The following is a 72,089-nucleotide window of genomic DNA, read 5'->3' as shown; positions in this document are numbered from 1 at the left end:
TGATAGCGAGACAGTGTCTTTGGTTTGGAAAAGTAAATTCCCTTGGGCGATAAATCCTGAGTAATTGAAGTGAGGAAGAAGAAATAGTGTGTAATTTTGTCACTCCTAAAGCAAGCGCCTCATGTCTTTCGACCGCAAACACTGAAAATGAGGAGAAGATTAAAATATAAATTTTAATAGAGATAAACCCAGTGAGACTCACTTACTCTCACTTTTTATTCATATGTTTGAAATATGACAGTTTGAATTTAGTTTATTGCTTTATAAAAATATTGAGCCTATAATTTTCAATGTTTCGATTATACAGTACTTACGTCTTAAGTCGTACTTAAGTCATCAGCCTTTTGTAGGATTTACTTTTTCCAGATATTTTCTTTATGATTGGCGTCAGATTATTTCAATGCGTTTGGCTTTATATTAAATTACCTAACGATACAGAATTCATATTCAAGAGAACCCGAAAACCTTGATTTAAAGAAACGTATGGGGGCCGAGTTACGTGTTAGGCCTTTTCACACCCGCGTACTGGACGTCCCTGACGTTCTGGACGTCCAAAACGTCCAGTACGCGGTCTTTCCACACATCACAGAAACTTCCAAAGCGTCCACTTGTTCATTTGCAGTCAGACAAGTAACACCCTCACTCATTTCTAGTGTTAATTTTAAGTGCATTTGTTACCTGTGGATATACATTATGTCTCATCCGCAAGTTCCTTGGTGTGAGCCTGGGTTTCCGTGCCATGGATAAATGAACAGAGTGAAGATACAGTAAACATAGTCAGTGTTACTGTCAGAGAGGTATATTTCACAGCGCAATAAAACCTTTTTTGCGACATTCCTTTTCGAAACACAGTTTTAAATAAAATGAGTTTTACATAATGGAAACCTGTTTTATTACGTTCTATTATTTAATACTTTTTACAACATGGAAAACACCATACTATACTATATTTTTTCTAAAGTAATCTTTTTATTTATCTTCAAACTGTGGTATAACCAGTTAAGCTACAAATAATAGCGCAATTTTTAATGCAGTGTTATACCACGTACGTGATTTAAAGCGTGTGTGAAAATCGAGGAAAGTTTTATTTATTATAATTTATAAAGATTTATTTATTTAGCTTTGTTTGACTTATTTCCTTGACCAAAAGTAGTGATATTAATCCACGGTGCTTAGCTAGAATGGTTACACAACCGTAGTATAAATCAACAAATGTTCATAAGTTGATTGATCAACATTTTTCGTGTTTAGAAAGCAATGTCTGTAATAACTTTTTAAATTTCAGGATTCAAAAATAGTCAAAACTAAATAAAAAAGTGTTGATTATAATACAAATTTTAGGGCAGTCTGTTTTCAGAGACTATGTGTTATATTCAAAAAATGACTTTGTAGAACAGGGTTAGAATAAAAAGTTACATTTGTAGTGCTCCTTGATGAAAATTAGCCAATCTTCATGATTCAAACAATATTCCATTTGATATACAACTATAGCGCAGATTCTTAACAAGTTATGGTAATTAATGCCAAGGCCTTCAATGAAAGCATTTTGTATAGTACTGTAATTCGTAATCCATATAACGTAATTGCAATACACAATTTTACTTTCTGTATAAGAATGTTTAATTAGACTGCTACAATCACAAATAATGGTAATATCTGATACTGCATTACTTTCAAATTGCAATTTAGCAAGGAAGAAAGGCTTCTTTTATTAACTGGAGTGTGAAACAATTACATCTTCTCTCTCCCTTGGCACTTTAATTGCAAATGGATTTATTATTGCTTGATTTTACCTTTCAAGGGAAACCATGAGCCTTTGGTAGTACATTCAAAAGAAAGTATTGATTAAAATCATATAAATTAAATGTAGGAGAAGTTGTGGTTTTAACTTTTGAACTATTTATATTCCTAATTTACCATGGCTATCATATTTATTGGGGTTCGTATATGGATTAGATGGATAAGCTCCTATCGTGACGACCCTGGTTCTTACTTCTTCACATTTTACCATCACCATGAAATATGCCAGAACCTCCTTTTTGCAATAGGTTGAACCATCTAAAAAATTACTACAACTGAGAAGTTAAGTTAGTTTGATTTTCTCTGCAGTTGGAAACCCACGTACAAGAAAGATTTAAATTTTAAATATTATTAAATAGAGGTTTTGAGGACTTTGTAGCATATTCATTCTTTTAAAATTGGATCCAAAATAGTGGAATATAAAACCTAGTGAAGTAGAGCTTCAATTAATTAAATAACTACTTGATCAGCATCGCCTTATTAAATTACCTTAAAGCACAACCATCGATTAGAGATCGATTAGAGATCGATGAGCACAACACTTGCGTCAAATAACACTTATGATAATATATTTACACTTATACTGTTTACTCACAATTCGGTAAATTCATATAAAAGATGGTAAGTGGTCATCAATTTGAATTGAACACTCCAATTATCATCAGACCCACTATGGTAATATTCGTCTATTGGATCTGATGATGAGAAAACAGTATAAGTGTAAATATATTATCATAAGTGCTATGAGGTTTTTTTTTTGTTTGAGCTTCAATTCATTGTCATTAAAAGATTAGGCTGGCCGCTGGTGATGACTTTTCTCCGGGACGAATATCAAAATCTAACGACGGTTTAAGTTTCTATGAAAAAATCACCGTTTAGTTTTTTGTGCGTAAATGTCTCCATGATACTCGTAAAAAATAATAGTAAATTCTTCTTTGCACTAGTAGTTAACTAATATTTGCAACTTTAATGAATCGATCATTGTAAATTGTGCAACTGTAATACCTGAAAAGTAATTTTTATTTAATATAAACTCTAAACACAAAACAATTAGCTAAAATAAGTTTAACATTTTAACATTACTTATTACATTTAAGAGTTATTAGTGAAGACTTAACTTTGCTTTTTAAAATATAATATTTTTATTGGGTCATTAATTACTACTGTTGTACGACCCTCAAATGGTACTTTATGAAAAGTGAATAAAATATTATTTATATGTCAAACACTTTCACCTAAATTAAAAATGCATCGAACGCAAGTAATGTTTGGAATGTAATATAAGATTAGGAGACAGAGATTGGGGTTATAGTTTGTGACTTAATCATTGTTAAAAAAGAATCAGTTATAAATGTAAATTAATTAAACAGCTAATAACACTTTGAAATTTGCTATTCATACCAGAAGGTAAATTGTGAGTAAGTAAATGTGAGTAAAATATTGAAGAGTGGGAAAACTTGTACATTCAAGAACGCCTTAAGATTTATTTTTTAGTGCTCGACCTTGATTTATTTTTATGATGTGTCAAAATATACTTGAATCTTCTTGAATATATATGTCTTGTCAATACATTTGCTTAAAAAACCACGGCAGGTGTCTTTTATATGGAACCCTTGAGAACAAATATCTATATAAAATTTAAACAAATTTGTTTGTTTGATAAGATAAGTGGATACAATTTGGTTTATTTATGTTTTATATACTCAATGAAGATTTCCCTATGCTATTATAAAACTCCTACTAATTTGTTTGAAGAGGTTAAGTCCAAATACAGCTTTTTCCTAGATGGAACGACTTGATCCTTTTCCGAACATTTTTACAAACGTCAATACAGATCTTAAGAACATAAGAAGTTTATTCTGCTTTGACTGTTTATGTAAATTCCCATCCAAGTCCCGAACAAGGAAGCTTGGTTATAACGTTAGCACAAAGAAATGCTAATATAGTTGGCCAAGCAGATGTAGCGAATAATTATCCATCGAGTAATAATATCTCCTGGGCTCTTAATTGATTGAATATTGAAAATTGGGCTGATATTGAATCTATTGACGGGAAAGTTTAATATTACTACTGTATACCATTTACTGTTTTGTTGCAATAAAATCACAGAGGAAAAAATATTTATATTTTAGTATATTTTATAGGTTTAAGTGATTCACATATTTATATAGAAATTGGTTTAAATACCTGCTTCTAGTAATCCAATAACCATGAGAAATGGCTACATTACATGATATTTATACTTTTACTCAACATTCTAAACGTGTAAAATATAATAATGGGGCTACACAGACAACTTTCAACTCCGTCGCATGTTGATTTATATCTATAAATCTAGTAAATAAGTCAAGAACGTTTCAAGGAACTTTGGATCACTTGTAACTTTAAATCAACTTACGGAAGTTCAGCAGTTTATCTTTCTAAGGCTGTGTAAAACCAAATAATAGATTTTTCTGGATTAATTTGTTTGATTTTCTTTTACTTAGAGAACTAGAAGAAAGAATATTCCTTGTTACGATCAGACAAAATCTTTTTTTATAATATGTTTGATATATTATAAGGAAAAAAGTCCTTAGAAGAGCCCTTAAAATTATTTCCCTTATTATAATTGTTTTATTTCTATAATGATGGATAATATAGTTAGAACCTTAAATGAAGCAAGCTATTTATGATTTTGAGGTTTGAATATTATGCTTAACATGACTTGAAGTTAAGAAATAAAAATTATATAAAATTAAAAGCTCAACTAAAGTTTATATTAATGTATATTTTCACAAGATTTGGAGAAGGGTTGGTGTTTACAAGGAACGTTTTGGTGCTAAAACACGTTTATCAAACCCAAGTCTTAAAGTTTAACATTTAATCACAAAGTTTCTTCGAGTTATAGCTGTTGCAGTTTCTAAAGCTTTTTGGAATTTCTGTGTTTTTTATCAACATTATTGTTAAGCCCATGTACAATTCGGAGCTGATATTGTAAATTTCTTTAGGAAATACAACAATTAAAATGTCGAAGTTATATTGTTAGGGAATACCCATTATTGTGAGAAACAGAACAAAGATTAACCGAACGGTGATAGAAGAGATCAAGTAAAAGTTTTATGTTAAACGTGCTTAGTTAATATTTTGTGCGATTCCACTACTGGTTATGATGGTTGATGGTTCATACATCTTAAATTTAAATTATGTCAATTTAACAAAGAGTTATGTTTTTAAAAGTCTATTGTAACTTTTTAAATAAAGTAAATCAACATTGTGAAATGATAAAATTTTTTACAAAACTTTACAGAGATATCTTCAATGGTAGAAAGTGAAAACTTGGTATGAGTTTTTTTTATTATTAGCCTATAGAAAATGGTCTGAATCTCGATTACAGAGCATTATATAGATTTTTAATCTTGATTTTCATGTTATTTTGACACAAAAACTATTTCTGGGTTCCTTGTACTTTTTTTACAGAAAACTCTGTTTTCAGATTACTTTCAAGATTATTATTTTTTTTTCATTTTTGTAAAAACAAAGCACAAATAATACAATCCAACAAACCAAGAATAGCTCAGATAAGATCTAGCTGAGGCAATGGAATTTTAATTAACTTTGGTGCAACAACAAATCCAGTCAGGTTTCATTTTAAAACTTTAAGGATATGCAAGTTTTACCTCAAGAGCAATGAAAATAGGCACTCAACAAATTCACAGCAATACCTTTGACTATTCATGTGATAGAAAATAAAAAATGGCACAAAATAGTTATTTGTGTAACTACTATTTTGTTTTATAACACCTTCGGCTCGTGCGTAAACATTTTTCTCATGTGCATCAAAGGAACTTTTTACTCGCGTTACACATAATATTTTTCCTACAGTTACTTTTAGCATATAAATAATTAGACTTACAAACACTATACAACACTTTTAAAATTTTTTTTGGGTTTAAATTATTAAGATGGAAACACATTAAAAAATATATGTTAGAATTTAGTTAACGTGAAAAATACAAAACATAATAAGTCAATCAGAAAGTTTACACTGAGTACTACTTTGTATAGAAAGAAAATGCCTTTCATGTGGGTTTCCAGTTAGGCTTGCGGTAGGGAACATGTCCCAATTTCATTTAAACTGTATGTAACTAGTAGTATGTTAAAACCGAAGCGGAGCAACAACTTCGTGATGACTAATATGGCTCAGTTAAGCTCAATAAACTTGTTTTTAGACAAACTTTAGAGCTTTGTAAATGGTTTAACATATAATATTTCAGCAAAAGACAAAGTCCAACATACGCTGGACTTATTATGTTCTATTCTAGAATAAAGAGTGACACTTCTAGGTGCAGTTTGTGGCAGTCCGTAGGGCAATGGATTGAATTTGTCTGCTTAAGAATGGATTCTAGCAAAATTAAAAAACTTTTTCATTCAAAGCACAAAAATAAGACACATTTTGTAATACCGCTGTTGAAAAATGTATGTTATTTAAAGCAGTACAGTAATTTCATTGTCATCATATTGTCGATAAAACCAAAAAAACAGCCGGACTATGGAAAAAACAGTTTTTAGTTCTCTAAATCATCTGAAAAATCGTCGTTCAAGGTAACTTCAAATAGGGAACAGAAAAAACATATGGTAAATTTTTCAATTGGCTAACCTCAACATCTCAACATCGTTTGGAAACGTTGCAAATCGCACGGTATTTTAAGTAATGGTTGTAAAAAACGGATATGTAAAAAACGTGTAAAAAACGGATTCATTACAACACATACATTAATGGTCAAATTATGTGGTTTAATTTTGTAACGATTAGAACGTTATTTCCACAGTATGATAAAAATAATTGTTCATCACACGGAGCGAAAGTGTCTTTTTGGTACTTAATCGTACCAAAAAGAGCCACTTTCACTTCTAGTGATGTAAACTACTATTTTTCTAAATGGTATTGTGTGTGTACATACTGTGTAAAGGTTGTTTGGTGTGTTAAATTGATATGTTATATTGTTATATGTTGTATACTACAACTTATCACAGATTAATGCAAACTTTCGAAATATACAATTTTAAAAAGTGGAAATTTCCTTCTTTTTTAATTTATCGAATGCAGATAAGGCGGAAATCTCAAAATATTACTATATTGACCAGTCGGTTTGAAATCTTCACTGTTTGTTTGATCTTGTTTAGACAAGGTTAGCATCTGCATCAAGAGGTGTGTGTGTAAAACGTTCTTAATTATACTCACTAACCCATGTTTGCTGAGTATTGTTTGTGGATCACTTACCCACCGTGTGGATAGTTACACAATTCCTGGTTATCAACGGTTTTCCCCAATTAAGCTGCTTATTTGATCTATAAGCCCAATTTAACTATGGGTAATCACGTTATTTTTTATTACCAACTATCTCTTTGGCAATAAGCAGTTTAGTCAGGTTTTCAAAGCTGCTAAAGTTATTTTTGAAAAAAATCATATTATATATATTATATTGTATTCATATTGTAGTCGTACGTGTATCCTTTAAAAAATCTGTTGAAATCAAAACAAGAAATATGTATGTTTTGATCAGTAAAAAAATGAATACCTTCTGTCAACCTGGATACTTTGATTGTCACATATTTTGGTTTATTTCATCCACTCAATAGTTATGGTATCCTTCTCTGTGGGAAATCCCCCCCCATGAAACCAAAGTTTTTGGATGGTAGAAAAAGCCATCAGTGTACCAGCAAGCACCCTGCTCTAGGGGTTCTTGTAAAGCTAGTTTTGTGGAACTAAAAACATCATGACTTTACCTTCTTTGTATATTTTAGTAACCTCCTCCATGTAAAACATACCATCAACTCATCTTCTTCACAAGCTTAATGTCATGTGTACTTAACCGGAAATAAAAATAATCTGTCCACCCCCATTTTAGGCTAAGTAAACCGTTGAATTGTCATTCGTATCAACAGTTGCAGTTATACAATAAGTTGCCAATAGAATTAAGGAATCTCAGTTATGTCAAATTTAAGTCAGCCATCTCTGTACTCCTTAAAACTAATGCCTTCTACTCCAACAAACATTATTTATACTGTAAAACTTTTGTTCTAAAGTATCATAACGATGACTGTATTATCGTTTAAATGTGTTGAAATAATAGTGACCTTTCCTATTGTAATGTAATTATGTTTTAACTGAATAAAGAATTGTCTATTGTATATTCCATGAAATGTAAGTTCAAGTATTATGAACTGTATTTCGTATTCAGTATGGTATCATACATAAATTGAGAATTATTAGATGAATGAAGGTAATCAGCAGTAAAACAATGATTAATGATCCTATCCTTTTACGATTAACTAATAGCGTCAAAAATCGCACGAGATTAGTAATCACTTAGCCCATGCAAAGTGGTAACACGCAAGACCGTTGGCTCTAATGGGAAATGAGAAATTAGGAATTAGTAAAATTAACGGTAGTGAAAATAAAAAATTGTGATTTGAATCCGAATTCCTAGAATTTATTCACTTAAAATGGTGTCTAGTATTATCCTCATAAACAGTATTATGATGGGAATCTATTTTATTGTACTTTTGTCACATTCCCCAATAAAAATTTATCGGAAGCTCTGACAGTAATGAGATTGGAGTAGTTTGCATTGCAAAGTACAGCATTGTTTTTACGACGGCGACGAAAACATTGTTTCTGAGTAAAAAAATCTCTTGTTAAATGAATAAATTGAAGTCTAGAATTTGATTGTTATATAGAACAAAAACATTTCTTTTCAGCGGTTCTGATATTTTCCCACGTTGTGTTGTTTTGACAGCTATGACTGTGTGTTTTTGCATTTTTGAGGAGTTATAAAAAAAAAACACTAAACTGTGAGTGCATCTAGAGTACACAGCTTGCTGGCTGGATAGTTTTAGTACTTTTTCCTGATAGTTTGATGTTGCTTTGCTATCCCAGTCAGTATACAGTAGAGGCGTAAACCAATTGAATCCATGAATTGCAATACAAATTCCGTGTTAAGACTGAAGTATATTTCCAATCCAAATAATTTTACATAAGGACAAAAAATATATTACAAAACCGTCAAGTGTTATAACATATTACCTAGCCGTGGTGCACCCCATTAGTTGCACTAAATTTCTAGGATTGTTTTTGGGCGACAAGTTGAAATTTTACCATCATATTGGCTTCGTAATTAAAAGGGTTGGTTCAGGAAAATTTGCCATCCGAACCTTTGCAAATTCAACAAAATCTGACAAAACATCGACCAGTTTAAACAAATTGCCTATAACCATGATTACACTAAGTCCATCGTTTAACGTTTTATGAAAAACATCTTCGTTACAATGTAGTAAATCTTTTTAACAATCTTCCAATGCATCTAAAGTCAGTCAGACCACCTGAAATTCAAAAGGAACTTAAAAACATAAAACTTTTGTGACAGGTGAATTTATTAGGAGATCTATATAACTAACAACACAAAATTCATGTTATGGAAACCCTGATAATGCTCAATGTTTGTGATAAGTATTTTGATATTTGTTCCCTGTTTTATAGAACTATGGGTGCATAATACAAATTATTTATAAAATAAGCCCTTTCTGTATTAAATTGCTTTAAAAGTTTATAGTTCTGTATACAAAAATTATTTAAAAGATTAGGAAGAAAATATTACTCAGGGTGTATCTCCATTTTATCGCGACTTGTGGTTGTCGGGCTGCGTGTTGTCACATTGTACATCTTTTTGTAATATTTACTGTCACGTCAGGTTATGATGTCAGTGATCGAGTGGCAATTGTACATTCCAAGTCTGTGAAGGTCGGCCACAACGAGCTGTTATTATCAACTATTTGACCGTAGAGTTACAACATTGTTTGTTACTAATATAAGACTACCACTAACTAATCCCATATTTTAAAAGAAGAATTGTTGATACTTCTGTATTAATTACATATATAGTTAATAATCTATGTTTACGTGTTTAGCGATTTCCAAGCTATTTATATCGTAAAATAACTCGAATTAAATATTTTATATACCAGTAAATACGTTTGTACACTTACGTTTGTATGTACTGCTTTGTACATTTTTATCCATTCATATAGCGTAACAATATAGTTTGGGGAAAAAACTCAAATGTCATAGAAAAGGTTGCTTAGAAAAGTTGAATGTCAGTATGGAACTCATAGTAGATATTTTAAGGAGTCGTTAAATAAACTAAGACTGTAGAGTTTCTCAATGGGATGTTTTTGGATTAATTACAGTAAAATAAATATTGCAGTTGCATAAGGCAATTCTGTAATTAAGTATGAAAAATCCCCATAAGATAAAACCTTTTTCTTAGAAAAAAATACGCGTGGATTAAAAAAGTGTTTTTACTCTACGATATTTTTATAACGCAATGAGAAAAGAAAGATAGTATAAACAGATAGCAACACGTGCCGTTAATATAAAACATCTCGCAATGCAAATGTTGTTAACGAGAGTCACTCGTTCGCTATGGCGTGTTTGCTGTAAAAAAACAACAGACTTTGTTAGTTCAATAAATTAAAGTAAGCTTCACTCTTCAACATTGAATTTCTTACTCTATTCTCGTAGTTTTTCCAAATAAAATTATTATTATATGATATACAAAACAAACGAAATCGAACATTATCAAAGACATAATCTTTGAAATGACTGAAATTGGATGTATACGCTAATACCTGCTCACTGCTAAACTCAAGTATTTAATGTATCGGTAATAATACATAATATGTTTTAACAAATTACATTAACTAATAAATTCACCCCCCCCCCAAAATAAAAAAATAAAAAAAAAGAAATCTAAAGTTTATTTATTTAGCATGTAATAAATTGCTTTTCATTTATCTCAAACCTACCTTACTTAGACGAGGTTTAGTGTAAAAAAGCTTAAAGTGAATTTTAAATATCTTTCCAAAGAGGATAAAAACTAGTGGAGATCGTCCAGATGTTGAAAAAAACAACAATCATTGAGTATGACGTGGACAATAATTACCTGTCTAAACTCGAACAATTAGTTCCATCTTTCTGAAACAAATTATAATGAAGGTTAAGAGGATTAATCCTAAAGTAATCAAATCCAATTAAAAATGCAAAAATGCTTTCTTTTAGAAAATTGTGAACAAATCGAAATAAGAGTTAGTCACACAAAAGTTTAAGAATTTTTAACCAATACTTCCATTACCCCAAACAGTGAGACACCTTAAGAACGACAATGAAATAAAAAAAAGATAATTATTACAAACAGTTCATATTTTAGCGATTTACATTAAATTGAATACAGTAAAACTGCTTATTAAACTTTGAATTGACGTTCGATTGGTATAATTGGTCCTTTTAGCGAGTTTGCCATGTCGCGAATAAGCCATTACTGTAGGTCATATGGAAAGACCTAGACACGGGACCAATTGCATTTCTAGTTTTGATGTCTCCAGAGGCCAAAAACATATCCGTACAAAGTCATATGTGTATGTACGCCATAACGCGAGTAAATTTGTTCAGATTTTTATAACATTTGGTATAATCGTGTAAACGTGCGTTTATTCGAACGAGTCTGCAAACCAGCATGATCGGACTATCGGAACTGGTTTTTGGAGGGTTTTACGGGTTGAAAATAGGTTTTTACTATTTTTGACCCATAATTAATTATTTGTCAATTTATGTCTAGACTATTTTACATAGCTTGGAAAAAATATCTTAGTAAATTGATGCTTTTTTACACGTACTGGTTCTGAAAAAAAACTTAAATTCACATGTTATTACTAAGGGGAAGAAATAAACTGTAGTAGTTCGATTGTTGAGGGATACATTTTGATCAAGTTTAGAAAAATTTTCTATTTCATACTAGGCTAATCAATTTTTACTAAAACATGCTTTTTTGACTTTCCTGTCACAACAAACGTAAGTACTTTTTAAAGGTGTGTTAATTAAGAAAAACACAAATCTAAAAATCTTCAGTAAATCCACCCAGGTACAGTAAATAGAAAATCGATTAGGTAGTCTGCAGGTTTGCTGCAGTGGGAAAATTATATTTTCGATTCTATTTATTTGTATACGTGATAGCGACGAGTGCATACTTCCTTTGCAAAGAACATAAAACACTATTTAGAGGGACAATGCTAATCACAACATTGAGGTCGTAATTTACATTGTCATTGATGATACATGCAACATGTCTTACATTACATTTATGAGTTGTTCAACATTTTCTGTGGATTCAAATTGGCTAACCAAACCATTTGGCACACTGGTCCCTGATTGTAAATTCAACAATAAATATAAAATACAATCAGGCAAGATTAGCCGTTTAGGGTTCATGGATATTTGTACCAATAAAAAAATGAGTGGATGGAATTTGTTTCCGTTATTTGACCTTATACTTTTGAAAATTTTCTTTGGTTTTAAGTTTTTAAGTTTTAATCACCATACAAATTTGAGAGCATCTTATTGAGTTAATCAACAATTTTGAATTTGCAGGGACTTGAAATTGAGGCTTCACTTCGGATAAATAATTTATTTTATTGCGGGTAAAAGTTTGTTACTAAAAGCGGCATAACGGGGTTGAAGTGTCTTTACTTAGCTGAGTCAATTTAAAGTTTTAACAGCAGTTTTCTAAGTTGGCTGGCGCATCCGCGGCTTACTTTGTAAAATAATTAGGTCTATTGTAGGTGATTAGCTAAGAACACCTGTAAACATCCGAATTAACTCATACACATGATTAAATCTAATATTAGTATAAAATATGTCAAATTTACTAAACGATATTACTTCTGAGCCACGTCGACAAATTATATCTAAATATAAATATAAAACTGTAATATAAAACTTTGTGGATATTTTTAACTAGTTAAAACAATTGTAATTTCATAGGTTAAAACTGCAAATATGCTTATATTGAATAAAAAGAGGATAGAGGAATACAAATGGTAAGAGGAATAAACATATTAAATATATTCAGATCAACTGATTCAAGTTGTTTATGTCATTAAATTTAAATATCCATCGTATCCTTATTTGTAGATCGTGCTTAGGCTAACATTGTAGTATGCAGTGTAGGCAGTTAAAAATATTTGAGTGTGGACAATTTTAAATGATTTTCAATAATTTTTTAATATGTTGAAAATTTTAAATATGAAATATTTAAATAAATAATATGAAATATAAATAATATTAAATTGAAATATTTAAAATTTAAATTTATTAATTTTAAATATGTTGGTGGTTTAAATATGTTTGGAAAATAAAACCTTATTGTATTATTAATGTTGCAGTAACGGTCACAGTGATAAAGTGTAGAATGAGCTGCTATGTTCTGTAGCTCGTTGGATATATCTTATGGTAGGTTCTGAATTGCCAGTCAGTAATATTAACATAATACTAAGAGCTATTAGCGTTAAGGAGAATATGCTTTTAAACAAGATGTTTTTGTCTATTTATGGCATTTACTGAATTTCTTTAATTTAATAAATTAATTTCTAACACAAAAAATATAAATCATCGACGGGAACCGTAATAGACTGTCTAAACTCGAATAATTCGTTCCATATTTCTGTAACAAGTTATTATTAAGGTCAAGTGGATTAATTAGGGATCCTCTAATAATCAAGACCAATTATTCTGGATATGGAACTGTGAATGCTTTCTCTTATTAGCGAAGTTTTGAAAATAATACGTGCTAGTAATAATTAACAGATCGAAATGATCTAAGTCTCTAGTGTAATCTGTGTAAAGAGATCTGCACAAACTTAGTTTTAAGAGTACTTATCAAACAATATTTTGAGAATTATTTGTGAATCTCTCACTGTGTGGATAGTTTCCATAATCGCTGGTTATCAGCGGTTTGCCCAAACTAAGCAGCTTATTTGATACATGTTGAATTTAACGATGACTAATCACGTCATTCACAGTTTCCAACATCAAACATTCTAGTGTTTTGTTTTATTAATGTTGCTAACATTCTCATTGACAAATTAACGATTTAGGCTACGATCGTAAGTGCTACTACAGAAAAATCTGTTAATACCTGTAAAATACACACGGAGTCGAATTACCAATATTAAAATTAAATAAATTGCTTTAATATTATTTAAAGTGCACTCATTACATATCTTATGGCTGGTAATTTATTGGTACAAACACGAATGACTAATTTCATGTAGATAATCAGACATACACTAATGTTAGACGATGCTACACATTTTACGTTTAACTACTAAAATGAACTCGTACAATGCATTCTCTCTTTTGCATAATCTTTACTTCTCGCAAAAGATAAATAATGATAAGATATTTCTTTACACACAATAAGATACAAACAATTTTTAGTCTGTGCAAATTTACTCATTATGCGCTAACATGTCCTGGATCAAAATGCCTTTTTGTTAGTGTTTAACCATACGTTTTTGTTGCAGGGTGAATCGAGCAAAAGAGGGGAACGTGTAATAAGAACATTTGATAATTTTCTATTTCTATTTAGAATTTAATTTTGTAAGATGAATTATGTAATTATTATTTTTAAATAAAGTTGAGTATAACTAAATTGTTTAGTTAATTTATTATCCTTTTATTTAGGTTTATCATAAATTAGGCATAAATGATCACAAATTGCTGATAAACTAAAAATATCGATCTAAGCCTACTCATTTTAGAAAGTGATTTTCTTTACAGCAATCAATGTGAAAACATATAGGCCTACCTTTCGCTTTGTGTTATTTTGATTTGATCTAACTTGACTATTACATAGTATGTTTTGTTTTTAATTGTAATGTCTATATTTATCATTGTGTATCATTATCACTGTGACCCATTGTGAGAGTTTAATATAAAACTGACCTAATTAATACAGTTATATTTTTAATTCTGTCATTTTGGGTCCAAGCTGAAATCGAATTTGTTTTAAGTTGCACTTGATCTGTGCGAAAGTTTAGACCAGCTTAAAAATAACTGTCATTTTATTATGACAAAGCTGTAAATAAGCTGTATTTTTACTGGAAGCCAGCTGTAACTAAGCTGGATTTGTACGGTAAGCTAGCTATGAGTTTCAATTGTAATCCAGCTGTAAATAGCTGTATTCTTACAATAGACAGCTGGATCCCAACTTGAATGTTCAAGCTGGAAAAATAGCTTGAAATGCGAATACTTCGATGTTGGTTTCCAGCTGTTATCCAATTTTCCAGCTGTGGTACAGCTTATAAAATGTGACATTACAGTTGGGTTGTGCTATATGGGTTTGTAGTATAGAAATTACATTTTAACATTTAATCTTGTAAGGGTCATCAGGAGCAACTATGTCTAGAATTCGATTATGTAGTTTGGGTGAAAGTGCATTTCTCTTCATTTACATATTTAAGTACAAGAAAATTAATTGTCGAATCTTTTTATGACATTCTTAAAAGATTCTTCTTTATCATATGGAACTAAGCTAATGTTGGACGTTGTACTTGGTTTCTTGTTAAGTGGATGTGCTGTTGTAGGCTCTGTATTATTGTGGTGTGTCTTTTCATATCTTAAAACTGCTTCTCAAATGATGTACATTTCTTGTGTCTTACTTCTGTACGAGGCAAGATCATCTTGCTCTTCATCTTCAGCAGCTAGTTCAATGTTGGTTTGTGCGTCTTCAAATTGTTTCCAAAACGATCTTAAAAACTGTCTAAACTTACATCTCACTCTACACTTGTCATTTTATCAGTTGATTTGTTTTCAACTAAGGCTGTAAGGCTTTTTAAATTCGTCCTTTTGCAACTGATCTCAAGCTTTTTTATATTTCCTATTTCCGTGATCCTCGTCGCCATTAACGAAATGCACATTAGTTTACTCAATCCATTCTAATGTACAAAATTGGTAAACATAAACAATGAATTAAATGTCACATGTTAATAGTCATACCATAACTATACATAAGGGCTTACAATTAGGGTTATATATGATTTTCTAAAAAGAAGATAAAATTTAAAATGCTATTGTGTTGAGTATGTCTTATGTCTAAGGGAGCCTTCAATAGGATTCAATGGTTTTTATAAATTATAATTTCTTCTACGTGCGTCATAGAATTTTACAATTTGACATTTAGACGTCCTACATACAGTTTTACTCATACACATATCACGTACATAAATAGATAAATTAACTATAGTAATAAATAAATTAACTATATTATTTGTAACTGTCGTACTTTTAGAGGCAGGTAAATTAGCTGTCTCAATGAGTCTCACAAGATTTTAGGAAATACTAAGAGTAATTATGTGTACATTATAGTTTATTTAAAGCGTAAATCTATTTCTACAATACGGGAAACAGCTATTTGTGATTACTACTACTCTCTTATTTGTAGAACAATTTAAAAGTTTGAGGTGTCAGAAAATCTGTCACGGTTTGTGATTCTTTAATAAAGTTTTAAAATTTAAAAATGATTACCCTTGAGGGTAATCTTTGCGTGGCTCGCTCAAAGGTTGATTTTTACCGTAAGAATTACATAGAACAAATTTCAAATCAACAGCTATTAAAATGAAACTCAGCAGCTTTTGTGGGAGTATATTGATGTTTGTTAAATTCAGGAGGTTATAGACAAATGTAAAAAGTTTAACAGTTTTGTTAGAGTTCAAAGAAGAAATGTTGAAAACAGGAGGAGTGGGCAATTTTATTTATGAGAGGTCTTAAGCGTAAGAGAAGAGCAAAAGAGAGAGCTAGTCTAACCGTAAGGAATCCAGATACACACTCACTTGAGATATGAATAATATTTGCCAGTTCTATGTAACTTACATTGGAAGTGAAAACAAATACACGAAGAATATACATATAGAACACATCGTGTTAACACGGAGGTAAAACAAACTTGCATAAAGTTAGATCAAATCAATACATGCAAGAAATGTGTACTGGTAACTATGAGTAAATCGGGAAGCATTTATAGAAAACGCTAAAAACAACAGTTTTGGAAAAATAATAAAATATTTTCAAGAAGTGTTATTTTCAAGAAATTGTTATTAACAGCGTGAGTCTTTAAATTAGTAACATAAGCTCTTAGTTGAGTCTTTTTAACTCATCATAAATTATGACTGTTATCAGTTTTAAAATAACTCCTGTATAATACTGGTTCTTTAAAATTGCTCGATTTCGAGCAACAGGCACACTAGTAGGGAACTGTTGTCATCCCAAACTGCGTAAACATTATGAGCTAATTTGCTTTGCTAGCACAGTTGTTTACGGTTTGTTAGAATCTAATTTATAGCATAAAGTAAACAATATAAAATTTTAGTAAATTAAGTTATAGACGTTAATGAAAATTGTTAGTTATACGTTTACTTAGAAGTTTTAACTTTCAGAAAAAGTGTGGGAATATTAAAATAAGATAAATGCGTTTTATATTTATACTGAAATTAATTACAATTTCTGTTCAACGCGAGTTCTGTAGTTGATAAAGAAAATCAAAATATCGTGTCATAAAACTTGTTAGTTGAGTCATTGTAAATGCTTGGATGACTTTTCATTAACAATAGCATTTGATGGTGTATCAAAAGGAAGTTAAATATACACCCCATTGTTCAATTTTGCATTTTGTACAATGTACCATCACAATTCAATATAAACTTTTTATAAATTTTTAGCATAATTTTTAGAAATAAGACAATAATTTGAGTGAGTTGATGAATAGCTAAAATAGTTAGTAATAAACATTATCACATTATAAACTTTTGCCAAATGGGTGTTGAATAAAACTACGACTTTCTTTCGTAGGTTTGTACTTATAAGTTACTGAATTCTCCACGAAATCCGATCACGTCATATGTAACATGGTGTGATTAAATACCAAACATGAAAAATTTAGTTCCGTAGACAATTTATTATTAATTAGTAATGGACAGGTCTTTCGTGATATTCAGGGAAAAAACTAAACTGTACGTTAGTTTGTTGATTTATTTGTTTTATACCTTAAATCTAGTATAAAGTAACTACCAACAGATGTAGTTACAAAACATGACAAGAATGTAACAATTTCACAAACTGTAGCTATACAAATTACAATAAACGACGTAACTGAATTCGTTTATTTTATCCTACCCACCTCGTTAGACCTAGCCTACAATTTGTCCTGAGCAACCAGATCCCCTTTATCCTGTCCTTTACCACCTTGTGTTCGACGCAGTTCCCCAGAGAGCCTCAAACGGATCTCCTCTTACATGACTCATGGCAGAGAAATACTTCAGTGATTTTCAATCACTTTTGAATTAATGAATTGTTTACATTTATTGCTTTTCATTTTCGTTTATCTTATTTTTCCATTCAGATCCTTAATGAAAACAATCATTATTTAGAATTTTATTTTAGTATTACTGTGTTGTATTTCTAAAACTTTTTTTCAAGAACTATAATGAAATTAACTATTTAAATTTAAATTAAATTACATTTTTCATTACTAAATCCAAGTGTTTATGGATTATTGACATACCTAATTAATTAATTGGAAATTTTAAAAAGCCACCACACTATATTTTCTAGATTAGTGTTCAATTAATCAAATAAGCCTTAATATTCAAAATATGGGAAGTACATAGTGGTAAAAAGCTTTCTAGAAAAAGGAGAAAATATAAGGAATACCGTTGAGATCTGGACAGAAACAGCAATCATTGAGTATGACGTGGACAGTAATTACCTGTCTAAACTCAAACAATTAGTTCCATCTTTCTTCCTACAAGTTAAAATTAAGGCCGAGAGGATTAATGAGGATTACAAGAAAATCAAAACCAATTATTGTGAGATTTAAATATTTGATATTTTTATTCTTAAATACCAACGTACCAAACCAATTCTTAAATACATACCAACGGTTTTACTTCGTACGGTTGATATGTCATTGCAAATAAATAGTTTATGTTTGGTTATATACCTTAAATGGAACTTAACGAAGAGTCTGCTTTATGAAAATTAATTTACAGAATACTATTTTTTAGTTTTTTTTTTGTTTTTTTTTATTTGATGCCAGTCTACATGCATAGTAATCAACAATAGATGTGCATACAGTTTTCCGTTTGTCGTTTAATAACACATGATCCGACACAAAATGCATGTTGTTAAATCAATTAATTACAATGTCTAACCATTTATAGTTCTTTCGGCGTAAACAATATTACAAATGATGTTTTTGAAACTCTATGTATATGGAAATTTGCAAGTTTAAGATTATATTAAAAAAAACCACAAATTGCAAAATAAACGCGTCACTTGGGGAGACAACTCCACTCACATCATCGTTGTCTCTATTTACATTGTCATCACTGTCACAGCTTGGGGAGACAACTCCACTCACAACATCGTTGTCTCTATTTACATTGTCATCACTGTCACAGCTTGGGGAGACAACTCCACTCACAACATCGTTGTCTCTATTTACATTGTCATCACTGTCACAGCTTGGGGAGACAACTCCACTCACATCATCGTTGTCTCTATTTACATTGTCATCACTGTCACAGCTTGGGGAGACAACTCCACTCACATCATCGTTGTCTCTATTTACATTGTCATCACTGTCACAGCTTGGGAAGACAACTCCACTCACAACATCAATGTCTCTATTTACATTGTCATCACTGTCACAGCCTGGGGAGACAACTCCACTCACATCATCGTTGTCTCTATTAACATTGTCATCACTGTCACAGCTTGGGGAGACAACTCCACTCACATCATCGTTGTCTCTATTTACATTGTCATCACTGTCACAGCTTGGGGAGACAACTCCACTCACAACATCGTTTTCTCTATTTACTTTGTCATCACTGTCACAGCTTGGCCGTAGTTATAGACTACATCCACAAGTTCTAATAATTCTTTATTACTATATCAAATTTGGCTTCAGAATTATAGGATTTTACATTGATTTTACCCCTGAACGTTTTTAATACATCCGTTCACATCTTAGGCTACTGTTACCCAATATTTCTGGCTGTTTCCAGAAGATAGTGGTAATATCATCATATAGTCATTGGCTATTTGCGGGATTTATATATGAAACTTAGTGTCCGAATGTCCACGCTCTACCACCAGACCAGCTAACTTTCCTCTCCTTTAAACTTTGTAAGATTTATTTGGTTAGCATATTTACAGTAAACAGTAAATGGTTTCATTGAGAAGAATGCGTTTCTATGTGTTGTATGATTCTATGGACATATAGTTTGATACTTTGTATTACTTTGTGTACTGTGTGTCTTAAATACATACCAACGTTTTTACAGCGTACGGTTTATAATTGCAAATAAATAGTTTATGTTTAGTTATACAGGGTGGCTGAAAAGTAACTTGCACCCCCCCTTAACTTTTCAACCGTTTGAGATATTTGAAAACGATTTGCGGCAACCTTTTTAGATATGAGGGGCTACAATAATTATGGTCAATTTTGAAAATTTTGCCCTTAGGGGTAGCGGGGGTAGGGGGTAGCTCAAAATTTTCAAATGACAAGTATAGTCGAGTTTGGTATCATTTTACAGGTCTTGACGAAACATAAACATTGACATAAATAAAACCAAAATCGGCTCACTAATAACAAAATGGCGCCCTAAAACGTCTCAAATCCAAATAACCATGAGGGTGGCAAAAAAATTAACTTGCACCCTCTTTAACTTTTTAACTATTTGAGATATCTGAAATCGGTTTGTGGCAACTTGTTTGGCAATGAAGGGCTACAATAATTATGGTCAGTTTTAAAAATTTTGCCCTTAGGGGTAGCGGTGGAAGGGGGTAGCTAAAAACTTTCAAATAGCAAGTATAGTCGAGTTTGGTATCATTTTACAGGTCTTGACGAAACATAACAAATAACATAAAGAAAATAGAAATCGGACCATTATTAACAAAATGCCAGCTAAAAATGATTGAGACAATGGTTATTTAAAGTAATTTTTAACTGCCATTTTGTTATTAATGGTCTGATTTCTATTTTCTTTATGTTAATTGTTATATTTCGTCAAGACATACAAAATGATACCAAATTCGACTATACTTGCTATTTGAAAATTTTGAGCTACCACCTACCCCCGCTACCCCTAAGGACAAAATTTTCAAAACTGACCATGATTATTTTAGCTCTTCATATCCAAACAAGTTGTCCCAAACCAATTTAAAATATCTCAAATAGTTAAAAAGTTAAAGAGGGTGCAAGTTAATTTTTTGGCACCCTTGTGGCTATTTGGATTTGAAACGTTTTAGGGCGCCATTTTGTTATTAGTGAGCCGATTTTGGTTTTCTTTATGTCAATGTTTATTTTTCGTCAAGACCTGTAAAATGATACCAAACTCGACTATACTTTTAATTTGAACATTTTGAGCTACCCCCTACCAGCACTACCCCTAAGGGCAAAATTTTCAAAATTGACCATAATTATTGTAGCCCCTCATATCTAAGAAGGTTGCCGCAAACCGATTTCAAATATCTCAAATGGTTGAAAAGTTAAGGGGGGGTGCAAGTTACTTTTCAGCCACCCTGTATACCTTGAATGAAACTTAACAAAGAGTCTGCTTTATTAAAATTAATTCAGAAAACACTATTTTTAATGGGGGGTTGTGTTATTTATGTATCATCAAGTCATTAGCCTGACTGAACATACGTAGCATCATTGGATGTCCAGTCAAATATGATTCATCAAATTAATTTTACTATAGTTCAGTTAGGTACCAATTTGGTAAACCTAGAACCACTATAGTTTGGATTCCAAAGGAACTTTATCAGACAGGTCCTTTAAGCAATAGATCCAAATAAACTAGTTTGTTTAATCTAGTTCAATTAAAAAATGTTTGTAACCTAATCATTACAAAATTTCTTTGTCAACTTTTACGAAACAATCGATTTAGGTATCAAGCCTCTTATTAATATTAATACCTTATAGGCTTAGGTTAAAACCTACTGGTACTTTGTCTTGAACTATTTGTAACTAGTTAGAGAATTTATTTCTTAAACAACTCACAATTGATTTTCTTCAATACTCATTAATTGCATTTGAAATTAATAATAAAACAGTTAAGATTACCAAATAATATGTTCAAATATTTAGGAAAAATTCTAAGCGTTTATATATGATAGTGCGTTACACATTTAAAGTTTTCAACCAGCCAACAAAAAGTAGTAATTGTGAATACGCAAGAAGTTAACTATTTAAATGAATTTTTTTATAATTATATAACATTACTATTTAATTGTATTTAATTTTTGTTTTTGTACTATTTATAATCTGTATTGTGTGTTTAATGTCAACGAATTATAATTTTATAAGATCACACATGTCAAATCATGTTAAATCCTTAGAAAGAAAGAAATTAGCAGATTTTCAGAAAAATAACGTTTAAGAATGAAACTAAATCTGAGATAGATACGAAACCAGCAACACGTGGTGGCCTATAAACTCTAGCCTCATGTTTTCAAGGTACTTAAATTCTCGTCAGCTCTTCTCGTGCCCCTTTCTTGTTAATGTTCTCTCTGATTTTCTTGCAATCTTGAATGGTTTTCAACACTTCAAATATTTCTTTTATTCTGTTTGGTAAAGGTAAAATATTGAACATGTACTTGAGAACTACTTTCAGACCGTTTCCTAACCATTTCAGAATAAATTGATCCTCGATAAATTTATATCGGTAACTTTAAAAAACAAAATAAATGGTATCAGCAAATTGACATACACTTTCTTTTATTTGCTTAAAACTAAATTGCCTTGGGAATACTTGAATACTTAAATCGGAGGAATTTGCGTATAATTATTTGTGTATTATTTTAAAAGAGTCTAAATAATGTATTTATTATCTAAATATATATATGTATAGAAATATAAATATCCCAGTTTTTTTCATATTTATTTTGTTGTTGATCATGTTTGTTGTCTCCTTTTGGATAGGTGGTAATGAACAAATTCGCAAAACAACTAGATCAAAACAAACTGCAGAAGTAAAATATTCTATTATTAGCACAAATGGCATAATAATATTGTAATAATATAATTGTAATAATAATAATATAAATGGCATAATATTTGTAATGCATAGAGCAAAAGCTTATCCATTTTACTGACTAATGCAATTTGTGCTAATAATAGAATATTTTACTTCTGCAGTTTGTTTTGGTCTAGTTGTATTGCAAATTTGTTCATTGTTTTTCAGAGGAAATTAAAACAACAATTATTGCGTAATTCAAATAATATAGTTTTTACTAATTATGGCAAAACAACCAACGGTAACTGAATTGTACATCAAACAATGTTTCCGTCAATGATAAACTAAACCATGAAACACACTAAACTCAAACTGTGTTTGGAACTTTGGCTTCATTAGTTGTACCGATCATCCGGACAAGCTTCACCACCCTGATGTCTAGGTAGGTTCGTCTAGAAACTATTAACAGACTTAATTGCGAGTAAACTTATTTGCTTTGATAATTTTTACCATAGGAGAAGGGTAAAAAAGTCACAATAATTGAAACAATTTACAGAACGTATGGTGGGAAATATAAAGAAATAACTTTCGTCAATGTAAAAGATATCTCAGTTTCTAGTATCCCTATATTTACAGACACTCTTTTACTATTGTTTTAAAAAGTGGCTAAGTCTTTTGTAGCTAACCCAGTTAGCGTTAATCCATTTGCCTCTGATGGGATCATTTGCTTTCACTTAGTTTGGTAGAGGATTTCAACACAAATCGTGTTTGACTCAATAGTTTGTGAAAGTGGATTATTCGCAATTAATTTCTTACAATTAAGTCGATAATTATATGGCTGTTAGCAATTTTTTGCAACATGTTAATTTATTAATAGGTGTGGTTAATTAATATTAATTATATTTCCTATATTTATTCATAGGCAATCGGTAAGTAGAAATCTCTAACGGATTGTGCAGTTATTTTATGGATTTGTGTGACTGATTTCTTTGTTTGGACTGAATATAATTGGAACTCATGTTCTTTTGTTCAAGAAAATCATAAATAATATTTTGGCTGAAATTGGTAACAGAGTATTATGCCTTAATGATACTCAGAGACGATCTGTTTAAAAAGATAATACTCTATGATCAAATATCGAACACGTTTGTTCCATCAATATAAAATGTAAATGGTGAACAATAACACAGGACAGATTAAAGTCGTAATTGTCACAACAAAACACTATCCATCAACCACAACAGTCCGTGGTTGTTTGTAGTGCGGCTAAGTGGTATGTTAACCGTGATACAAACCTGATTGTGGTATCGGTGTATCGCTCAACTACTCAACGCAATTTCATTAGACTTAAGAGCTCACACAAAACAAAACTAAAATATTTGTTTTGCATAATGTTACGACGCGTTTTTGCCGGTTTATTAATATAACCACACACATCTAGAGTTGAGAACACCGTGGGATAGAGTTTACATTAATCAACTATGAACAAACGCAGAATGGATATTGTAGTTGGGATATGGTAAATACAATCTAGCCAAATTGTAAAAATGCGATATGATAAATCGATGCAAAGTAGCAAGACAGGTTTCGTAGGATTGCTCTATGATTTTATTGCAAGGGGTTTTTTCTGTCTCCGAATTTCCATTAATGTTTTGGTTGTTATAAAGATTGTATAAGAATCTTTGCAAATACGGTAAATACGAAAATTCAATAACTTGGATGATAGGACACACAACTACTTTATTGAAAGAGGTCTAACTGTCACGGACATTCCATATGTTAGGCTAAAATGATTAGGGCAATTTATTTACACAAATATAATAGAAAATTATTGAAATTGTTGAACATATGGAGAAGAATTTTATAGAAATGATAAATAGTGTTACAATTTCACTATTTAAACTAGTTTTTCGTTATTTGCACTAAAGCAATTCACAAATACTAAAATCAGGTTATTGTTTGAAAGAAAACTTGATTGCAAAATATAATTTAAAACCTTTCTGAACAACACAGTTTTAAAATAATGATAACATTTTTACATTTGTAATTTCCAGGATCAAGTAGAAGTACAGTAAACAAACGTGTACAATAAAGAAAATTACCTTTTCCCACAAGCGTACGCAGTTGGCAGATTTACTAGCCATGTGATTACATTAGGATTTCCGTAATATGCCAGAGATTTTTCTGAAGTTAATTTTCCTATACGTTTTTCTGTAAATAAACGAATTTTATCTCTGTTTCTAAACACATATAACACATTCTATATCCTAGAAGGTAGAAATGATTTTAGGTTTGCGATATCCTCTGTGTAAGTGAGTTTGGCAATTATTCTATTGAGCCAATATCAAATAAAGCAATTAAGTAGCGTCGCCACGTTAACTAAGAGGATCGAAAGTAAAAGCTCAAATTAGTTTGAGAAAAACAAATAAGGGTCATTGTCAATAGTTAAGTTTAATGTACCAATATTTTTTCCTGATACATTATCAGTTAATAAACATAACCTAATTATACGAGTAATGCCTATCAATTAGAATTAGAGAGTTGGACAAGTAGCTTACTTTTGATGGTTTATATATGCTTTAAATATTTGTTTTTAACCTTGGTTAAAAGAAACGACTTTAATATTATAACGATGCGAATTTGAGAAATCTTATGTTCCCTGGGACGTGAATTGGAAGACACAGATGAAACATGAATGAAGTAACTTACTGATCACAGTATATCGAATAGAATAGTAAATTATAGAATCAAGCTAAATGCAATATTTATTCAAATACGAGTGCTTGCTTTAATGTTAAGCTGTATGAGTAAAAAGATTACTAACTTACAAATCACGGTATCTAAAAAGAAATGAAAATACATAACAGAATTAAGTAATATCGAATATTTGTTAAAATATTCTTGTTTGTTGTCGTTTTGAGCTGCACGAACAAATGGATAATTTTACCAACTTAGTTTGTGAATATTCGCTGTAATTCAATTAAATTAAATTCAATTCAATTATTTAAGATGGGGACGCCACTATGTGCGTATTTAAACCCAAATATGAGTGAAGAATGAGTGTAGGATGAGTGGCGCGATCTTGTAGTCTTGTTAGTGACTAAGGCCGACATGTTCCTTAGACACAACTGTTAATTAATAGCCCATACAGCTAATGGCAACTAAGGGACCTACAGTTTATAGTGGAATCCGAACCACATTTTTCCTTGTAATTTACGAATTGGTCTAACTATCAGGATAATACTGCGGATAGTCGTAGTACTCACTAGTGCGGACGTTAATCCACACCAGGGAGCATCGCATCCACAGTGCATCCCTATAAATATCCACAATTCGTGACCTCCCAGTAGCTGGATTACAGGACGACGCCACCCGTCCCAGTCACACGAAATTGTTTACTAATCACTATATCTTTGACCTCTCCGTATTTGAAATACGACGTTGCAGTTCCTTTGTATTATAAAGAAGATCTGTTGTGTTCATCTTCCAACATCCGACATCCTGGTGTTTGAAGGGCCAGACTCTGCGATGACCACACTCGTGGAAACTAAAGCAAGCGAAGACAGTCATGAGAATATATTCAAGCCAGACTCATATTTTTATTCTTTTCGTAACCATACGAGAATCTAATTTCTTGTTAAGAATTTTTAAACAAAATAAATTTAAAAATAATTTAGTGGGATACTGTTGTCTAGCCCAAAGGTATTAGCTCAATCATTCCCATATATGAAATGAATAAAAAAGTGGCCTTGTTAACAAAATAAACAAATATCAAAGTTTTCATCACTGTTACAACAATGGTCACAATGGCCGGCTGATTAACCAGCAATCAGGACAACTAAAACACTTTTAAACAAAATTATTGTTGTGTAATATCATCCACTTCGTCAAACTGTTGAGGCAGACACTATTTGTGTTAAAATCCTCTACCAAACTAAACAACAGTCATCATCTTATTCGGCAAGCGGTTATCATAGGCTCCAACTGAACTTTCAACTGAGTTAGCTGATTAACTTAGAGAACAATTTCGGATCAGAATTACATAAGCAATCTAAAGACACTTAGGTCTACCACGTTAAACTGGTTTTACTGTTAAACTTTGTCACTACTTTAGAAGGTATATTGCAACCGTGTAAAAGTTGCCTTTAGTTGATTGAAATTTAACTGCTGGGTTAGTTCCTGTGTTAACGATACTATGGGTAGATTAATATTGTTTCATTGATGAGCAATAATAAAACCTATTGTTTTCTTTAGTGCGATACTTTGCGAGCGATATCAGCAACGATTTTCTTCCGTTTCAGCTAGTTGTGTATACAGTAGTAAAAAAACTACTACCATTTTCTTTTAAGGTTCAGTTGCTAACAAGTACTATTTAAAATTTAACTAATATAATTTAAGCTAATATAATTTTATTAAACATTGCTATGGCTTGAAAAGTAGAATCGTGTGTAATATAATCCATAGGAAAACATGGTTATACATCTAGCTAAAAGTTAGACTAGCACTATTATAGACTTGCTTTCTTTTACAGATAATTTACACTAGGTGAGTCGTTTATTCTGCACGTCGGTAGCATCACGGACTTGGGTCCAAAGCAGCGATGTCGTGGGTTTGGAACTTGGCAATACTTTTATCAGTACCGGATCACCCCTCACTTTGCTGGATACTTTTCACTAAGAGGCTTTTGTGGTCCATTTAGACAGAAATATTCAAGGTAAATGAGGCCACAAACCTCAATAGAGTTTTGCAAGTACTTCAACAAGGTAAATCAATAATAATGTACTCCTGATTTAAAATAAACTATAATAAAAACAACGTTGATTAAATTTTACCGATAAACTGTTAGGTTACTAATAGACGTAGTTAGAAAGAATCATTAGTAAAAAATAAAAAAAAGTAAATTTTTACTACATTTTTGAAACACAAAATACTAATGAAGAATAGTATTGAAAAGATTTATGGAAAACACAAAAAGTACATGACTTTTTTAAAGATGGTAAAGCATACTAATACAACATTTACAACAGCGTATGGATGGTCGCCAAAGTGTTAAGAAGCTTCTCCAACTTAAGCTTGTTAAGAGCTAATTACGAGGAAAGGAGTATCAAGGGACCAAACAAGAAGTGAGCGATCTCATCAATTATGGAGATTCGGTTAGGTGAAAACCTTCATACACTCTGTTTGAAGCCTTTAGAAAACTTGAATCCTAACTATTGTGGACCCCATTTGTGTACATGTAAACAAAATAACAAATGATCAAGTTTTGTTGCTTTATACCTTTGAATTCATTGTGTTCGGTAGGCAAGTTGAAATGACCTGTAGAATTTTAAGAATTGGTATACTTTATTACTCTTGTAATTGATCGTAGCAAGTTACCCTCAGATTCTGAATCAAGCTAAAAAAAACTTGATACCACAATGTTACGAGTGATGGAATTAAGGTAAGCTGATAGTTATAAAAATATGATTCCTTAATATTAAAATAGGGAAGGTGATGGACAAATCCTTCAAGCAGATTTTTTGTTAACCAACAAAACAAGGATTACAATAGAAAATAATTAAAGTGAAAAATGTATCAAATTCGTTCAACGAATTAAAATGAAATCCGTCAATATCATAGACAGACTATACTGCAGGTACAGCCTGATCTGGTTTCAGTGTACATTATCCATATCGCTAATGGAACTATAATACTACCAATCGATGACTCAGAACCTGAAAGAGGTATAATAGTTAAAGAAAAAAGTCTTGTTTGTCCTATCTTCACTATTAATAAATTTTAAAATATAATTAGGCCATTTCCCAATTACATTGAAATAATAAGTAATCTTATTTATAACAATTAATTCCAACCTTTCTTTGTCCACGACATTTATTTTATATTAGCTATAATACATACAAATTTGTTGTAAAATATTACATTTGAGTTGATAGTATTCCTATAATCAGGGATTCATTTTATAACAAAATCACAACTTACTGTTAAAGATTTCATACTATACAAGATGGCAACGATACCAGAGATAACATTATAACGAAAGAAGAAATAGAAGAGCTGACGAGAATTCAAGTGTCTTGAAAACATGAGGCTAGAGTTTATAGGCCACCACGTGTTGCTGGTTTGCTACGCAATCTTTCTCCGATTTCGTTTATTTCGTCAACAAAATCTTTCTTAACAATCTTATGAATGTTTTACAAAGGAGTGCTTTACTAACACAATTATTTCGTAATTTAATAAACAATATTATAACAAAATTATTTTTGACAATAAACACACCATAAAACACAAATACAAAATGTGAAAAAAGTCTAAGATTTCAGATTTTGGTTGTTTAGTTGAGTTTACTCTTTATTATTTTATTATTGGTCAGTATTCGACATGTCCAGTCACCTGTTTCCAGACTTGCACTTTGTCGAGCAGTTTTGTGATAGCACGGCCTCACGTGATTGGTCAGATTTTCAAATATCGAAGAGTGGGAGAGACGCTATGATATTTGTAACGACTAAATTCAGTTCCACTTATGTCTTCACCATGGTAACTCCCGTGTACTCGCAGTTAATATTACATTACATATTTCTTGCACGTGGTCTCTTTACCAGTGTTTTATCTTTCATGTTCCTTTTCAAGATTTTCTAATTTGGCCTGAAGCTCTTGTGTTTCCTCAGTAACTGAGTTGAGTTGTTGCTTGAGGTCATCATGTTCAACTTTGAGGTTGGTGTACAGTCGCCGCAACTTGTCCAAATCTTTAGGCAGGGTGGGGTCAATTTACACCTTTTCAAGTTTTTCTAATTTGGCCCGAAGCTCTTGTGTTTCCCCAGTAATTGAGTTGAGGTCGTTAGTGTTCTTGTCACTGTTGATTGTAGGAAGGCCTGGACCCTAGTGTGCCAGAGATTGTAGCGTTTGATAAGAATGGGCTGCGGCTGGTGTTCGGAGTGGAAAGGTTGACGGACGCCCCAACAACCACTGTAGTCCATGTGTCTGCTACCAACGCAATGCAGACACCCTTCACTTAAGTTCCTCTTTCAAGCAGCCGTGCCTAAGGGTGAACATGATGACCTCAAGCAACAACCCAACTCAATTACTGAGGAAACACAAGAGCTTCAGGCCAAATTAGAAAACCTTGAAAAGGAAAATGAAAGATAAAACACTGGTAAAGAGACCACGTGCAAGAAATACGTAATGTAATATTAACCGCGAGTACACGGGAGTTACCACGGTGAAGACATAAGCGGAACTGAATTTAGTCGTTACAAATATCATAGCGTCTCTCCCACTCTTCAATATTTGAAAATCTGACCAATCACGTGAGGCCGCGCTATCACAAAACTGCTCGACAAAATGCATGTCTGGAAACAGGTGACTGGACATGTCGAATATTGACCAATAATAAAATAATAATGAGTAAACTCAACTAAACAACCAAAATCTGAAATTTTAGACTTTTTACATTTTGTATTTGTGCTGTATGGTGTGTTTATTGTCAAAAATAATTTTGTTTTAATTTTGTTTATTGAATTACGAAAAATGTTTGTTAGTAAAGTACTCCTTTGTAAAACATTCATAAGATTGTTAAGAAAGATTTTGTTGACGAAATAAACGAAATCGGAGAAAGATTGCGTAGCAAACCAGCAACACGTGGTGGCCTATAAACTCTAGCCTCATGTTTTCAAGACACTTAAATTCTCGTCAGCTCTTCTAGTTCTTCTGTCGTTATAATGTTATCTCTGGTTTCGTTGCCATCTTGTATAGTATGAAATATTTAACAGTAAGTTGTGATTTTGTTATAAAATAAATCCCTTATTATAGGAATACTATCATCTCAAACGTAATATTTTCCAACACATTTGTATGTATTATTGCTAATATAAAATAATTGTCGTGGACAAAGAAAGGTTGAAATTAATCGTTATAAATAAGATTACTGATTATTTCAATGTAATTGGGAAATGGCCAAATTATATTTTAAAATTTATTACTAGTGAAGATAGGACAAACAGGACTGTTTTCATTAACTATTATACCTCTTTCAGGTTCTGAGTCATCGATTGGTAGGATTATAGTTCCATTAGCGATATGGATAATGTACACTGAAACCAGATCAGGCTGTACCTGCAGTATAGTCTGCCTATGATATTGACGGATTTCATTTTAATTCGTTGAACGAATTTAATAAATTTTTCACATTAATTATTTTCTATTGTAATCCTTGTTTTGTTGGTTAACAAAAAATCTGCTTGAAGGCTTTGTCCATCACCTTCCCTATTTTAATATTAAGGAATCATATTGTTATAACTATCAGCTTACCTTAATTCCATCGCTCGTAACATTGTGGTGTCAAGTTTTTTTTAGCTTGATTCAGATTCTGAGGGTAACTTGCTACGATCAATTACAAGAGTAATAAAGTAGTAACCAATTCTTAAAATTCTACAGGTCATTTCAACTTGACTACCGAACACAATGAATACAAATATTACTTTAAAAAACGTGAATTCAAAGGTATAAAGCAACAAACCTTGATCATTTGTTATTTTGTTTACATGTACACAAATGGGGTCCACAATAGTTAGGATTCAAGCTTTCTAAAGGCTTCAAACAGAGTGTATGAAGGTTTTCACCTAACCGAATCTCCATAATTGATGAGATCGCTCACTTCTTGTTTGGTCCCTTGATACTTCTTTCCTCTTAATTGACAAGCTTAAGGTGAAGACGCTTCTTAACACTTTAGCGTCCATCCATACGCTGTAGTAAATGTTGTATTAGTATGCTTTACCATCTTTAAAAAAGTCATGTAAGTTTTTGTGTTTTTCCATAAACCTTTTCTATATAATTCTTTATTTTTATTGTGGGTTTCAAAAATGTAGTAAAAATCGTCTTCGTTAAGCTGTAATTGAGCGAAACATCTGTTTAATTTTTAAGGTTAAACATCCGTGGTGAACACATAGTTGTGAAGTCTGAAATTCATTATAATCGTTGTTATGTCATTATGTAGTTTTGGGCCCACATGGAGGATCCCATTCAATGATAGATCATATGTACAGAATGAACATAATATATTTTTATTTGTGTTTTGAGTGGTGAGAGATACTTCTTTAATGCGGGAAAACCCAGGTTTGGGCTTTACCATGCTGACATTTGGTGCATTGTGACGCACATTCTGCGAATGATTTAAATGAGTATTTCCCATAAAAGCGCATTCACTTTCGAGAAATTCAATAAATTCCTTAGTCGTGGGAAGTTCCTGGGAGTTTTGGCGTTTAGTTTCAAAACTGGTCAACAACAAAGTCATGAGAACTGGATTATCATCATGTATGTTTAGATTCAGACTGGCTAGAGCGGAGCTGTGCTCATTAAATTGAGAGATAAAATGCTTTAATTGATTAGCACGCGTGTCAGTGCAGTTAGGCATATCAATGATATGATTTATGTGAAGCGACTTTAAGATCCTAGGATTGTGATACCGCTTCACAAGTGTGCCATACGCAATGTCGTAATTGTCGTTTGGAGCACATGAAAAGAGTCCGAAATTTTTATCCCCAAAAAGGTTCACTAATCTTAAGCATGGAAAGAGCCCGGGTCTCCACAGGTACCTGAGGAGGAGGACGCTGACTCGTGTTCTGACTTATGTGACTTAGCGACTCTGGAATATGGCCTGCAGCCACCTCAACCCCAGTACCTTGTACCGTCGTTATTTACCCCTAAATTTTACATACTCAGCAGTCACTGTTTGATATAATTTTTAAATTGTGTATATATAGTAGTGTTTTAGTAAATTGTGTTGTGTTGGGTTAGGTTAGGTTAGGTTAGGTAAACAGACTATATCTTTTAGTAATGTAAATATATTTAATAATCTATATTTTAACAATGGATCTTTTAACAATGTATCTTTTAACAGTGTATCTTTTAATATAGTAAATAAATTCAGGTATTTCAACTGTAGTTCTTTCTTTTCTTATTGGTTCTTTCTCCTTTGAAGACCCGTTGAGAAAATTCTAGGAAGAGCCCGGCTCTTTGCGCACCGTCCTTGGAGGGACCATGAGGATCCGGGCGCTTTTCAAGCGTCTGTCTGAGTTTTTGGGCTCTTTTCATGTGCGCCCTTGTCGTTAGTGAGAGGAAGAGCCTTAATTAAATTAAAAGGCTCGTTTGAGAGACAAGACAGAAGATATTGGGATTTTTCAATGTTTGTGAGCGATTTATTCCTGTGTACAGTTACTTCGAAAACATTATTAAAGGCTATCCATTGAGATATGAACTCAATAGACTCATATTTTTGTTATTTCCTTATATCCAAAAATGCCTTAAATAAGTAAAGCTGTATAACCTTTACAGGGTCATTGTAAAAATTTGTATTCATAAAAAGTAATTAAATATAAAAGGACTGTTTCAACTAGTACAAGGCACTAACGGTTAAGGTCATAATAAAATTAAGTTTTTGTTTTTAAATAAAGTTTGTGATATCCTACTGTAGTAAGACCTGCTAATAAAGACAAATACAAATATAATTAGTAATAATTACATAAAACGTAATTAAATGTAATCAGTTGATTACAGGACCAGTCTTGTTAACCTCTTTCAGCAGACCCACCTTCTATGAGGCTATTTTACAAGTAAAACCAACTCTTCAGCAACTTAGAAAACTGCTGTAATAACTTTCAATTGACTCAGCTAAGTAAATACACTTAATCCCGTTTTCCTGCTTTTAGTAACAAAACTATAATACCGCCAATTTTTAATAAATCCTCTATTTTAAGTCCCTACAACAATATCAGTTTGTACACTTCAGCAAAACTTCATATATGTTTTTAACAGTAAAATTTTGTTACCAAAGTTGTATTTTTAAAAGGTATATGTTTAAATAACGTCAAAAAAATATTAAAGAATAATTTTTTAAAAGCTACAGAATTTAGTTAAACAAATGATAATTACTGGAAACATTTCCTTGATGTACTGTTATTTAAATTTCCTTTGCGTATTTTTATCAGAAATGATCTATTAAAGACTAGACACACATTGCAGCACTAGATATTGCTATGGCCTAGACAGCCAATTCAAACCGTCAGTGCAAAATTAGCCAATGTAACCCTGTGACACTGATGACACTGTGATATAATTTACAGCAATATTGCGAGTGAAATGTTTAGTTAAGTCACGCATTTTTTATTAGTTAAAAGTTTGATAACTAAAGTTGATAATTAAAGTTTGATAATTAATGATAATATAAGATTTTCCCATTACTTACACCATTGAAAATTACAATTTAAAACAGAAATTAATCAAGCTTAAATGTAAAACTAAATGTATACCTTTTCCACGTAAAATCACTGAAAGACGAGTCTTACTGGTCTTTAGATGAGTAATTCATAAACAATTTAAAGATTAAATATTTTATTCCAATATTGCAAACATAACTCGTGTATTTTGTGGATATGGATGCATGCATTACTGCTATATAGACGGTTTCATAATAGACACCATAGTGTTAAAAAGGTTCTGCATAGTAAGCTTGTTAAAGGATTTAATTATAACAAAAAAGGTGTTAGTGTATCTAAAGACCAAACCAAAAGTGAGAGATTTCATAACAATGGAGATTGGGTTATCTTAAACCTTCATGAATCTTTCTGCCTTAATTACTAGTCATCCGAGTTTAGACAGGTAATCTCTGTCCACGTCATAGTCAATGAATGCTGTTTCTGTCAACATCTGGAACATTTTGTTTCACTACTTCTTCCAGGTTTGATAAGCAATTTTTAACTAGTTTGCAAATTATAGCATGCCTAAGTAATGGAGAAAAGTTGAAAAACTAACCAACAATCGAAACATAATAATTGAACATAATAACCAATTACTAAACAATCTACAATTGTGGCTATTTTTGTTTTTGAATTTAAATTAATACATTTTATATTATTATCAATTATAAAAGATAAAACCAATGCCATACAATATTATGTTAAATTATGAAAATATATTAAGTTTTAAATTTATTACAAACTCTCCTTGATTGTAACGTTCCAAGGTTTTAATTTTTCAACTTAAAATAATAGGCCTAGTTCAGTTATATTTTAACGTAAGCAATAACAATACGATGAAGCAATAACGCATTCAATCTCTATATTTACTTAGTCCATGAAAAGTTAATCAGTGATTTAAGCCTATTTTTATACTTATGTTTTTTTAAATTTACTTTCAATATTTCATAGATATAGCATGTAAACTACAATCTTTTGGTGTTTTCATCGATCAATGGCGATTTTGCTAAGAATCTTTACAACCTTAAGTCATATAAAGACATGTTCAACAACTTAAATGAGAGTCAATTAACCTATCTAAACATGTGTCACACAACTTACGTTTTGTCAAGATTTTATCAAGCCGAAATATATATGGGTCAAAATGCCAAATGGTAAGGGTCTAAGACACACATGAATATTCACCTAGATGAAGCATGCAATTGTAATGGCGACGTCTAAAGCTAAGACACAAGGCCAACTGAACATCCTTGCATGATACATGCTATACATCTTCCAGCATAGCATATACATCTTTCGTGTCTGCGTCTATATTAGCCTTCTCGAATTGGACGTTAATTAAATCATTCTATAAAGGAATTGAGAAAATGAAATATAACTACCGTTAGTGTGAACATATCTTATTTTATCAATAAAAAATACGTTTTAAATAAAATACATAATATAGTTTCTGACCAAATTTGCTTTAAAATTTCAATTGTGACCAAAAAATTCAAAAACTTAAGGCAATTAATTTTATGGTACTAGTGCTTTAACTAAATTAATTACACTTCAAACAAATACTCTAGGTTAACTAAGGTTATTTAGTTTTGCATTAAATGTCACAACATGCGTTTTACACAATGAAACTAAAAGGAGACTCTAATCGGAAACATAACAAATCTATGAAAATTGCTTTAAAATATTGGTACACAAGGTTTCCTGCCAAAAATCCAAGCTAACTTGGTAGAAATGGTAAATTTAGAAACCTCTACTAATTATTAGACCATCTGTCAGCAGAGTTGGAGCAGTTGTCGGCGTAGTTTAGTTAACTAGGGTCGAAAGCAAGCTCAACACTGTTCTAATATTCTCATCGATGGCTTGAAATGCTCCTTTCGTCCGCTGCCAGTCATTATTCTTAGAGCTTTCTTTTGTAGCTTAAGGCAGTATGGAGACCGTAAGTAACGTGGCTATTGAATAAAGCGTGGTAGACCACAACTAGCTGATAAGGGTATAATGTATGCGTTAAGCATGATACTGGGATCTACAACAGAGAGAAAATAATTCTAAACTAAAACTTGTCAGAAACAAAAAAAAATCATATTTAGCTGATTTAACTTATGGATACACAAATATAGTGTTTTTACATTCTGAAATATTCTGGTAAAAAAAGTTCTGAATTTAACATTTTGAAACAACTAATGGGGAAACAGGAATTGTGCAGAAGTACAATATTATAAATATTTATTTTTTAACACATAGGTCTACTTTAATTATACTTAAAAGTGGCATTTTGCTACTCATAACCTGCTGGGGACACATTTCTAGTTTTAATTTTAAAACTCAAAATATAATTTTAACTTCAAATAAGCAAGCAATGTTATTAGCTTGTGTGTGGGGAAACTTGTGTGGAAAACTCCTAGTGCCAAATTTAAGAAATGTACTAAAGATAGTACAGAAACTAGGTTTTCTAAACAAACATAACAAATACATTAAAAATCAGATATGCAAAAAATCTTTTTCCTGCAGTCACCCGGCAAAGTTGGCTTCCTTGTACTGTTTATAGTACAGAAAGCTGCTAATTGCTGCATATTTATACTTTGCCGTACGGTTTTTACTTTGTCGTACGGTTTATACTTTGCCGCCCATCAGGATTCCAACGAAACAACACAAAACAGCGTAGTTCTATTATGCACGTAATCCGTGTACGCTTGGAAATAGGTTTGGCAACACTTAAAGATAATAATAATATGAGCAGCTATTATAACTACGATTCAACCTTTCATTTCGTGTTTATAGTTTCGGTATTTCTGAACTTTCTGGACTTTTATTTTAAATGTTTTTAAAACATTCCTACGATATTAATAAACAAGAAAATACCTTTAAAGAATTTTTTAGGCGCGGAAACCACTTAAAATTATAAAAACATACGGAACTATATTCTCAAAACGCGGAGCACATTTATTGTTGAGGAAAAATAGCGGAGTGATACGGACCGGGTACTACTTTCTCTAGGGCACCATTTGTGTTGCCAGCTGAACCTAAAAACGTGTTTTATAGTGTTTGAAAGACTAATTATTTATATGCTTTATAGTGACTGTAGGAAAAATATAATGTGTAACACGAGTGCAAAAGGCCTTTGCTGCACTCGAGATTCATTTCGTAAACATTGCTCTCGTGTGCAGCAAAGTGCCACTTTGCCCACTAGTTACACAAATAACTATAAGAAATTATAAATTTGCCGGTAAACTAATTTACGTAAATGCTCCTTCAGTAACAATTTCATTCCTGGAAACCCACAAGAGTTTACTGATTAACATAGAGAACGATTTCGGATCAGAATTACCTAAGCAATCTAAAGACACTTACCACGTTAAACTGGTTTTACTGTTAAACTTTGTCACCACTTTAAAGTATGTTGAATAGTGTTAAACTTCCTTTGTCAGAATGAAGGTAGCTGTGGGGCTTGTGGCTAGGTAACTATTGTGAAGTAAAAATGTAATTTTTAGATTTGTTGATCAATACTTTTACAGCCTGGTTTCTTAATTATTGACAATTTTTCATTCTAGCGTTATCAACAATAAAGGTATTTAATTTTTAGTAAGTAATTTATAGTAAAGAACACTACTTTCTTTACTTTTCTTGACCCCATGGTAAATGTATTAAAAATGCATTGAAATATTTTAAATTCAAGCGAAATTACAACCGAATGTATACACAACCCAAATATTATTTTATTAACGTTTCATTCGATGAAAAGGAATATGCTATTTAAAATTGAAAAATTAACTATTCCTACGTAGATGAAACGTTCAAGCAGTAAAAGACGAGTTTAAAACTGGCTACAAAATATTGAACAGATTCTTCTCACAACAATGTTGTAATATTTTTTACAGGTAGATAATTTTATGTTTTTATATGTTATTTATATGTTTTTTCTCTTTCCTTGAAGAAAGCACATTAACACTAGGGACAACCATCTAATAATAATTACAGATAAAACCAAAATTTATCAAATTACTAAGTAATGAATTTATGAATGAAATAATTACAGTAAATCAATAAACAGTTTACTATAGATTTAATTAGCAAAATAATGATTTACTTATGTTTTAAGACATTTTAAAAGCAAATAGCAATTTAAATTTAAGTATACTAAATAACATATAAACGGTAAATAATGTTTTTTTCATTATATGAAGACAAATATTATTTCGCCAACACTGCATATAATTATTTGAATTAATGGATATAGCTGCATATTATACACTACGTATAGAACGCTAGTATACGGTATACAGTTGCCGTCATGTTAAGAAGCTTCCCTATCTTAAGCTTGTTAAGGGGTTTAATTACTAAGAAAGGAGTATCAAGGGACCAAACAAGAAGTGAACGATCTCATCAATTATGGAGATTCGGTTATGTTAAAACCTTCTCTGATCCAACATGCATTTTGTGTGAATCCTGTTGCTTAAGAGCTACGATTGTTCATTGTAAACATTGGACGGTCAATGAAAATACAATCAGACATAATTGTAAATTTGCTTGGTCTGCAGGTTTGTCGCAGTTGGGGTGTGTGTTTGATTTTGATTGAAACAAATATACATATTTTGTGGCGATGCTAGGAATAATACGAAACTGAAAAAAAATCACAGAGAACATTATCTCAAAGCCGAATGGGGAAAGCTGACGAGGATTTAAGTGCCTTGAAAACATGAGGCTGGAGTTTATAGGCCACCACGTGTTGCTGTTTTGTTACATAATCTTTCTCCGATTTAGTTTCTTCTCAAAAAAAACTTTCCTGGAAGATTCCAATTGTTTTTCAAGTTTTCAATATAATAAATGGTACTGAGGGCAGACGTGTAGTATTGATAGAGTAAAATAAAAAAAAAATCTAACTGAATTGTGGTGAGTCGGTGGCTCAGTCGGTAGCGTCACGGACTTCGGGCCCAAGGCAGCGATGTCGTGGGTTCGGATCCTGGTCACTGCCACTAAACTTTATCAGTACAGTTCACCTTTGAACCTTTGTACCGGCTCACCCCTTGCTTTGCTGTAAACGATCCACGCACAGGCGCCTAGTCTATGTGGACTGGCAAATTCAAGGGTAAAGAGGCCGCCAACCTAAAAAAAAAAAAAAAATTGTTTGGCATTGGAAACACACAAATTCAAGGTTTTTGTCAGGTTTTGAAATTGTAAATATCTTTACGAGAAGAATGAACTGTTAATTGTTTTTGTTTGCTCTTTTCCTCGCCTTTAGTTTATACAATTTCCGTATGAAAAGACTTATATAGGTAAAGATGGATGCATTTTTAATGGTTTTATTGTATATTATTTATATTCAACCAAACCAAGAAATATTAATGAACTGAGATCGAGGGTCTTATTTAAACTATAAATGCCGTGATGCTATAGTAACATTTGTATGATACTACAGCAAGAACAAAAAGAACAAGTACTTTAAGCTAAAACCTAGTTGACTTAGGTCTATAATTTACTGGGCCTGTCTTATACAACCTTCTTTACAACATCACCTATTATGAGACTAATTCAAAGTAAGCAACCAATTCTCTATTCAACTTAGAAAAATCTAATAACTTAACATTTTTTTAAAAATTACAACCTTTTTTGCAATGCTGTATCAGAAAATATGGTTACAGTTCTATAAAAATGGAACGAAATAAGTATTCTTGATAAGACAGATAATTACTGATTACATCATACTCAATGCTTGCATTTTCTGTCAACATCTGGAAGATCTTCTTTACTTATTTTTTGTTTTGAAATATATTTAAAGCATTCATGTCAGCTCAACAGAAGCTTAACAGTAATTAAAATATAGTAATTAATATAAAATAATGTCTGGTACCCTTAAGAGAACTTGCGTTTGGTAGGGAGAAGGTTCCAATTTTATGACAATTTTATTTCCTATTATGATACGAATTAAAACCAGATTTGAATAACGCAAACGACCATGGCTCTTTTGCGGGGTTGAAATAGTTTATGATAAACTAAATAAGTATTTATATAATCACAAAAGATAGAATGCTTTGCTGTAATAACTAGTTTAATAAACATACACTAGATTACTTTGAATGTTTGCTTTTGAATGTAAGAACAATAAATAAAAAAATAACATATGTAGAGAAAAATAGGATTGGAAATCGTATATTTCTCTGCCAAGAGTCCTGCAAAAGGAGATCCGTTTGAGGCTCTCTGGGGAACTGAGTCGAACACAAGGTGGTAAAGGACATGATAAAGGGGATCTGGTTGCTCAGGACAAATTGTAGGCTAGGTCTAACGAGGCATTGTGAAATATAATACAAGGATGTTTTTCCTCACATTTCCTTTGTAAAACTCATTTGGGAAACTTTTACAATTATCACTTGGACACTTAGATTCACAAAAAAGTAATTCATTACATTTTTGTTACATCAATGTAAATATTTTTTGATAATGCAAACTTTAGTTCATATTGTATAGTTCAATGTTAAATTGTATAGCTTAACGTTACCTAATTAAAACCCTTTTTTATAAATGGAGATATCTGTATTTTCATGGGGGAAATCTGCCGATTCAAAATAGTACAACATTTTCATAAAGAAGCAACCATTTTAAAAACATTAAAAATGACCAAATTCTGATTCTACCACAATGTTTGAATTGAAAAGAGCTTAACATATAATATAATATATGTTTGAAATATGTTTGTATTTAGCAAATTTGAGATTTGAACTAGTGAACCTCTGATTTTAGTACATCCTGTAATAAAATCTATTTAAACATTTTAAATTCTAAAAGACAACAATGCGTATTTTGTTAAGGTAGACTACTTATTATGCCTATGTTGTGAAAATTATATCCATCACTATCCAATTGGTCAACTGCACTAAAGTGTTAAACAAAATTGTTAATTGTAATGCTTTAGGAATTTGGAGTAGTAAAACATAAAAGGATTCTCTATTCAGGTTTGTACCTTTAAGCTACTATTAAGTAAGATATCTATTGGATTAAGTAAGACCTAAGTTATTAAATATATAAAAAAGCAAATGACAAATCTGAAGGATTCATTTACAATACAAGTTTATTTGTAATAAACTAAAAAAAGGGGTATTAAAATGAATGAGGTTTGATCATTAAAATAAAAAAAAATACAGGATCACCATCTTTGGTTTAGCTCAGTAGAACAGAACAATGAGTTTACAAATGCAATAATTCAATTAAAAATAAATATTCTTTGGGAGGGGAACTCGGCTGACTCAAAAGATCTTCAAATATTTATTAATTAATATTCAATAACATGTACCAATTATTTAAAAGTAAAATTGGATATTTAAAATATATTGCACCTAGGATTGGATATGTAGGTAAATAGTCCAACAATAAATTGAATAGATGTTAAAAGTTAATCAAGGTTGATTTTTCTGATTTTATTCTTGATGATATGGAGATATACTTTTTTAATTGTAATTTGGTTATATCAGATTAAAAATAAAATATGTCTTTGGTAAGTTAAATTTCTTCAAGTAGGCTAGGCCTAATATTCACAAAATGGAGAGTTCTCACCAGGTTTGTCCTCACAATGGCAAGGTAAGTTAACTTAATATAAATCTTGATGTGGCAGTAAAACTTAAAATAAGGTGCAAGTAAATACTTGTATATGACTTTGACTTTTAAAATATTTTGTTTAGGTATTATAACCTCACTGAATAAATTTAAGGTGTTTATGCCACCACGTCACGATAATCATAGTATCTATACTGAGCGGCATATTCTCTCCAATTTAAATACATTTACAGAAACGACCAAATAAAGTGAATAAAAGTTTTTAAAGTGATTTAAACCCGTGTTAGGATTCATTTTGATTGTTTACACAATTAAAATTTCATTAAAAATTGAGTGTGATAAAATGTGTCTCGTTCCATGTAGTTTGGTTATTTTTTGACAGTGCTGTGGAAATGTATTGTTTAGTCGTTCAAAGCACATCTTAGGGTTGTCAAAAAGGATATATATGCAGTCCAATTCAGCAACAATGTTTTCGTTGTTGGTTTTTTCCTTAGCATTTGATATTATAAAATATCAAGATATTATAAAAGAAAAAAGATTTTATTTAACTCCTAATAAGAACGTAAAATTGGTCTTGTTTCGTGCATATTCCATAGATTATAATGTCCTTCTATAAATATTTGTTGAAGTTTAAAAAAAATAAACTTGTATGATAAAGTGTATCCCCCTTGGAAAAGTCGAATATCATAAAATACCAATGCAGCACACAATTATTAATCTTAACCTTGTATTTCACCATTCCCTTAGGTATATATACTTGCAATACCATGCATAATACTGTTTTGGTCAACACTAATACAGATTAATAGTTACAATAAATATTTTATTTGACTAAAACGTGTTTTATGTTAGTGCAGTTATATGTGGTCAGATGAATAAAATCCAAAGGTCCCTGTTTTATTTAAAAGTTTAAAACTGCAAGTAGAAATCTAACTTGCTACACATCTGAGTACAGAACATCATTAAAGTTAAAATTTGTCGTTTGCTGAAATATTGATGTGGAAACCATTTAGAGAGTTCGGAAGTTGTTTTACAAAACAAGCTTACTGAGCCATGTTAGTCACAGAGTTTTTGCTCCACATCAGCTCTTGCAATAAGCCACTTTAACAACTAACTACTACAGTAGTTCCATGCAGTTTCAATGCAACAGGAAAACTTTCTCAACTGAAAACCTAACTGAAAACTCATATCTATGTAATAAGAGATGCCAACCTTAACGTAAACTACGGTATTTTGAAGGAAGTAGCTTGTTAAAAGACTTAAGTCATTAAAAACTAATGACTACTAGCTATTAATCATGTTCTGTGATCATCCTACATCCTATTTATCATCCTCTTTAATACAAAGCTCTCTCTTTTTACTGTGCCCTACTTATTTTATAGAATAGTTTTGAAATCGTAATTCATCTTAATTGTGCCATACAACCCAATTGACATAAGTGTTCAGGAATAATTACGATTTACCCTATTTATCACAAAATCCATTGAGCTTATTCATATTTTGGCCGTTCCGTGATTCTAAAATAAATACATCTGATTCCACTTCAGCACAAAATTTGTAACTATACATGTCTATGTTATTACAAATATTATTGTGGAAATATTCCAAAGTCTAACATTTTCCTCACATTGCAATAATAAACCAACCATGATTTTGAAATGACATAAATTCACTTCCACTAAAATTAGAGTAAAACAAAAGATATTCGCGAAGTTGAGATAAAAGTGCCTCTCTTTGGAATGGAAGTTATTTGAGCAACAGAATGTAACAAAGAGAAAGTAAAACGAATTTTAATGGCTGAGGTAAATTTAGGTCTGATAAGCTAAATCCTAGCTTCTTTAGAGCTGTAATTTACTTTTTTAATGTTTACACTAATACTCTCTTTAAAAATGAATACACCATTAGTGTGTATATTACTGTGTATTTACATAATATCATAGACAAATAGAATAAATATTTATTCTATTTGTCTATGATAATATATTTAAAGGGATAGTCAACATGAGTACTATAAACAAATATGTTTAAAAATATTATTTTCTGGGTTAAAAGTTATGGTAAGTTTATGTAACAGTTCACTGAAACATTTAGAGTCAACCTAAACTATCATCCGGTTCAATACTACACAATCAAATTCATTCGCTTATTAAGGAGAATGATATTAGGGCCGAATCAAAAATGATCGACCATAAAAATCAGTGGAATAAGTTAGTAAAGTAAGTAAGTAAAGTTTAAATCGAAATTGTTATATGTTCTTATATTTTTACAAAAGCAAATGATCATTAATTATGTGGTTACACGTTATACGAGACAAACACTATCAAGAAAACGTTTGAGAAAGCAGCGTTGGGATTGAATAGTGCTTGAATTAAATAAATTTAAATATTTTGAAAAAGTTAATGGTTGACCCTTGTTTTCAGTTTCTATGTTAGGGATTTTAAAAATCGTATTATTTATTTGGTTCTCAATGAGGTAGTGATCAGGTCAATAATCCTTGGTTAGTCTTTAGTTCTGGGTTGATATAGCGCTTTTCACAAAATCTTGTGCAATTTATGATGAGTTTACTTTTTGCATGTTATGAAACATTACAGTCTACACAAAGACACGAACATCACCACATGCAACGACTTCCTGATTAAATGTATTCTCACTGACACTTTCTAGGCTAACTTATTGTACCTTTCATTTTGCCTAAAAATGTGGAAGCAAAACTTCCAAAAAGTATTGATTTGACATACAACTAAAACAATGTACTAGACAACTACTGTAGATAATAATAAGGACTACTACCAGGAACGAGAACACTATCGAATTCTCTCTCGAGGTTTTTGTCTGTGGCGTGGGTTTATAAACACAATATGAAATATATAATTTACCCCCAAGCAAACCCACAAACAGAAACCAGGGATATTCATATTTAGTATTGTATGTATGTGACTAACGATATCAAAACAGTCAAACATATTCAGTACTCTTTTTTTATTTTAAAATCTTTTTGTACCCTAAGCCCCCAACTCCAATGATTAAAGGGTGAAGCCCTTGGGCGTACACGTACTCACCGCACATTGCTACCAATGTATATTTCGTCGTATATGTATTGTAATGAATGTGTTAAATACTCATTTTCATTACTTAAGGCATAACATAAAGCTATTAAAACTTGTACTGTAAAAAGAAACTTGCAGTAATTGAGTTACGTCAGAGTTAATTAAAATTCCATTGTTCCAGTCAGATCTAATCTTAGCGATTCACGGTTTGTTGAGTTTGCTTTATTTGAGCGTTTTGTGAAACAGGATCCAAAGTAAAAAAGAAAACTTATATAGAATAATAATTGAATTCGTAGGCATTTAAACGTTTTTGTAAATTTCTCTTTGTATGTTTTGGGAGTAACGACATTTTTACAATTAGCTTTTTAACAACCCTTATCATTGGTAAGCAGTCGATGTAACTATATTTTATGAGGAAATCACAGAAGTCGCAATTACTTTTGAACCATAATTTCTACAGTGATGGGGCTTGTAAAGTTTAGTTTAGGGCAAAAGGACTTCGTCATTTGAGTGGTCAAAACCGTTTGAGTGGTTTTAGTAAAATCAGATTTTCCATTGTTTTATGGGTATCACCATTACCTTTCAAATTTGGGGGAGCGAGCTGGCGTAGTGGTTAGAGCGCGGGACTTTACTCCCTGAGCTCCCGGGTTCTATCCCCGCCAAGTCACCAATGGATTTTATCTAAGTGATAATGCCGAAACCCCTAGGTCTAGCCTGAAGTAATGTGAAAAACAGTCCCAGGCTCGTGCTTAGCGCCCTAGGACAAAAAAAACCTTTCAAATTTCGAATGAATGAATGGTGATACGATGATTAGTGTCACACATCAAATGTTATCAAAAGCTGTGCTTAAATTGGTTAAATATGTCCAAAACAACCAATCCTTGTCAGACCGTGCATGTCCAGAAATTGTATAACCAGCACTAAACAGGGACAAATGTTCATTACAAAATGGTTTCATCGGGTGGTGTTTACGGGTAACATTTTGGAGCTAAAAACCGTTTATCAAATCCAAGTCTTAAAAGTTTAACGTTTAATCAAAAAGTTTCCTCCAGATGTAGCTGTAGCTATTTTCATAGCTATTTTGATTTTTTACTATGAAATTATTGGGAATTACAATTAAAATTCAGAATTGACGGAGAATTTCTTTATACATTAGAAAACATAGTAAGTGTACACCATTAAGAAACTACAAGAGAAATCAAATAGCTGAAACTGTAGGACCACTGTAAATTAGTCGAAAATATACGTTAAGATCAAACGATTTCCATGGACATTTCCTGTCATCACAAGTTATATTTTGACAGGGTCTTGGTATTAAAATTAATAAATCACCAAATCCGTAACAATACATATTTATGTAATTGAAGAAACTATCGTGAACATATGCCATATTTATTATTAAAAACCAAATTTTCTTCACATTGCAATAATTAATCAACAATAATTTTTTAAATAACATAAATTCACCACTAAAAATTAAAATAATACAAAATATATTCTTTAAGTTGAGTTAAAAGTACCTCTTTTTGGAATGGGAGGTATTTTGCAGCAGAACGCAACAAAGAGAAAGTAAAAAGAATTACTTTAATGGTGGAGGTAAATTCAGGTCAGTTAAAATCCTAACTTCTTTAGAGCTGTAATTTACTTTTTGCACTAATACTCTCTTTAAAAATGAATACACTATTATTTTAGTATGTATATTAAGACAGGTGTGTATTTATATAAAAAGTGATAGTCAACACAATATACGAGTACTAGAAACAAACATATTACCAAATATTATTTTCTGGAATAAAAGTTATGTAATAGTTTACTTAAATATTTGTAGTCAAACTAAACTCGATTGAAACTGTAAGTATTAAATTATTACGAATCGGAGGTACTTGACTTCGATTGGACACTTCAATCATCATTCGTTCCAATACTACAAAATAAATTCACTTATTAAGGCGAATGATATAAGGGCCGAACCAAGAACGATCGACCATAAAAATCAGTGGAATGTGTTAGTAAAGATTAAATTCAAATTTGTTATATGTTCTTACATTTTGTCAAAAGCAAATTATCATTAATTATGTGTTTACACAATACACGAGACAAAAACTATCAGGAAAATACTTAAGAGAGCAGCGTTGGGATTGAATAGTGCATTACATAAATTCAATTATTTTGAATAAGTCAATAGTCGAGCCTTAGTAGTAAAAATATGTAATCGGTTTTCAGTTTCTCTGTTAAGGATTTTAAAAATGGTATAATTTATTTGGTTCTCGATGATGAGTCAGGTAAATTTAATCCTTGGTTAGTCTTCAGTTCTGGGTTGATTTGGTTCCATTCCCAAAATATTGTGCAATTTATGATGAGTTTACCTTTTGCAGGTCGTCAAACATTACAGTCCACACTAAGACACGAACATCACCACACGCAACGATGACAAAATCATAGACTAAATAAACTAACATTATAGTTCTATAGAATATTTTAATATTCAGCCAGCTTTTAGTTATAACAAATATTATATTGCACTAAAACAAACTTAAGATTTTAAAGAATGCTCAACCAAATAAATTAGAAACATCTAGTATTTTACTACGTATATTTAAATCATATGTCATCCTCTTACCGAATAAATGAACTTATCAATGATGATAGCATTACGTATAGTATAAGTCAACCCTACGTTTGTCATTTCATTTTATTTCCAAATTCTGAATTTGTGTCACAAACGCGGATTTTTACAGCTGTTACGTTCATAAAACGGTATTATACCAAAAGCTAGTCCAGAATGTTTTCGTCGGCTGCTAGACTTTTTGAAAATTAAAAACTGAAACCCTGAACTAAAATTATGGCTTCCACATTACCTAGTTCTCAAAGTTATCTTTCTTTCAACACAAAAATCATGAAAATCCGTCAAGTGGTTGAGTCAGAATCGTGAAATAAAAAAAACCCATGATGATGATACTCTGTAAGTAAAATTATAATACAATATTCCTCTTTGAGATAATTTAACATTAGCTGAACATTATTAGAAATGTTAATACAGACCTTAAAACTTACGAAAGTTTATTTCACTTTGTCTGGTTATGTAAATTATCATCCGAGTCCTCTACAAGGAAGTTTAGTTGTCAAAGTTTGCGTAAAGAAATACTATTATAGTTGTTTCAGAAGGTGTAACACAGCAGTCGTTGGTTATAGTATCCGCTGTGCTCAAACAATATTTTTAATTTTTCATACCTTAACTGTCCAATAATGTATGCTTGCGTATGAATTGTTAAGTCTTCTTTAGGAGTTTTTTTTAATTGGTTGACTATCTTAAAAGAAGGGTAATAAGACAAAAAAGTGTACAAAGATACTGGGACAATTTATTTATTTTTTTATCACAATAAATAAATAAACAAATACGGATTCAAAAATAACAAACTTAAGATCAATGTAAATATAATTAAAAATATCACAATAGTAAATACATACAAAATATATTTCTCCCTTAATATGATGTACGGGCTGCAAAACCATTACCTGCTAAAGGTTTGTAGTTGCATCTTTAAGTAAATCAATCTTGATTTACTCTTTAAAATATCACTTCCAGATTAAACTAACGTTTGTTTAGATATTTAGGATTAAAAGGGCAATTTAATTGCAAACTTTTGTAAGCATTGGAATTGTACAACTAAATAATTAAAACTATATCTCACTTTTAGAATTTAACAACAAAATTATCACATTTCTCGTAGCAGCAACACTGTTTATTAAATTATGGGTAATGTAGTATATATATATATATTTTTTAAACTGTTTGTCTAAAGATTCAATTCAACTTCACTGAAAATTTACTCCAAAAAATATATGAATAACCGATAAACTGCAGTAAAAACTGTTAGCAAAAAAAAAATATATGTAAATATACTTTGTTATGGTTTATGCCTCAATATAGAAGGAAATATTTATATTCTTAATCGTGATAGTTAGATTGTGTAAAAGAGAGCTCTGAAGCGCCAGGAAACTTTCAATTCAATAGCATGTTGATTTATATCTCCAAAGTCAGTAAATAAGTCAAGAACGTTTCAGTGAACTTTGTATCACGTATAACTTAAAATCAACTTACTAAATTACAACAGTATTTCTTTCTTGAGCAATGTAAAAACTAACTTATTGATTTTATGGTTTGATTTGTGTTAGAATATAAGTAAAATATTCTTCTTTGTGTGAAAACATGAACTTTAACTTATTCAAATAACATACATTATTAACATAATTATGTATTTATTTTACTAAAATATTTGAGAAAAATATATTTGATGCCTATGGTTTTCAACTTAAAATATAAGTTAAACCACTTAACCTGTCGGTATAAAAAACTAAAACTAGACGAACATGCGTATTTGGCAACATTTCAAACATTCTCGTTGGCATTTCAAGTTGTAATAAGGCTTCTTTAGTATTACTACATGGTAGTTTTCATACATGTCTAAGTATGTTGTACAATAAAATTGCTTTATTCAATTTAAAAACAGTGTTTTGCACGGGAAAGTCGCAACAAAAGGTGTTAAGCAGCGTGTTTATTGCGCTGAGAAATATACCTCTCTGACAGTAACACCGACTATGTTTACTGTATCTTCACTATCTTGCAGTGCTCTTTTATGTATACCTCTACAGTTAGTTACACTCAATCAAAGTATAATCTGGCACGGAATTTTAAAATGTTTTTTTTTTTTTTATTGAGATGTCTAGAATTATAAAAATTTAAGCAGTGTAGCCATCGAATTAAAAAACCCCAAATTTAAAAGTTAGAAAGTCTTGTCATGAAAATTCTAACAGCAGTGAAGTTATATCAGGTTTGAATATTGAATGAACAATGTAAACATAAAACTAGATGATACCGTACATCCGACATACTCGCAGGCTGTTGATTTCGATTTTTATTACCCTTTTACAATATACTGTAGAGTTATACTATACTGCAACGTTAGGTGATTTCATTTAAAGCTCATTGAAATTTCATAATTCCGAATTTCAAAGTACACAGTATTAGATTAAATGTAAATCTCTTTTGTAGTAAGATTTTAATTTTCGTAACATTGCACCATGTATATTGAATAGTTAATGTATACACAAGACATTTATTGTGCAACAAACTGAATGAAAAATAATTTTGCTATCGATAGTTCGAGCCAAGCCAATAGTTTTGAAGGAACAATTACAAACCTAGATGCACTCATTATTGGGTTGTTAATATTGGATTGTTTTACAACATGGACTTTACAAATGATATATTTAGAGTTATTTCTTACGTTCTTTCAAACCCCTACACAATTTATATTCAAGCCTGGTATACTAGTCTTACTCGATAACCACTTTATAATAAATTCACTTACTATTTATAACACTTATCATGTCACGTGTTGAGATGTGTTCATCATTATTTTGTCCAAAGTATAAATCCGAAACACACGTACGCCTTGTTGGCCTCAGTGAGTCCCTCAGACAGAATTATACAGGGTGAGTTTTAATTGTCCCCCCCCCCAACTTTTTTCTACATTTTTTCAAATATCAATCCCAGACCACTTCCAAACATTGTTGGGTAGTAAGTACTTCATTTTGACAAGGTGGCCATTTCCGGCCGCCATCTTGGATCCGCCATATTGGATGCAAAATTTTTTTTTCAAATGTAAAGGTGGGGTTGTGACCCATTATTTCGAACTAAATTTTTACCCTGATTACAATGCCGCAAACCGTTTAAAAAAAATCTTGATTCATTCTAAAGTTATGAGGGCTTTTTAAAACTTTATTTTTAGCCCATTTTAACATTGTGCATTTACAAACTAAGACCATAATCTCAAAATAGTGCTAGATAAAGATAAGTATACACTACCAGTAATTGTCGACCTATTTTCACTTGGTTATGACTGATGTATTTTTTTCGGCCGCCATCTTGGATCCGCCATTTTGAAATGTGATAAATTATTTTAAATATGAAGGGGGGGTTGTGACCCATCATTTCGAACTACTTTTTTAAGCTGAACTTAATTCCATGATCCGTTTTTCATTTTCATTTTTTGATTTTGAAATATTGACATTTTTAACAAAAAATTTCAATATTTCATAAATAAAACTTGATAACAAAAAATGGATTGCGGCATTGTCTTCAGCTTAAAAAAGTAGTTCGAAATAATGGGTCACAACAACCCCTTCATATTTAAAATAATTTATCACATTTCAAAATGGCGGATCCAAGATGGCGGCCGAAAAAAATACATCAGTCATAACCAAGTGAAAATAGGTCGACAATTACTGGTAATGTATACTTATCTTTATCTAGCACTATTTTGAGATTATGGTCTTAGTTTGTAAATGCACAATGTTAAAATGGGCTAAAAATAAAGTTTTAAAAAGCCCTCATAACTTTAGAATGAATCAAGATTTTTTTAAACGGTTTGCGGCATTGTAATCAGGGTAAAAATTTAGTTCAAAATAATGGGTCACAACCCCACCTTTACATTTGAAAAAAAATTTTGCATCCAATATGGCGGATCCAAGATGGCGGCCGGAAATGGCCACCTTGTCAAAATGAAGTACTTACTACCCAACAATGTTTGGAAGTGGTCTGGGATTGATATTTGAAAAAATGTAGAAAAAAGTTGGGGGGGGGGACAATTAAAACTCACCCTGTATACATACAGGGTGTTGAAAATGTCTGGAACCAACATTATATCTGGTGAGTGGTTAAAGAAAAACAACTGATATTTTGTGAACGGATATACAATGGTTTTACCTATCTTTTGGTGCCTTATGCAATTTTTTACCACTTATAGGGAACGTCCTGTGGAGGATGCAGTAAAAAGTTTTAATGGAAGCCTATGGTAAATGATACATCATTTTAAAGGCCATTTTTTTCTGAGTAAAGAGCCAGAAGTTTCATCTCAAAAGGACCACCCTAGCGAAAATGGCGACTGTTTTAAGTTTTTGAAAATAATTGAAAGCTTAATTGGTATTTCTGTTAAAAATAAGTTTATTAAAACAACACAAACAATTGAGTTAAATTTTAAATCTTATTCAACACTTTAAAGGTCATTTTTCAGTTCACCACGTGATAAACTACTGTACTTCGTAACTGGCTTGTAATAGCATTTAAAGGAAACAAATTCGGACCATTTAAATAGCAATGTTTTAAATTTCAAACCGTCGCCATTTTTGCTAGGGTGGTCCTTTTGAGATGAAACTTATGGCTCCTTACTAAAAAAAAAATGGCCTTTAAAATGATGTATCATTTACTATAGGCTTCCATTAAAATTTTTTACTGCATCCTCCACAGGACGTTCCCTATAAGTGGTAAAAAATTGCATAAGGCACCAAAAGATAGGTAAAACCATAGTATATCCGTACACAAAATATCAGTTGTTTTTCTTTAACCACTCACCAGATAGAATGTTGGTTCCAGACATTTTCAACACCCTGTATACAAACTTCCTAACCGTCCCAACTTCTCATGTCATTTCGCTTAATCGCACAGGGTGAAAATTAATTTTTATAATAAAAAATATCTTTAAGCAATACATTATGATAAACCAAAATACAGTATTTCTTTTGGTAAAGCGTAAATATATTAATTATATTTACTTTCTTAGACAGGAAGTGTTACGTTTTACGTCAAGTGTTACGTCATTTAGTGTTACGTTTTGTTGGACGTAATTAGGATCAGTAGATTATCGCTAAATGCAATATTAAAACTAACGACACGAGTAAACTCGCCGAACAACCGAATCGAACTACTGAACTACGACCCTTATCTATCTGATGACTGAAAACGACTGTAGTACAGATTTTAATAGTAATTATTAAATGATATTATATAGCCATCAGTTATATGAAATTGAAATATTTGGATACAACTCGCAAAATATACAGAAGGTAGAATACATATTTATATGAACACAAGCTCAGGCAAAGCTTGAAAACTGCACATCTAAGTACGTTGTGATAACGCGCGAAAGATGTTCTTCAATTGAAGAATATTATCATTTTCAGGGAGATACAACAATTTCTTTGTGAATTTTTTTATCTGAAATTATCAACAGACTCACTCAACCATATGAGTAGATTAAAGTAACAAAGTTGCCTTTAAATTAAGTTAAGCAGCCATTTTATTAATCGTCCTTTCCCTTTAAGAACCTCGGCTAGATTGAAATATTCAACTGTCAAATTTTCTATCTAACTAACTATGTGTACATATATTTATAAAAGTGTAAAAAGTTTTATGTAACTGTTTTAGAATAAAAGTGCTATCAGCTTGAGTTATGAAAATTGAACATATAATCACAAAGTTCCCCGGGTTGCGGCTATTTCAGTTTCCAAAGCTCTCTTGATATGTTCCTGTTCTTTAATCACACGATTCAGAAGTTGTCACTTAATTCATAGTTAAGTTTATTCTTTCAAGCAGTTCTTTGTAATTTTACACAAATTGTTTGAACAAATGGTTGTAATTTTACACAAATTGTTATCGATGGTGCTAAGTGTCCATGCATTAAAAAGTTGACGTATTGTTGAATATCAGTAGCCTACTTAACATGTTTTCTTGTTATTATTATTTTTAAATTTATAGAAACGTGTCTTTTCAACCCTGGTTAATTTTCCAAATTAAAATAATACTCAATGAAAAGTCTGTACTATTCGGCGATTTGTGATTTTCTAGGTTTTGCTAAGTTTGTATGCAAAATGTGTTACATTTTAAGCGTAGAATAGAATTGTAATATTTTAAAGATAGTTTTAAGTAGATTTTACTTTTTTTTATATGTTTACGACTCTCTGTATGAATATTCTGTTACAAATTGTGTAATTTAAAATTGTTGATGTATAAATCAAGTTAAACTTTAAAGAGAGGATATGCAATTTGAATAAACAAAATTGAATTGTAAGTACATTAGGTGTGATTGCAATCGATGTACTGGAAAAGCCAACTGATCTCTGCCATTGCGATATATCATTGCCTACTCTGTAATGTTGTGTGATGTTCAATGTACTTGGTATCTCCCAATCATCCTACTGCTATGTAACACTATTATGTCCGCGTCAATAGTAATAACCCTCATGCACCAAATTACTAAACTAAATAAATTCCACGAGCTACGATTGTCTAGACCCTACAAGCTAGACTAAATAATTAACAACTAATAGAACAAAATAGTTGGGATTCACTTGTACCAGTAACTTTATTCTATGAAGTTTAATTTTACTTTAAAACAAGCTCAACCACACGGATTTTATGACAGATTTGGTAGGGTTAGTCAAAGTGTTTTAATATCACATACCTTTTTAATATTTTTCACGTTGTATGGTTTTTAAGTCCTATAACTTGTCTAGCCTGTTAAATGATAACATTAAATAATTAGTTAGGTTGCAATAAGAAGTTTCTTTTCAGTTACCTTACGCCTAGATTTTGTGATGTACGATGTAATGTTGTGCGTGTTAAAAAACTCGGAAATTTATATTCTTTTGAAATGTTTATTTTTTATCGACATTTTTATATTGACACCAACTTTTTTTAAGTGCTGTAGATAAATCAGTCATTTAGACTCATGCAGAAGAGTAAATATAAATATAATTTCCTTTGCGTTTGGTCAAAATACATAGTGATTTAACAATAAATACGTTTTTGAATTTAAACTACGTTAGCCTAAACGTGAAGTTATGCTTCTGGCTAACTGAAAAGTCTGTTTATTATTTACTATTTACGTTTAATAGTTAATAATTGTTCAACAGTAGCGATGTTTCTTGCTGTCAAATGTGTTTTGTGCTCAAGTCCTCGCTATCCGCTGTCATCCCTTCATTTATGTACCGTAGATCCGCTTTTTGCAACGCTGTGTTTCCACTACTCCATAGCCTACATTAGTTCGCATAGTTATTTTAAAACTAATGTTCACAACCCTTCCTATATATTTCATTATTTAAAGCGTATTTTACATACCTACTAGATAAGGATGTATAGTACATTCAGCTTAATATGCTAGTTTGAAATTAGTATACATTTTAAACCACTTATTTTTAAAATGTTTAATTATAGGAGTTTTTTTTTATATGTAATAATTAGTGTAACTTAAATAGGTGTAATTTAAAATAATAACTATATAGATTGTTTACCTATTAGATTTTTTTGTGTATTAGAAAATTAAATGCATGTAAAAAATAATTTTTGTTATGGAACTATATAATTTACAAGCAGAGTACCCGTCCCTCGTACGGGGTTGGAGTAGAAGTATAAAATGCTTATTGCAGTCATCCTCGTGTTGCGTTTGCAATGGGTGAGGACACGTACATTATAAGAAAATGTGGTTTACTATCATTTTCTGTATAATTCTCAGTATAGCCCATCGACCATAGCCATAATCTACCACCGCACCTAAACAATAGAAAAACGTAAAGTTCTCACAGCTTTTTGTTGCTGCTTGCTTCAAATTAGGTGTTGTCATAAATGGAAATAAATTTAATAGTGCTGCACCCTGTTGGTATAACTTTTAACCTTTTAATGCAATTGAATTCATAGAACCAACTTGTGTAGTTAAAACAGCCGAGAAAATTATTTATTTCCTTTAAAATATGAATACTCATAAGGTTAACATGGGTAATTCTAGAGCCACTGGGGTGGAGCCCGAAACGATGTTTGAAATAAGAATATTTCTATATGTTAATAATGAATGTGAGTTAACATCATACCAAATTTCAACCCAATAGAGTAGTTAATACGTGATTGAACTTTGAACAAACACACAAATAAACACACAAACTTTCACATTTATAATACATGATGAACATTTAGTACATTTAGTATGATTGTTCTGAACTAGTGTACTATATATAAACATGAAGGTTACTCCACGACTGAGAAAGTAGTTGCTGTTAGTTAAAAAAAATCTCGTATTGTATTATGGCCGCAAACATGTTGCACTGTCAGCTACCATACGGAATATGAATGATTGTTTACATTTGAGGGAGAGGGTTTTCCAATCACGTTTAATGTGTTCTCGACGTATTTCCTTGGCCACAGAAAATGCGAAAAAGTTAGATTTTCTCACTTTAATTAGTAATAAGACTTTGGAGATTTCGGATTAAAAAGTTAATTGCCAGACAGCACCTAAAACCTACTATGACTTACTCAGAATTTACTATTTGAAAATATGTCTGAGGGCATTTCCTTATAAATGAGAATTTGTATAAAACATCGTATACTTAACAGGTTTAAACAATAAATTACAACGTTATAAGTATTGAATTGGTTAGTAACGTTTTTTTTAATAAAAATGTTCGCTGGTGTGAATAGTGAGATCAAAGAAATTTCAGTTTTAATTTAATAATTAATTAACATTTATATTATTTTGAATGAGAAATTTTTAATATAATTGAAAACAGAAACCACTGGGCATTTAATATCGATATATTTTATCAATTAAGTTTGAAGGTTAATATTTAAAATAACCAAACGTTAAGCCCATTTCCCCATTTTCTCAAAATTGGTTAACACTTAATTACCCTTAGATTATAACCTTTAATTCTCCTTTTCAGCCTTATGATTAAAACTCTACCCATCTACTCCCATAAGATTGGCCTCCGCTCTTTGTAATTCTAATTTAACAAATTGACAAAGTTTGCCTTCGCGTAAAGTCTGTTTAAGCTTTTTATTCCCTTTCTATTTTCAAAGCGTTGAACTGCAATGATTACCTTAAAATCTTTAATTTATCTTTTTCAGATGTTTTATTTTTATTATATCTTAAATGATGATGGTAAATCAGGTTGGACAGTTGTAAATGGTGGTATGTTTGAATTGTTACTGTCCACTCAAAAAATGTAATCATTACATTAATTTTTTGTACAGGAAGATTTAAGATACTAAGATATGCTTTCTGTAGAAATATATATTTTATATGCTATTTCTGACTTGATAGCACTCAAACGTGTAATGTAAAGGTGGAAATTAAAATTAAAATAAATACTCAAAACATTTTATAAATAAATAAATCAATACATCATTAACACTTATTTTTAAAAGCAACATCAGTGTCTGTTATCATTGTCTTTTAGATTCATTGTCTTCGGTGGGGCACACGGAAGATTTCTCAGGTGCCGTTTGACGTCACTAACTGCTGACGTCACTAACTGCTGCGTCTGAAGAAACAGACAATTTTATAATTTTCTATTATTAAATTAAACTGTCATAACCTAACCAAACTAACCAAACGTGCTGATACTGTAATGGAAAAATCGAATAAAGGTTTACTAATTTAAAAATTGTTTTGTTCTTAAAATAAAATTTTTATTGCCTAAAATTCAATTTTTTTATTATAAAATTAAACTGTCATAACCTAACCAAACCAACCAAACTTGCTGATATGAAAAAATTGTTGATAAAAAGTTAGTGCAGTCGGCAGGATTCGAACCCGGATCATTCGCATTATCAGCCCGCATCGCTATCCACTGCACCACCGAGGCCGATGTCCCAATTCGTATCGTTGCGGTATTGGTGTTCCCTCAAAGTGACGTCAGCAGATAGGGACGTCAAACGGCACCTGAGAAATCTTCCGTGTGCCGTTTCGCATTGCCTTTTAGATTCCATGAGTCCTTCTTTATGGACCAGCTGTAGCAAAATTCAAATATATGACATACTTAAATAAGCTACTCATAGAATAAACTATTGTAAAATTTAACTTTATCTTCTTAGTTCTTTTACTTACAGTATATATTTTAGCAGGTGACCATTTAGTTTTATATTCATGTTTTGAATTGATTTACAAGGAGAAATACAATATGACAAAGGCTGTTTTAGGAATGAGTGTACATGTTTATTTATCGAGAGAAGATCAAAGCCAAAGTAATACTGAGTCATCGCTTCTTTTCCATTTCTCATGTATATGTAACTGTAAGGTATGGTTGAGTATATGAATTTAAAATAAGCTTTGAATATATTTGTTTTTTGAATATCGAGTGAATAAGAATATTAAATCATGCGAATAGAATACACATGTTACTTAAGTTCTAAAATATTATTTGAGTTTTTTTCCACAAGATCGTGGCTAAATTAAATTAAATAGGCTATCAATACAAATAAACCAGAAGAATTCTGACCTAATATTTTATAAGCAATGTACAATGGATTATAAACCTTCACTCATTCCCCAAAACATCTGAAATAGGCAGTAATTCAATACACTTTTGAATAACTAACGATTTTATTAATTGAGCAATACAAGATTTAATAATTTATTGTTGGGTGTTTTGCAAGCCTAGTGGTGAGCGTCTTGGACTTGGGTGTGGAAGGGAAGTCTTAAATTCCCGGTACATCCACAAAACATGTATTATGAGTTTGGACCGCTTTCCCTTCAAAGCGATTGCACTCACGTTGACTTCTAGTTAAAAACATACCACTGGCACAGGAAACAAATCAAACAACTCTCTAAAAATTCTTACAAAATCTGCTTACGACATAATTTAGGAAACGCCTTCGTTGTTTTTATATCATCTCGTACATATTACAAAATTCTGCATTTCTCTTTGTCACAAGTTGTAAAGATTGTTTTTTTTTAATTTTATTTGTTTTACAATATGTAACTAAACGTTTATCCTCTGTTAACGTATAAATCGTAAGTATTTTTTTATGAAGGAAGCCTAATCCCTTACTACACTTTATAAAATAAGACGATCACTGTTCCGTAATCCCAGAACAGGATTACGGACATGTTACAACTAATTGTAGCATTACAATTAGTTGTAATTACTTAATAATTAATGTTACAAAAAATTGAATAAATTGTTCTAGGTTTACTTTCAACGTCGTACTTAATGACTGCTGTTTCTGTCAACATCTGGACAGTCTACTTAAGTTTTACTTCCTCGCTAAAAAAAGCTAATTCAAATTTATCTAGATCTGTGTTTTTTCAAGGTTTGCCTGAGAATAAAAAAAGGCGAAACTGACCAAAGTGCAGAAACCATACCCGCAATTTATAGTGTATAATAATTTAATAAAATAATTTATATACCATAAAACCAACAAGATTTGTGTTTAGTAGTGAGAAGGTATGTATGTGAAATTAATGATCCAATTCAATATACAACTGTACTTAACAATTGTAGTCCAATATCACACAACAATGGCTATTTTGATGGATTTGATAATTTTTATGAATATATTTTTAAATATAATATATATAAATAATAGTTTTGAATATTGAAATAAGATCAAATGTTTAGCCTATTTATCAATTAAATCTTTTTCCTTGTTCATTACAATATTGATAAATAATGTATAGCTTGAGACAAAAGTACTACGTCGAAAAGTTTACTTTAAGTTTTAAACATGCATGTAAAAATAGTAATACACTTGAACCAAGAGAAAATTTAAAAATTCTAGCATATTGCTCTGCCAAGAGTCATGTAAGAGGAGATCCGTTTGAGGCTCTCTGGGGAACTGCGTCGAACACAAGGTGGTAAAGGACAGGATAAAGGGGATCTGGTTGCTCAGGACAAATTGTAGGCTAGGTCTAACGAGGCGTTGTGAGACCTGGTACAAGGACATTATTTGTCACCTTTTATCTGTAAAACTGAGTCGTAATTTGGCATTAAAAAAGCTGGAAGTAAAAGCAACTTTACACTTATATTGTTTACTTACACGTCTGAAAGTACATTTAAAAGATGGTATATGATGGTGGTTTTTTATTGGACACAACTTGATGGCGTCCCTACTCTTATAAACTATTGGCTATCATTGGTACTGGCCAAGAATGGTTAATGTTTAACTTTATTAAAAAAATTAATTAAAATGCACATTAACTAATTTATTTTATTTTCAAATTTTTCTTGTAAATGTATAATTTTCAAATATTATTAATTTTATAAATTATATTCCTTTAATTAATTCTATGTTTCGTGTTATTGTAATGATTCTCTTAGTAGGGTTGTTCAACTTTTACACTATTTACAGGTCCTTTTACAGGTTTTATATACCACTGATGTTTTATATGAAAGAAATTTTCTATCACATTCTATGTTTTTATTTTCATTAAATAATAAGACAGTGTCAATTTTTTTTTTATTTTGCGTAATTTGTTTTTTATAATTTTTTGCTGCTGGGCTGTATATTTAGATACTTGTTTAAATAAATTTACTACCTCAAAATTAGGCAATAATCATACTTTGGAGTATGGTAACACGTTTAAATTTTATGCTTACATCAATTTGAAGTTATGCTGATAAAGGAGTTATCAATTTGAACCCCAACCCACGAATGATGATCTCCAAGATTTCATTAAAGTGATACCTCTTAAAACCGTAAGCTTTATTTGCTGGACTTGGTCCAAGGTGATTCCGCTAAGAATCTCTGGAACATCAGTTAATTTAACGACCTGTAAATGCACGACAACTCCAATGAGAGTTCATTACTAACTCTAACGCGTATGAAAAAAATATATTTAAAACTTTGGTATTATTACGCCATATGTATAAGTTTGAAGAGCTTATTGTTGTAGGCTATATCCACAACTAAATGTCAAGGACATAAGATCATCGATGTATAATAACTCCCTAGAGTTATTATACATCGATGTACAAGATACGATACAAAGAATACTATTTTACATGAAGAAAGGAATCATAATGTAGTTGTCTTAAAAAGCCAAGCCACAAAGGCGTAAACATGCTCCCATGATACATGCTACGAATATTCTAGTGTATTTTTATCCAAACTTGCTTGATATAAAGCAATACATAAAGTGTGTTCCACGTGATGAGTGTTTAAAATTGATTTAGGAAAAACGGTCTACGTTCAAGGATGAAATCAAATAATTGCCTGCTAAATCAACCCTAACGAATAACGTAAAAATAATGTTTACTTTTTACGATACCGAGTGTGCCAAAAACTGAGAGTCCCTAGTTAGAATCTCGGAATTTTCAAATGAAACATATGTCATGTTATACATAATTTTGAAGGTATTTAATAGACAAACATTTTGCCAAAAACAGAAATTAATTATTTTTTCCGTTTCAAAATGCTGGCAGTTTTTTTTTTTTTTTTGGGGGGGGGGGGGGGTAATTAATATCTTTTTAATTCTCTGTGTTTCCTATACCAATGCACTTAGCCCTTCTCCGGTTAAATTTCCTTACTCGTTATGAAATTAGATTTAAGGTGGTATCCTACAAGTAACTGTTATTTTGAATAATACATTTTTTTAAATTTGCAAATGCCCTCCGTTCAAAATGTTCAAATAACAACATATGTCAAGTGGCACATCATTTTATAGGTTTTAATCCTTAACAGTTTTGTAATTTACACTTACTTCGTACCTCTTTTAGGTTTTGTGTAAATAACAAAAAACATAATTTTCTTATATGAAATGCATGTTATTTGGGTTTAAATCAATGGCCTCATTTCATTAGCTACTTGGGGGCCCTCTGGGCTCGATGCGCAAAACAGAAAACCTTTCTACCTGACTTAGGCCCAGAGTGCAAAACAGTCCCGCCCACCGTCATACACGAATTGTGTTCACGAGGATAATTATGCTGCATTATAAAACAAATGAACCGAGAAAATAACAGTCTGATTAATAAGACTCGCTAGCATCCAGGGGGTTTAAAACTACATAATTGGCTACAAGATTTTTTATAATTGATATTTTTTAGCAACTTCAACGTTAGGTGCAAGTTTTCGGCCTCGTAACCTTATAAATTTTAAATTAAGAGTTTTTATACGTGCGAAAAATTTTGATGTCATATAAATTTGTTAGTGGACAAAATAACAGAAGACGGACATAATATTTTTAGGATTCTTAAAGGGTAAACTGTTGTAAAAAAATATTAAAAATTTTGAGCGCCCTTTTCCCACTTTGATTAAGGAACAGTGTTTTCCTCCTTGTCTACAACGCTGTATTTGCTATGCAAAAATATTCAAATGTGATGTAAGAATACTGCACTTTTATTGTTTGGATTGTTTTCAAAAGTCCTAGGAAAAAAATAATTCTCAACTTATCATTGTTGATGTGGAAATACTAGAACATAAAAATGCAAATATTTAGTATTTGTGCTGGGAAATATTGGAAATTAAGTGAAAAAAGAGATTTTAGTAATTTTCTTCCAATTTATAATCCTATTTTTTTATTCTACTTTTCTCTTCTTTTCAAGCTCATTTTTTTCCTTAATAGAACATTTTTGCTACTTCATTGTCCGTTAGGTCGAATAACATCGCGTGCTGTCACATCGCACGAGTAAAGTAATAACTAATGCCGTGCAATTGTTCACTTTGGTAGTTAACCGTGAAATGTGTACATACATCATTTATCATTACTGTATTCCTGATTATCTACATTATAAACTAACCATTAGCGTTTTGTGAAAAAAATAGTAAATATTACATGTATAATGCTTGCACTCTCAATAGTATTAAAGTAATTTATTTCTTTTCCTATTAATCCATTTCATCCTTGTATTTTTATTTACTGTTACTCTCGTTTGCAAAAAAGACTAAGTGCATCAGTAGTTAGCCCAGTTTGTCCGGTTAGCGTTAATCGATTTAACTCTGATGGGATCATTGCCTTCCACTTAGTTTGATAGAGGATTTCAACACAAATCGTGTCTGCCTTAAGTCAGACAGTTGACAATTTGTCGATGTGAATTAAATTATACACAAATAATTGAACATGATTGAGATAAAAGCTTTGGTTCTAGTAAAGGTATTTCTACTCTTTTATTTTTAATTTTGCTTTGTTTATTTTTTTATGAAAAATAAAACTCGAATATAAACTAATATAATGAAAAGTAAGTGTCTGAATTGAGTATAATCTCATATCTAAGATTGGCCTCTCAAACACCAGAATGTCAAAAGAGCAACTTTTAAATTTACTAAATAATCAACAATTATAGTTAATTTCATTTAAGGGTTGGGGGGAATGTTTTAAGAGTAAATAAACTTTTAAAATTGAGCTACTTGTCAGATGCTCTATCAGTTATACATATCAGAGCCAGAATAATTCCATGTACTGATATTTTATCAGGAAACACTTTCCGATTCAAATTATTTGATGATCCTTGGACGCACACACACACACGCAGTGCAATAGACCGATGTGCATGCAATATAATTTAAAGAAAAGCAATACATCAGAAGCCAATGTCTGCAAATGCAGATTACTAAGTAACAAGTAAAGCAGAAACTAGCCTGTGTAAAGGAATACATTATAAATAAAAAGTAAGAACAATAAACAGACACAAAAGTGTTACATACATACCAAGCAGTAGTACTACTGTGTATAATAAGCTCTATCAGGACGATGATTATTTTTTTCTACCTCTAACTAATTTGAATTTAACAATCTATCGTAATGGTTAACATTGTTAGACCAAACCTAACGTGACAGAATGTTTAATTTCAGATATATAGGATGTATGATATGTTTTTGCCTATGGAGGAAACATTCTGAAACTAGTATATTTCCAGCAAAACGTGCAGAAAAATTAACTTCAGAAAATCTCTGGTATATTACGGAAATCCTAATGTAAATACATGGCTTGTAAATCTGCCAACTGCGTACAGTGGTGGGTTAAGGTAATTTTCTTTATTGTACACGTTTGTTTACTGTACCTGGTACTCGATAAGGGATGGTTCTTGAATATAACAATTTTATTTAGAAAATTTTTAACCTATGTTTTGTAATAAAGATTTCCTACTAATAATACTATAATCTCAATACTGTATTAGCGAAAAGCTCTCACGAATAACTAAGGACCAGTTAGTAACATGTGTTAAAAAGTGAACTTTTACTACATTTTGCAAAATTTATCTCATCATTTGAATTTAACATACAACTCGAGTAATACCTACAAATCCATATAACCAGTAAATATGAATAAACAAAGTTAGCAGTTATAAATAGAATAATAAGGGTAACATTCAAGTAGTACAATAATTTACATTTACAGGGAACTCATCTTTTCATGTTCAAAAACCTTTAATATCAGTTAACATATCTTTTTAGATTTACTTTTAACGTATTTGAGCCAAAGTATTAATGAAATTTCTGGTAAAGTTGTAAAAAAAACTCTTCCATAAAGTTATCTATGTATTCCTGTCAATCATGTTTTACTGCACGCTAGAACATCAAGCTGATGTTGAATTTGTTACCAAGCTCAAACTACAATATACACTCTATGGCAGTTCATGGTTGATATATGTGAATTCCATCCCATGGTGTTTTTAACAACTCTAGACTTGTGTGTTTTAACAATATGCAATCCAAAACTTTAGTTTCTTTAATACGTTTAAGCTCTTAAGTATAATGCAGTTAATTGCTTTTAGCATGAAGTAGTTGAGCGATACACCAATACCACAATCAGGTTGGTATCACGGTTAACATACCACTTAGCCGCACTACAAACAACCACGGACTGTTGTGGTTGATGGGATAGTGTTTTGTTGTGACCATTACGACTTTATCCTGCACTACTTTACTGTTCTTGATAACAATAAATCTCTAGAAAAAAATGTGTTCACTGTATAATTCGCACAATATTAAGTAAGCTGACTATTTTAATCCATTGCCCTCTTATCAACCACTCGTTTAAATAACTGAAATGTTATTTTATTTTTGTTTGTTTTTCAATTATGTAAGGAAGGCTTGTGACGTCATTTCCGTTAAAAACCTTCACACACCAAAAATACTTCGTAAGACTAGCACGTCGTATTATACAAGAATCAACTTAAATATTGAAACAACCTGTAAAACTAGATTCCAGCACTTAACTTCACTTTTTAACTTTTTGGTAATGGTTTTCAGGATGTGTAAATCTTGCATTGCCTCTTGACAGCGGGTATCAAGAATGCCAGGGATTATGATCAGGTCAATTAACCTCTTTGCTTAAGACATCAATTGTAAAAATAGTACTGTAAGTAGCCTAATAACTAAGGACTAAATTGAATATGACATGGGTGTTTTTGTTTGCCAATAGTTCGTAAGGAACAAGCAATTTGACTGTTCGTAGCCATATTTAAGTTTAATAAATGATTTTTTATTTATTTATAGAACAACAAAAACAAACATAGGAGTAGTAGAATCATAATTTACCTCAATCCTCCTCAACTATAAGCAGTTATTTGCGTATAATCCACTTCCACAAACTGTTGAGTCAAACACGATTTGTGTTGAAATCCTCTACCAAACTAAGTGGAAGGCAATGATCCCATCAGAGTCGATCGGATTAACGTTTGCTGGGTAGGCTACAAAAAAACTTAGTCACTGTTGCAAATGATAGGAAAAGTGTATCTGTAAAGTTGGAGATTCGATTCTTAAAATAAAATATTTAAAGTTTTATTTTATGAAGTATTTTTTTAGAATTTATTATAGGTATTATTTTCTATGTAAAATGTTAAAAAAAAGAAATATTTGAAAGAAGTTCAAATCTGTTTATAAGATTTTGTTTTATAGATTTCCAAGTATTAAGGAGTTTCTTCTTACTTGATTTCTGTGGTATATACCTGTTGCAGATACCAATGATCCATTTTATAAAATTGAATAAAGATAAATTTGAATTATTTATTCAGAAGGGAATATTAGTCAACTAAACGTGTGTAACCAACCTAGCTAGACGTCAACGTGGTGAAGCTTGTCCGAATGATCGCTAATTACAACTAATGAAGCCAGGGTTCCTAACACAGTTTAGACGTTTAGAATCCTAGGCGGGTCATGGCTTAGATTGCCCTTAACAGAAACAATTTTCGTATTTCATGTAACTTAATAACCTTTTATTAATCAGTCATAAATTGTCCATCTATGTTAAGAGTAGTACACCACCATCGGATTTTCCTGAAGAAACAAATGAAACATTTCTAAGTCTTAAACTGAAAATATAAATAAAACGGATACAATTCTATATTATGATTAAGCGTAGATGTAAAATATTGTCTTGATAGTATAAGTAGCGTAACTATGTTTAAATAAAATCTTTTATTCTATAGGCTACCAATAGATATGTAGTAAGAAAGTATCATAATCTTATCATACTAAAAGTAGGAAAACCATAGTTAAAAGGACCTGTAAACTAAAAACTCAAGTAGGAAAGAAAATTAAAAAAGGCTACCTCGTGATTTTATTCACGTAACCTACTTGACTTCATCGCCATACCTAAATGACATAAAATATAGTGTAAGTTTTTCGAAGACGCCATAGTGAAGCTTCTCCAACTTAAGATTATTGAGAGTTAATTACGAGGAAATCAGTATCAAGGGACGAAACAAGAAGTGAGCGATCTCATCAATTATGGAGATTTGGTTAGGTGAAAGACTCCTTAACTAACATATACTTTGCGAATCGTCCAATACGATTCGTAATAATTATCTTTCAAGATGACCAATTCATCTTGTATATAATTTAATTAAGTATTTTTTCCTTAATTTCCATTCTTAATGTTTTTATATTTAAATGAAGGTGTGAATTTAGCTCACAAACTATACATGATGAACTATGTGTGATGTGCGCACAGGAAACAGCATCTGCGGAGACGTCAACTTCTTTGGCCGCAGTGTCTCCTCCTTCAAGTCCGAAACGAGTGCCGTACTCAGAAGAATACACATGTAGTGAAATATTGTTAAATGTCACTCATCTGTTTCTCCTTCTGTTTTACTGTTGTATGGTCTATTTATTTTGTTGTTGTTGTTAAATAGTCTATTTATATTGTTTTTGTTGTAATTGATCTATATTGTCTTGTTCAAAATGGTTTGTCATGTAGTTTTTTGTTGTTAATAGTCTATATTATGATTGTTTTTGTTGTTAAATTTTCTTATTTATTTTGTTTTTCGTGCAACATGCCTGTATAGCTGTCACGTCCTGTAAATCATGATATTTTATTAATCAAAACTGTATTGTTATCGTATTTCATATTTTTATATTTCATATTATTTATTAGTATTTCATATTATTGTATTTCATATTATTTATTAGTATTTCATACTTGTTAAAATATTTAATTATTGATCGCACTAACTATCAATCTCAACTCAACTCTCCTGTAAAATGGCGTTTGCCGTGTATGCAATAAATAAATGTCATCTTAAGGATTGTCAAAATCTACTGTTTTAAGGGTGTTTGAGATAAAACTTTCTTAGACTACATTTAAAGACGTTCCTATGCTTTGTTTATATTTTTAGATGAATTTTATTTTTTAAATATCAATTAATTGTTTTCAACATAAATCACCAAAGTTAAATTATGTTTTTTATTTTTTATTTAAATTAATGTTATTTTTGTTAAATGTGAATATTGACTTTAAGACATGTTTTTCAACATAGACGATTCAGAGATTTTTTGTTTTAAATTACCATGTTTTCTTTATAAGTGATTTCAATTTTAAGTGATTTTATATAATTGTATAGGGATCAATGTGTGCTTAAATAATAAATTATAGAATAGTTTGCAAACTTATTTATATAATAGGTACTTATTTGACTTATTTAATAGGTATGCATTGATTAATAAGGTATATAGTAATAATGCTGACGGATGATAGTTCTACCTTACCTTAGTCTTGGAAATTATTGTATGGATGTTAAGAACCACTAGCGATTGCAAGAAAATCAGAGTGAACATTAACAAGAAAGAGACGGGGGAAGAGCTGACGAGAATTTAAGTACCTTGAAAACATGAGGCTAGAGTTTATAGGCCACCACGTGTTGCTGGATTGTTACATAATCTTTCTCCGATTTATTTTATTTCTTAAACAACGTTTTTCTGAAAACCTGAAATGTATACAATTTCTTTCTAAGGACCTACCAGCAAATATGATGAGTGAACTAAAAATATAATTCTTTAAGGTAAAACATTCAGTACTTTGATTTATTTTTTACTTAATAATTAAATAATAAAGTGCTTTGTTTAGCATTTAAACCATTTTTGGTTGCTAATCTTTATTGTGTAATTTATTTATTTTACTGCAAAACAACACCAAAAAATCACTGTCAGCTTGTATAAAACATTTTAAGTATTACATTTTCACGATCGGTTACAACTAGTTCCACTGAGCAGCACTAATAGACTGCCTAAACATCTTAGACGTTTTATTTTAAATATTAAGATACTTGACTCTTTCAAATACTTGTTTCATATCAATTAAGAAAGTACTTTTGTTTGTTAGGTTGGGAGTATCTAGTTTATTTACGGGACATGTCTGATAATGATTCTTTAGCAACACCGCCTACAGTGGTTCTAGCATAGATTAAAAGAAGTACTGTCTATACTCCTTTCATCCATGGTTCTAGTTTTTAAAATGAGGTCAAAAATTCTTTAGGTTACTATTATGTATAGCTTTTTAATAATTAAGCAAATTAAAGACACGTAAAGCTTATATCGGTGAGGTGTGAGGTCTAGTGGTGGAGGTCGGTGCTCCGTTCCCAAGGTACCGGGTACAAATCACAGCAATCAGTCAAGTTCTTAGCCACGTGATAGTTCAATTTTCCTCTAGGTTTTGCCTGAAACAATGTTTTAAATGTGCAAGGATGTGAATGAGGGACGTAAGGAAACTTTTAGGAATAAAAAAACTTTAAAAATCTATGGTTATGATTTGTATAGACCGTTTTCGTTAATTCGTCCGAACTTTAACCAAACTAATATAAGCAGTCCCTCAAGCCAAGCTGTGACAGTGATGACAAGTAAATAGAGACTGCAATGTTGTGAGTCGAGTTGTCTTCACAAGTATGAAATTATTTTACAGTTTGTGGATATTTCAATACAATTGTACACTAGCAGGGTTACCATATCCATAACCTATCGAAAATAAAAATGTCGCACTAACCAAAATTGGATTATACCTGTTAGATTATTACAACTGATTATTATGACTATCCACAGTACAATACTGATAATAGAGCAATTCATATATACCAAGGCAAGAATGTGGTTCGGAGTCCAATATAAACTATAGGTCCCTTAGTTGCCATTAGCTTTATGGGCTACTAATTAACAGCTGTGTCTAAGGAATATGTAGGCCTTAGTCACTAACAAGACTACAAGATCACGTCACGCATCCTTCACTTATATTTGGGCTAAAATACGCACTTAGTGGCGTCCCCATCTTAAATAATTGATAATTGATTATAAAATAATAACTAGAGGTATTTATTAGAGGCCAACCGACTTTTAATTAGGTCAACCGACTAATTGATATTAGAGGTATTTAAAACCTTAAAAACTTTTAAGATATTGATTTGATTTGAATAGTTGATTTACAACTTCTTTTTTGCGACAAATCACATGTTTTATTTATTTATTTATTTCTTTTATTACAATGCTGCAAAACAGGATAAACCCAGTTACATTGTAGCATTAATATTCTAACAACAAAATCTTGACATGCATTATAAATAATAAATATGGTAAAAGTTCATCTTGCTGAATAAATTATAATTTTTAGTGTAATCACTCACAACAATACAATATATGACAAAAACGAACTAATAGCAATAAATAACGTACAAATAAATATCTTAAAAAATAACATTGGCAATTATTTAAATATCTATAACAACAATAACAAATTAAATAAATAAAATACAACAACAAAGTCTGAACAGAGTAATTAATTTAATAACAATAATTATTAGGTAGTATTTAAATATCTAAAAACGTATTTCCTGAACGTACTGTGACAGTTAAAAAATATGTCTATATGGTCGTTATTAATTGTGTTAAACAGCCTAACCATTGAGTTGAGCGGCGAACACATTCCAAGGTTCGTTCTAGAGAAGTGGGGGGAGAAGAGCAAACGCGAACGTGAATTGTGTCTGGGCAACGTGAACCGCACACGGGACAGCAGCGCTGCGTCGTCGAGCTCACCACACACCAACCGCCTCAGATACAACATCATTGACACTTTACGCCTAGTACTCAACTGATCGATTTCAAACAGTGTGAGAAGTTCTGAGTATGGGACCAGCATCGTATAGTAACCAAATGTTTTGTAATAAAGAAATCTCAAAAACCTTCTTTGGACATCCTCTATGAGATCGGATAAATAGTTCACACTAGGATACCATACCACAGAAGCATATTCTAATCTTGATCTGACCAGTGAACAATATAACAGTTTAATACTTCTCTGATTAGTAAAAATGTTGCCCAACCTGCGGATAAGACCAACAATTGAGAAGGCAGTCTTACAAATGGAAATCACATGATCATTATATGTAAATCTGGAATCAAATATCACACCCAAGTCTTTAATTGAAGTTTTCCTTGAAAGAAGACTACCACCAATATTATAATTATGCATGATGAGGTTACTAGGTGTTTTCTTTGAATATGTTACAACAGAACATTTATCCACATGAAATTTTAGATTGTCACGACTCCAAAGAAACAATCGATCGATATCATCTTGTAGCATAACACAATCTTGTTGGTTGTTGACAATAGTGAATATTTTGAGATCGTCAGCATATAGAAGAAACTCGCAGTTTATTATCAAATCTTTTAAGCTATCAATGTACAAAATAAATAGCAAAGGTCCCAAATTTGAGCCCTGGGGCACACCTGAGTCTACATCAAATTGTTCTGATAGGTGTCCCTCAAAAGATACAAATTGTTTTCGACCCCTGAGATATGAACAGAAGAATTTTAAGAGTCCTTCAGAAAAACCGAAGTAGTTCAATCTCGAAAGCAAAGCCAGATGATCAACTTTGTCGAAGGCCTTCTCGAAGTCGGTGTAGATAACATCAACTTGATTACCACTATCAATAACAGGAATACAAAACTCAGAAAAATTTAACAGATTTGAATTAATGGATCTGCTGGGGAAAAATCCGTGCTGTTTTGAAGATAGAAATTTACTGACATGGCTGAACACTTTATGATGAAGAATTGATTCAAATACTTTAACAGGAGCAGGCAAAATTGATATTGGACGATAATTCTTTATGATGTCTCTTCGGCCCTTTTTGAAAATGGGAATTATTTTAGCTTGCTTCCATTTCGTTGGGAAAACATTGCTGGTGATCGCGAGATTAAAAATAGCTAGAAGCGGTTCAACAAACAAATCTGCACAGGCTTTTAGAATATATGGCGGTAATCCATCTGGACCAAGAGATCTTTTAGGTTTGAGGTTTTTGAGTGCAGAGAGGACATCATGATACGAGACACAAGAGACATTGAGGCACGGGACGCCAGGCAGGGTCGGTGAGTGGAGCGCACGCCGACACAGGTCGTCGCTGCCCAGCTGACAAGGCTCGTACACAGACTTAAAGTAAGTAGCAAACTCGTCCGCTATGGCCCTCCCACCCTCCACAACTCTATCGTCCAATTTCATAACAGTTGGACTGTTATCATTAACTCTAAGACGTTTTACCACACTCCAAAATGTCTGAGGATTGCTCAACACATTGTTTTCTAAATTTGAAATGTATTCTTTATAGGCTGATTTAATATTTACTTTAATAGTACTTCTCACCAGTTTGTATTCATTTAATGTTTCAATCATGTTATACTTATTTAGCTTTCTCCTTAGCCTTTCTTTTCTTTTGATCAAGGATATTATGTTGTGATTAAACCAAACAGGATACTTTGAAATTGATTTTTTAGCTTTTGGAACAAACTTATCAAATACATTATATAATTTAGTATAAAAAAAATCAACAGATAAATTAACATCCTCAATAAGTCTAATTTCAGTCCAGTTTATTTTTTTTATTTCATTGTACAAACTTAAAAAATCGGCCTTTTTAAAATTATAGAAATAACCATTTTGATTAGGTTCTAGATCGTGATGAATACCCTTACAATCAAAACTGATAACTAAAGGTTTAAAATACCCCTCCGCAACAAACCTGTAGACTAATTTTATTTTATTCTTTTTTTTTGGTTTCACTTAAATACTTTTTTGAATTATTTCATATTTGTTCCATATTTAAATATTATCAGGTTAAACAAATTAGGTTTATTGAGTGTGCGTTTTTTGAGTGTTTTTGTTGCAATGTATTTATGAGTAAGGACATCCAAGGATCAAAATATTATAATAATAAGTTTGGATTACTTTGCAATACTAACAAAGCATCTCGAACTTAAAATAACTTGTAGGAAGAAAGATAGAACTAATTGTTTGAGTTTAGACAGGTAATTATTGTCCACGTCATACTCAATGATTGCTGTTTCTGTCCACATCTGGACGGTCTCCTTAACTTTTTCTTCTCTGGAAAGCTGTAACAATGACGAAAAAATACCTTTACGTTATTAATATTTTAACGTTTATATTAAAGTATATTCTTTGAGCAGGGCGGAGCGAAGCTCTTATACTACACTCCTGTTTTTTTTCTACAAATACTCCTTCTGAACGGCTGAAGCGATCTGCACGAAATTTAGCACAGTCATAGTAACCAACCATGGGAAGGTATAAATCTGAAATGGTAGAAATCGGACCACAGGGTATTTCCCTACGTGAGTTTAAACTTTTAGAAATTTAACATGGGCCTTATGGGTCAATTGGTCCCCATGACATTATTTGTGAGATCACAATAAAAAGGTAAACAAGAGTTGCAACTTAAGTTAGTCAAATAGCACAT

Source organism: Macrosteles quadrilineatus, unplaced genomic scaffold (assembly GCF_028750875.1).
Source record: "Macrosteles quadrilineatus isolate MER2022 unplaced genomic scaffold, UCM_ALF_1.0 Scaffold_2__2_contigs__length_208266976, whole genome shotgun sequence".
Classification (NCBI taxonomy): Eukaryota; Metazoa; Arthropoda; class Insecta; order Hemiptera; family Cicadellidae; genus Macrosteles; species Macrosteles quadrilineatus.
The sequence above is the reverse complement of the archived record's forward strand: the minus strand, read 5'-3'. Positions refer to the sequence as shown.